The 69726-nt window shown below is 45.8% G+C and overlaps 5 protein-coding genes across 10 annotated transcripts in view; 2 read left to right on the plus strand and 3 right to left on the minus strand.

The window, feature by feature from the left end:
• Positions 1 to 1405, minus strand: part of LOC130385285 (glutaminase kidney isoform, mitochondrial-like) — an 11755-nt gene extending 10350 nt beyond the window's left edge. Inside the window, exons 1-2 of the mRNA XM_056593744.1 lie at positions 1091 to 1405; positions 697 to 784 (exon numbers count right to left, since the gene is read on the minus strand). Coding sequence (XP_056449719.1) covers positions 697 to 784; positions 1091 to 1290 — 288 coding nt within the window. The 5' untranslated portion in view covers positions 1291 to 1405. The remainder of the gene's footprint in view (positions 1 to 696; positions 785 to 1090) is intronic.
• A 5674-nt stretch (positions 1406 to 7079) lies between these two features.
• col2a1a (collagen, type II, alpha 1a) lies at positions 7080 to 32393 on the plus strand. The gene is made up of 53 exons (XM_056593770.1): positions 7080 to 7394; positions 11144 to 11160; positions 11303 to 11335; positions 11919 to 11951; positions 12081 to 12134; positions 12566 to 12658; positions 12778 to 12855; positions 13202 to 13246; positions 13449 to 13502; positions 13877 to 13930; positions 14275 to 14328; positions 14519 to 14572; positions 14886 to 14939; positions 15162 to 15206; positions 15433 to 15486; positions 16012 to 16056; positions 16466 to 16519; positions 17197 to 17295; positions 17876 to 17920; positions 18031 to 18129; positions 18281 to 18334; positions 18447 to 18554; positions 18661 to 18714; positions 19468 to 19566; positions 20242 to 20295; positions 20842 to 20940; positions 21337 to 21390; positions 21504 to 21557; positions 21928 to 21981; positions 22405 to 22458; positions 22888 to 22932; positions 23143 to 23241; positions 23414 to 23521; positions 23836 to 23889; positions 24031 to 24084; positions 24196 to 24249; positions 24978 to 25031; positions 25138 to 25245; positions 25367 to 25420; positions 26130 to 26183; positions 26421 to 26582; positions 26942 to 27049; positions 27404 to 27511; positions 27824 to 27877; positions 28313 to 28420; positions 28546 to 28599; positions 28766 to 28873; positions 28975 to 29028; positions 29599 to 29706; positions 30009 to 30297; positions 30611 to 30798; positions 30909 to 31151; positions 31668 to 32393. The coding sequence occupies exons 1-53, from the start codon at positions 7301 to 7303 to the stop codon at positions 31812 to 31814; spliced, it is 4257 nt and encodes a 1418-aa protein (XP_056449745.1). The 5' UTR covers positions 7080 to 7300; the 3' UTR covers positions 31815 to 32393.
• A 2156-nt stretch (positions 32394 to 34549) lies between these two features.
• aaas (achalasia, adrenocortical insufficiency, alacrimia) lies at positions 34550 to 42475 on the minus strand. 5 transcript variants are annotated; one of them, XM_056601539.1, is made up of 17 exons: positions 42413 to 42475; positions 41969 to 42119; positions 41462 to 41589; positions 41046 to 41101; positions 40540 to 40631; positions 40217 to 40263; positions 39863 to 39961; positions 39326 to 39469; positions 38306 to 38426; positions 37360 to 37484; positions 36594 to 36654; positions 36236 to 36326; positions 35900 to 35981; positions 35647 to 35714; positions 35427 to 35508; positions 35111 to 35195; positions 34550 to 34998 (listed from the first exon to the last, which is right to left on the minus strand). In XM_056601539.1, the coding sequence occupies exons 2-17, from the start codon at positions 42068 to 42070 to the stop codon at positions 34843 to 34845; spliced, it is 1539 nt and encodes a 512-aa protein (XP_056457514.1). In that variant the 5' UTR covers positions 42071 to 42119; positions 42413 to 42475; the 3' UTR covers positions 34550 to 34842. The 5 variants fall into 5 exon arrangements, with proteins under 5 accessions (XP_056457514.1, XP_056457485.1, XP_056457507.1 ...); XM_056601510.1 differs by having other exon boundaries at positions 42348 to 42461; XM_056601532.1 differs by having other exon boundaries at positions 42330 to 42461.
• Positions 42476 to 44486: 2011 nt separating this feature from the next.
• On the plus strand, positions 44487 to 54657 carry map3k12 (mitogen-activated protein kinase kinase kinase 12). Its single transcript, XM_056593782.1, has 13 exons — positions 44487 to 44985; positions 46417 to 46600; positions 47220 to 47411; positions 48331 to 48489; positions 48857 to 49015; positions 49337 to 49445; positions 49549 to 49658; positions 50023 to 50139; positions 50451 to 50582; positions 50723 to 51452; positions 51619 to 51686; positions 51882 to 52179; positions 52895 to 54657. The coding sequence occupies exons 1-13, from the start codon at positions 44487 to 44489 to the stop codon at positions 53072 to 53074; spliced, it is 2937 nt and encodes a 978-aa protein (XP_056449757.1). The 3' UTR covers positions 53075 to 54657.
• pcbp2 (poly(rC) binding protein 2) lies at positions 54591 to 60024 on the minus strand. 2 transcript variants are annotated; one of them, XM_056593803.1, is made up of 13 exons: positions 59832 to 59995; positions 59055 to 59181; positions 58892 to 58915; positions 58755 to 58787; positions 58495 to 58611; positions 58267 to 58398; positions 57882 to 58010; positions 57705 to 57779; positions 57398 to 57439; positions 56803 to 56875; positions 56649 to 56704; positions 56048 to 56217; positions 54591 to 55810 (listed from the first exon to the last, which is right to left on the minus strand). In XM_056593803.1, exons 2-13 carry the CDS (start codon positions 59121 to 59123, stop codon positions 55774 to 55776), a joined length of 957 nt encoding a protein of 318 aa, XP_056449778.1. In that variant the 5' UTR covers positions 59124 to 59181; positions 59832 to 59995; the 3' UTR covers positions 54591 to 55773. The 2 variants fall into 2 exon arrangements, with proteins under 2 accessions (XP_056449778.1, XP_056449769.1); XM_056593794.1 differs by having other exon boundaries at positions 54592 to 55810; positions 57380 to 57439; positions 59832 to 60024.
• Positions 60025 to 69726: the final 9702 nt, after the last annotated feature.

The raw sequence follows: 69726 nt of genomic DNA on the forward strand, positions 1-69726 counted from the left end.
CACCTCTTAAATGCTTGTGTGTGCATGAGTCCCGAGCACAGCTAAAATGCTGTGTGACAACATACCTACCAGCTTACCACACATTAGTAAACAGCACTATGTCCAGCAGAGCTTCATCTGCTGGACCTTCATTGTTTTATAGCAAGTTTGTTTAATATGTTTTCAACAAATTCAAACAGCTTTTATCATTTAAACTTTTACCTGATGGCAGTTATGTCATTATGACCCTATTTTCATTACAACCATTCATTAAACCATTCCACAACCCTTCATTGAGGAAACCCCTGCAGAATTACTCAATAACTAACCTTTGATGTTCTCCCATAGGATTAACCAATGTTGCATGGAAGACTGTGTGTGTGTGTGTGTGTGTGTGTGTGTGTGTGTGTGTGTGTGTGTGTGTGTGTGTGTGTGTGTGTGTGTGTGTGTGTGTGTGTGTGTGTGTGTGTGTGTGTGTGTGTCAGTAGTCTTCCTGTGATCATGCTTCATTCGTTAAGTGAAATACTTTGGACTTACTTGAATGCACAAGTGTGCATTCACACACACACACACACACACACACACACACACACACACACACACACACACACACACACACACACACACACACACACACACACACACACACACACACACACACACACACTCACACACACACACACACAATAAATATAGCAAAATGTGTGATGGACTTACAGAAATGAACTGGGGCAGGGGGATTTGGTCTTTGCCATCTGTGATGGTGTAGAAGAGCAGGTCCTCCAGGCCATGTATTAACCTGTTTCTGTATAAACAGCACACACCGTGTTCAGGAGGACAGCACAAGTAAACAGCTCCTGTATTGATACAGAAGGCTGTTTGGCAACATATTGGTGGGGTAAATAAATGAACTGGCATGCATCCTCACATTCTGTTCCTAACATCACCAAGTACTCACTTGTTCAACAACACAATCGACTGAAAAAGTGACACTTCATCAGCTTTCATCATTAAGCTTTAATCAATAACTATCAAATCATAAGTACCTTACACATAACTACACCAACCTTTTGGTATCATTAGTAACGTCCAATCATTCTCAATAACCTACTTGCCCCGTTGTTCTTCTTTATGAGTCGTCTGATGAAAGGATCGCTGGAGGTGCGATGCTGAGCTCCACCAGAACAACTGCCCGGGATGTGTCCTGTACAACGCCGTGTTTTCAGCGCCAACCCGGGCAGAGTTTCCAGCATTTTTAAGTAACAGAAGAATCCCTCTATTAGTGGTCCTTAGACCTTTAATGCAGTGCATTGTTGTGCGAAGCGGTCACTTCAATAGTACCAGCAGAACGAAAGTGCAGGGGACAGTGAGAACTAGTGGTGGTGGTGGTGGCGGTAGTAAAAGTGACATCAGATGCCTTTGGTCATGAACTAAACTGGCGGGGGCTTCCTGACGTGAGGAACAGTTGCTTGGGGGCGTGGTTTTGAAGAACACATGTTAGTGAGATTTTAGACATTTTATGCCAGTAGCCCTATCCAACAGCAAAGATTGCATTATGATATTCCTTGAACCCCACCATGAGTAGGATCATGAGACCATCCTGCCTTACATTCACCTTTGCGTTTTGCCATACCTTGTCCAAAAATCCAGCCAATCAGAGCCCAGCCCTCGCTTCCATATTACGGCCGAATTCGGTACAAAATAAAAAAAAAGGAAAACCATATGTAAAGCCTTACAGCAAATTGTAGTTAATATTTCAACATATTCAGTCTAATTTGGGAGTTGACTGTTTTGATTACTCCTAAAATTGCTACACTTGACTTGTATGGCGCAATTGTTTATCGTCACTTAATCGATGGTTGATTGGTCAATAATTGTGGGAGGCTTTCAACGTTTCCGAGGCTAATGGGGGCCTTTTTCATACCTGAATATACCGATTCAGGAATGAAAAAGTTAACAATATTATTCTACATCTGTTATTAATATGAGCTTATTCTGTTTTTAATTCACTCCACAACTTTGACAATTTTGATAAAATCGTGAAACAAAAGTAAAATGTAATGGCTTGACCAGCACTGTTAACATGATAATTTTTCCGACAGGAAATCTAGAGAAAAAAGGTAGACTATATCCATCTAGAACCAATATTAGATAACTACTAGCAGTAGCACGGCCTACGGTCTAAAAACAACAGCAGTTACATTGCGACACCAAAAGGTGACACTGCGCTATTACACAAGCAATACAACTCTCCCTGCTGTCTGTAGGTGGCACACTGAGCCCAGAACTCACAGCCGAGGCCCCCTCTGAAGCTTTGGTCTATCTGTTTGTCTAGCTTAGGCCTACTTACTAGGCTACTTCCATTATGCTTTTGCTATACCTCAGTGCTTTAGTGTTTTATAAAAGGTATACGGCTAGGAAGAGGTTTTAACTTAATTACTTTATGATTTGAGTTTCTGTCTTTCTGGATATCAGCCTGTTATTACTGCCAACTGTCTATAAATTGTGTCGACGTCAGACGTTTCCATAAAGGTTCCACTTGCCTCTTTTCTAATCAAATGCACTCAGAGGAGGCAATCAGCCCGATTGATTTTTCTGTTGGTTCGAGGGGGAAAAATGAGGCAGTCGAGATAGAAACAGTCGAGGGTAGTAAAATAGTTTAGAAGCAGTTGTGGTCCAAACTGTATTGAGTTGGGAACAGTTGGGATAGAACCAGAAAAGAAGAACATACAGATGTACAGTAGACCTACATCTGTAGGCCATTCTCGTATAGGCACATTCATTTAGAATGTGTGAATTAACTTTTCACGCATGGTTTGAAAGGTAGACATCCCTTTAAAAGCTTGGTTTGCGAATAAATGAGCGCTCACTTTATTCCGGTGGCCCCCCTTGGTCTTGCTGTAGGCACGGACCCCCGCCCCCTATCCCCCCACACCCAACCCGCCCCTTCTCCGACCGGTGTGCACACTAACCCCATGGCCCCTCGGCATTACCTCTGCTGCTTGTAGCCTCTCTGTTTTCTTCAGGAAAATGTTTTTCATTCCTCGGTCGATGAATGCTAGCTTTGTCCCCCCTGGCGTCCATCTTGTGTGAAAAGCCCCCCCTCCCCCCTCTACCCCCATCCCTACACAAACTAACCCCCCCCACACACCACCACCGTCCCACACAGGAAGAGAGACCCGCAGGGCGAAAGGCCTTGATTCAGACTCAGGAGACTGAGGTTCAGGGATAAGGTTGGAGGAGTAGCCAGTTCAGAATGAGCAAGATGAGGTGGTTTAAAGCTGTTCAATTGTGTTTTTGGGTCATTAGAATAAATGTTATTCTGTGATCCATACTGTAAAGACATTGGTAGCCTATCCCAAGATGCAGGAAAATAGGCTGTAGATTTTCGACCAACAGGTTGTGGTTAATTCGGTTCGTTCTACTCCTCTTAATTAAGCTTTCCCTTTTGATAAGATAAGATGTACACTGTTCATCTCAGACAGGGAATTACATTTTTAGATTTCCGAACTTCCTGTACCAGGTTTAGGTAATTTTTAAACAGCTTTAACCAAAGTTTGAAATGCATGCATTGTTATTGCAAGCTTCAAGTTTGTGAATAAATGTTTAAGTTAACTCAACTCTGCCTGTCTTTCTTTCTTTAAAAAATATCTGAAATCTTATACTGTGAATTGCTTACACTTTGAGAAGCCATAATTATTGTTTTGTAGACCTACTTTGGAAAGTACCTTAAATTATTAATTTAAAGAATCAAAATTGCTAAATGATATGGTGGCATAGGATCATTCATGATAGTTTATGACAGATATAAAGCTACTATTCAAGTTCATTATAGAATGACCGTTTGCCCACACTTCCACTAGTGGGAGTGCTTTCCCCTTTACAAACTGGCACTGTAAATGAAGTCTTGGTTCGGGACCTATAAATACACTCCAACAAGTGGCTTCATTTATCCCTTTGATTTAGAACTAGGTATTTTCCTACAACTGTTTATTCATCCGTTTTTTCATTTTTACAATATTACCATTGTCGCCGGCCATGTGGCCTAATGTATTATTCTAACTATAATTAGAAAAATCCTAAATTGCTATTAACAGATCAGCTACAGACTGTAATAGATAATTAGAGTCTGATAGGTTTCTAGGTGGAGACAGCTGGGCTGATGAGACGCCGTGGGCCGTGTGTCCACCTTCGTATCCAGGTGGACACAGACACAACTTAGAAGGGCCCATCCACTCCGCTCTGCACTGGGGAGAGATCTCCGTGTGGAAACCTAGACACCCTCTAGACCCCTGGAGCCTCTGTAGCCCCTTACAGCCAGCAAAGATCAGCCACCCCTCCCTTCCGTCCAGCCCGCCCCTTGCCCTGCTCCCCCACATCCACCACCACCTGCACCTCCACCTCCACCACCTCCTCCTTCCTTCATCCTCCTACCTTCCACACCCTTCCTTAGTATCCCCCCCACCACCACCACCACCTCTTCGTCCACACCGTGCGGCAATCCCCACTGCCCTGCCATCTCGCTGCATTCCACGAGCCTCCACACAGAGCTCTATTGTGTGGGCCGTGGGGAGGGAGGGAGAGAGAGAGAGAGAGAGGGAGAGAGAGAGGGAGAGAGAGAGAGAGAGAGAGAGAGAGAGAGAGGAGAGAGAGAGAGAGAGAGAGAGAGAGAGAGAGAGAGAGAGAGAGAGAGAGAGAGAGAGAGAGAGAGAGAGAGAGATGGAGATGGCTGCGCGCAGTCAGAGCAACGGGAAGTGTAGGACCGGACAGGTCACCTCTGCTGCTGCTATTGCAGCTGTATCGCTAGGGCCGATTAGCATGGATTACCATGCCAAAGCCAAACGTTCTGTCATTTAAGTCCTATGGGCCTATACGTTTGAATGAGTCTGAGTAAGGTTGCTTGTCCCTCCGCCCTCCCCAGAGTCAGAGAAAGTGTCCCTGCGGCAGGATTGAGGTCTTTTAGCATTCAACATCCTCAAAGTCTTTCATTTAAAATCCAAGCCAGACCTTTAAGCTGAGGCTTTGAAACTCAAGACTGGTCTTTTCCGGTGTGTTGCTACTAGTTCCGCCTTCCATTTATTTTTGTCATCTGTGCAATCTACACAATCCATTCTACTACCATCCCCGTTCCTCAGTCAATCAAGAATACATTACATTTTGAGAGAATTCTCCTTTGCTTTAGATTCATCCATCATCATAGCTGTATGATAGCTTTTTCCTTCTCCTATTGAACTATCCTACAGTGAGATCTATCTTACTAAACGAGTATCACCATGAAGTATGAGCTCCAAGGGAAAAAACGTCTCGGCTTCGGCTTTCCCCTCCATCTTTAATCACGTTGCCAGGCAACAGCGAATAGACCCAGAGAATAGTGTGGTGTGAAATGACACTTTGTGCTCCTTTGTTGTCCAAAGTGTGCAGGTTATTGATTCAGCTGTGTACTAGCGGCACTTGAATGCTTTCGGTCCTCATACGCAGGATCAATGGTGAGCTGGGTATAACTATCAACATCTCAATAGAAAAAAACACAAATCAGTTTTCTTTGACGCATAGGCCTACTGTGTGCTACCTGAGTGGCAACCATTACTTAGTCAATGTCAGGAATATTTAAAGGCATGGTTTAACATAATTTGGCTTAGTTAGCGGAGAGGAAATCCATCGTCGAAGTAATTTGTTGCCCCAGTCCCCATTAGGGGGGCAGGCACCCGTATGTGAGGTATGAAACGCAGAGCAGAGGGCCAATGTCTGCAAGAGAGGGTTCAGCAGTTTCTTTCCTGTATGTGGAATGAGGGGGAGCTCCTAGAATGTCGTGACCCTGGAAATACTGGGCCTTCCAGTGTGACAAAGAACCCCTTTCAAGCACCTGGTCCTATAGGACGAGACCAGACACTAGCCTCTCCCTGCACAGACTATAGTCTAAATGCAGTAGCAGTATACTACTGTGCCACTGTGGCACTGTAGCAGGTAGTGTTAGCACAGTCTAACACAGATGATGCTTGCTGTGAAATGCTGCACTATGCACCGGACAAAATGGTTTGAAAAGCAAAAGGAGAGTGAGACAATAAATCTGTTTTAACCATGTTGGATTGCTATTGCGTTAATTAGCACATTTGGATCTCCATTTCAAAATGTCCTATTTATGTAAAGGAAAACCTGCTTCCTTATTCTTCCTTTTGAAATGCTTGGTACAGACACAGGCATGGCAAAGGGATTGTGCTCTTCACTGTCTCACAGCCTCTTGCCAACTGGTTCTTGTCCAAACAGAGTGACCTCTCAAAAGGCCCCCGGGGTTGGACTGTCATGTGAACATGACATAGCTTTACCGGTGATGATTTAATTCAACTATATACACCTTCACTGATTTCATTAAGTCCCAAGCCCTGTCACTTTAGTGGTCCTAATATTCATATTGATGGTGCCTTGCTGTGAGATTTGATAAATTATTTATCGTTTTGCTAGTGGCTGGATAGTAATTGTTTGCAAGTGGTGGCTAACCTGAGATGTAATTAAATGTTTGATTCAGTAAGTAGGTCTAAGTTAGTAAGTTAATAGGGTTTAGCTTATTAAGGAGGCCCTATTTATAAATAAATAAATGGAGATGTAGATTAAATTAAAGCACTGATCAATTAGATAATTTCATTCATATAACATATGTGCTTTTATATCAATCATCTTCCCTTTCAAGCAATAGCTAAGATGTATGCATGATCTCCGACATTGGTCCACATATAACCAACATATTTAGTCAAAATGACTACCTCTCTGTCTCCTGTTGGAATTAGATGAGGCTCATTTGTGTGTCACTTTCAAATGTATTACAACTTGTTGTGTATTAGGAATTTTGCTTATCAAAATCACTGCCTTACTTTCCCAAGGTTTAGGTGGCTAATGTAGAAACGAGTTTTAAACGAATGACAGCAATGCTTTTCTTTATATTAAACCACATAAACAGATCCATTTTTTAAGCTGGCCGTGGGTCACGATGGCGAAGTCCGTCAGACGGTAGGAGGGGAGGGAGATAAGCTTCGGGTTTCAGCTCTGCTGGGGGTCTAGGGGACGGACCGGTATTTAGCAATATACGAAGATTCATAGGGGCCAAGCTGGACATAAAACCGCGGTGCTCGGCCTGACGCGGTGGGTGCTAATTGCAGACAGGGGCCCCACGTTGGATTCCACTTTGATTTCGGAAGGTTGGCTGCATGGTTCCATAGACTCTCTGGGAACATCTCACTCACACACAGACACCCCTGAGCCATCGAGAGACGCGTCTGCGCCCTTTCTTTATTTCTCACCCAAGGTCCTGCATGTCTAATATTTAGACATGTTCAGCTTTGTGGATTCAAGGACTGTTCTGCTACTTGTAGCGTCCCAAGTTGTGTTGCTTTCCGTTGTCAGATGTCAACAAGAAGACGCCCGTAAGTAACAATCTTTGTTTTTTGAGTTTCTACTGTAAAAATAATGGCACTGTTATAGGGGATATTTATTCAATTAAGCCTGAAAAGAATGCAATTAAGTTCAATGTCACTCATGTCAAACGAGGGTCGGCATGAATGTGCTTTCACTCGACAATTAAGCTGATAGGCCAAGCCTATATAACTCAGGAGAATGACTAGGAAAAGATAACTAAATTACCAATTTGCCATATGACAGCTCTCAAATCCGTCAGGATGACCTATTCTTTATGCAAAAAGTAGAAATTTAAAAATTATAGTTGATTGTTGCCTCTTTTATTTTTCATCAACTTTATTATTTTTTGGGAGTCAGAGGTTCCATTATGTATCATAGGTGAGGCTGTCAAGGTACATGTGTATGGGATGGAGGACCAGGTGAACAAGTATCCGTTTGCTCCTTCCTGGGTCCTAAGGCCCGCCTGTTACTTAATCGTTACCTCCTCTTGACAGCCCATATAATCACCCCTATAATGTTTAGTAGATTATAATAAAAGGAACAAGGGCTGCATGGTGATTATGTTGTGATAAGTTACCAATTACAAAAATCTATTCAAAATATAATTCATGAGTTGAAGTGAATTAAATTCTTTATTGTCCAACGAGGTTGACAAAAAAATGTCTTTCAAGAATTTGGTAAACCAAAAGGCTCAGATATGTCTTCACCTTTGACTTGTGGGCTCACAGCGTTTCAGTAAGGTAATGGCATTTCAAAGGGCAACATTATACAGAAAATACTAATACAGTAATGTCTCTAAGTGCATATGCAATGCATAATGCATAATACATAATCATTCCAATGTGAATTTCCAGCAATATATTTGACTCCACTGCAAGCTAGCTGCAAACCATATTTCAGCACATATTCAACTCTATGACAGCTTTCACATATGCATAATGAACAAGGAGCAGCATTTAATAGGCACATCCTGTATACTAACAAACCACCCATTCTTGATTCCTCAATGTGTTTAAACTGGCACTTGACACAGCTATGAGATCCAGATGGAGAATTCTTAGAAGCAGCCCCTGTTTACTTAAGGCAGCAGCTTGTCAATCGGGCACAGTCTGCCCTTGTGAGAGAAGTGTATTCATATAGTCCCTCTCTATCTCTCTCTCACACACTCTCTCTCTCACTCCCTCTCTCTCATTCACCGGAGGGCCTAGCAGGCCTGCGTGTTGAATGGACTCACTCTGTCATGTGAAATGCCATGACTGGTCAGAGTTCACTGCTAAATGTGGCTTTTGTTGATGTACCAGTTTACGATGCAATTGCATGGTATATAACCATCTCATTAGAACCTTTCAAATGGAAATTGAGCTGCAGAGTAACGTGTGTAGGACCTGCCTATACAGGAGTGAATGGTTGCTGTAAACTTAAATGCATTCTCAATAAATCAGTGCATCTTTTATTAATTGGGTTTCATTCTGCCAGGTAACAGCCCGCTCTTGTGAATTGGTTTATTTGAAAAGGTGTCTCAGTAAATTGTACTCTTCACAAGATCAAATATATGAAGGTATTCTTTAAATATACAAGTGTTAAACATTTATCAAGGGAAACAGGTAAAGCACATCCGAGCTAAATATGTTGTGTACGGACTTGAAATATTAATAGTAATCTGGGTTGCATCTTGTGCTACTTTGTGTGTGTGTGTGTGTGTGTGTGTGTGTGTGTGTGTGTGTGTGTGTGTGTGTGTGTGTGTGTGTGTGTGTGTGTGTGTGTGTGTGTGTGTGTGTGTGTGTGTGTGTGTGTGTGAGAGAAAAGAAGCATTCCTTGATGGAAGATAGACTTTCTTCCTTGTTATTTCATATCACTCTCCCTCCACACTCCTCTACCTCTGACCTAACTAAATAACCACGCCACCTACCTTTCCTCTGGGGGTGGGAAGGTCCACACACACATACACACACGCACACACACACACACACACACACACACACACACACACACACACACACACACACACACACACACACACACACACACACACACACACACACACACACACACACACACACAAACACACACACACACACACACACACACACACACACACACACACACACACACACACACACACACACACACACACATACACACACACACACACACACATCCCCACTTCCTGCCCCCCCTCTCCATATCTCCCACCGAATCCCCTCCTCAATCCTACCCTCATCAACACATGTGACTTATATTGTGCGAACAAAAACGAGTCACATGTAGAAGAAAAAATAATAAAATATCAGAACAAAAAATTACAACTACAACCAAAAATCCACATCCTCTTCATAAATGCCTTTTCTTTAAGCCTTCCTCATATAACCGCCTCTCATGCGCTAATGCCTCTCCTACCACCATAACGACAAACAACCATGACTCCCACTGCTCCTAACACTGTGCCCTGCTGTCCACCTGCTGCACACACACCCTCCCTCCTCCACCTCCCACCACCCACACGGTGACGGCCCCCCCACCAAAACAGAGGAGGTTGGCGGCTGCGTCCAAGATGGCCGCCGTTACAATGATAAGGACGTGTGGAGGTCTGAGCGGTGTCGCGTCTGTGTGTGCGACACCGGCTCCGTCCTGTGCGACGAGATCATCTGCGAGGAGATGAGAGAGTGCGCCAACCCGTCCATCCCTCCCGGGGAGTGCTGCCCCATCTGCCCTGCCGACGCTGCCTCCTCCTCCTCCTCCTCCTCCTCCTCTGCTTCCCCCATTGGTTGTGCATTTATTTATTCACCGCCACCATAAATAAATGACCCCTTTTTTTCCACTGAAACGCTTCTGTCGGAGCGAGCAGGACTTTGAGTAAGGAACAAGCACCCCTGGGAGGTCCGGGGTATTTTACATGGATGTAGGAGTCGTGACTGGAATCATGGCCTGTTTACTTGGGAGGATTAGTCATCTGGTGCGACCATATTATGATACACATCGATGTAAAGTAATGACTGGATCACGGTGCGATGTTCCTTATTCTAAAGTGACCCATTTTTTACTTGGTTTTCATGAAGAATGAAAATCAAGATAAAAAAGATGAACTCATTAGGACTATTGTTTTCTTTTGATGCTCATTTGATATGGAGTCAGATGGGCATCGAAGTGCTTAGCATGAATACATGGTGTTTAACATCAGTAGCCTATATTACGCCATTGAAGCCGTCCCTATTAAGGGGCATGTGGCCTCACACAGAGGTCAACTGGAGTCAGTCCGCAGTGTCACATCATCACATACCAACAGCTTCAGATTCCTCGAATCTTGCAGTACCCAGTAATGGAGGGTTCAAATTTGACGTACAGCATAGCATAGCATATCTTCCAGTAAATGGTCGAACAAATAGATAGAATAAATGATAATACGTTTTCTCCAATTTTCTCAGAGTTTCCGCCTGTTTGCTTGCTTGCTTATTAAAAACCGACTCATAGTTGTTACAGCGATTTTATCCCAACGCCAATTTGTCATTAACCTAATTAACCTGTTTTCGCTTGCTTTGCTTTCCAACCCATTAAAAGGAAGGCTTTTAAAATTCAATCACATCTATAAGGGTTCTCTACCGTTTTTGTATCATCAGCAATTGCGTCTGAGAAAACTGCGGAAAGGAACAGAATCCAACTAGCCCACGTCCACACGAGTTTTAATTTGGGTCACCAATGTCTTAATGTTTAATGTCCTTTTCTCTGCTCCCCCTCATCAATCATCCATCTGAAACCTCAGAGTCGTTTGGTGCGCAGGTGAGAAAATGGCCTGTGGCTACCTACTTACAAACTGTGCATATATATATTGACCTAAAATCATGCTAAGCCAAATCTATACTATGTTTCTGAGGTTAATGTTTTTGATGAATAAATCTTGTTTCTTTGTTCTTTCTAAAAGGGGCAGAAAGGTGAACCAGGAGAGATTGCAGATGTAAGTATGGTTTCCAGGATTTCACTGTGTTTGACATTTAAACATACTTCTGTTTTGTTGATCATAATTTTTCTAAATGCCTGTAGTTTACGGTCAACATTCTCAAACTCTTAAAGAGCTTTTAATGTTCAAGTAGGGTCAGTGTTATCATGTATCTCACCCTTTCAGCAAACACCCCTTAATAATGATTATTAAGGGATGTTTCTAGGTTCTGTAACTGATGTTGGTGTTTCAGTGTGCCAAAAGGAAGGAACCCTACATTCCTTGTACATAATGAACCCAAACCAATCCTCTTACGTTCTCATGACATTCGCTCCTGTCTCACACTGCAAAAAAGAACAAAGAATGTCAAGTTGAAGCTAAGAAGGGCTGATGTTAAGCTAAGAAGACTGTCAAATTAAAAGTTTTAATTAAACATGATTTGTTTTGGGGGGCGGGACACTGTACCGGAATGTTCTTGGGTCTGGGCTGAGCCGGGTCTGGATGGTGGTGCACCGAGCCACGCCTCAATGTGTTACAACACAGGATGTCTGATCACATGAAGCCGGGCCAATCCCTCACAAACTTTTCTACCCTTCTATAGGTCGTAGGACCAAGAGGACCTCATGGCCCCATGGTAAACTATTCACACACTATGAGAGCTAGTAAACGTGTATACAATGTACAAGATACACATGTCACATTCACAGTTCATGCTTCACCTTAGCTGACATGTTAATCTATGTCTGGGCCCTCCCCCCTCCAGGGACCCCCCGGAGAGCAAGGAACACGAGGACCAGGCGGAGCTAAAGGCGATAAGGTAAAGACACGTAATGTCAGATAAAACAGAACTAATGCGGCTCAATAAGGAAGATGGCCTTATACTGCTGATCATGTTCTGCACAGTGACTCCCCATCAGTAATTAAGGGATGTAATATTGTAAAAAAAAAAAACAGATACAAATTGAATGTCAAAAGGGCCAAAAATATACAACACCATACAGTAACAGTTCTGGCCTGAGCCTTGTAAGACCATCTTCTTTATTGATTAGAATTAGAATTCACTTTAAGCATTGAGGTCTTATACAGGTGCTTGGCAATTAATGCAATTCCAGACGACTTGGGCCAAGTTTATATAGTCACATATCGCTCAGAGCCTCTGTGTATTTCTGCTGCAATGCTCCTCCATTATTAATAAGGAACCCCTCATTCACTGTGAAATACCCCCCACCTCCCACTTCCTCCCTGCAGGGCAACATTGGACCCAGAGGCAGAGACGGAGAGCCCGGTACTCCCGGGAACCCCGGGCCAGCCGGACCACCCGGGCCCTCTGGGCTGGGAGGAGTGAGTGTGGAGATCAACATTGTCCTCGCTCCTCATCTGCTTATTTGGATATTTGTTAGCTCTCCAGAAAATAAATCTGTCTTATAACTAATGCGTGTTTGTATTGTTATTTCCTCCAGAACTTTGCTGCTCAAATGGCTGGTGGATTTGATGAGAAGGCCGGCAGTGCTGCGATGGGAGTGATGCAGGGCCCTATGGTGTGTATTGTGTGTGTGTGTGTGTGTGTGTGTGTGTGTGTGTGTGTGGTGTGTGTGTGTGTGTGTGTGTGTGTGTGTGTGTGTGTGTGTGTGTGTGTGTGTGTGTGTGTGTGTGTGTGTGTGTGTGTGTGTGTGTGTGTGTGTGTGTGTGTGTGACAGCAGACACACCCAACAGATACATAGCCATGCATCCACACAGAACAGAGTGCTACATTGAAGCACCGTTTTGGACAATTGTTTCATCGAATCACAAGAAAGAAGACTAGAAACTCGAAAGATAACTCAAGATAACAAAATAACTATGTGTTAATTTTCTCTTGCTCTGTTTTCTTCTTCTCTTTCTTAGGGCCCGATGGGTCCCCGTGGCCCCCCTGGCCCCTCTGGATCTCCTGTGAGTATGATGGAATAGCTTAACTAGTATCTCAACCCTGCTTAACCAACCCCTGAACACACACTTTGTACTTCATACCCAAAAAGTATAGTGGGTAGATTGGTAAAGGTGCATGTCAGTAGGCAGTGATGCTGTTCCGTCGCCCACCTTGAATACGGGGGCTTTGGTCGCTTTAGGTGTTAATGAGTGTGAATTTCTTCAGGGCCCACAAGGTTTCCAAGGTAACCCCGGAGAGACTGGAGAGCCTGGATCAGCTGTAAGTATTTCCAGCTCCCATAAACACATCAACATAATGTGGGTTAGCTCCTTACAGTAACTGGTGAAAAGGAAATGTGACTGTCTCACTGCACTGAAATGAATGCTGATGCATGAGTCATCGGCCTGTCTCTAAGAAAAGCATGAACCAAAATATGACCTTTTTACCAATGGATGTTATTTGGTAGGATTTTGTAACTGTAAATATGTATTTACAGAGACATATAATATCTCTCTGTAAATACATATTTCAGTTACCAAATCCTTCTAAGTTAAGCAGAACATACATTTGCTTTACTGGTAACCTTTTGTATTGCGTTTAAACAGTGAGACTGTACAACAATTCACAGCAACGGCTCTCTTTGCTTGAAACAGGGACCTACCGGCCCTGGTGGCCCCCTCGGACCCTCAGGAAAATCAGGAAGTGATGTGAGTATCAGCAGGAACACTTCCCATATGATGGGGATATAACCAGACTTTGGCATAATAAACATATGCTTGTGGGAACATAAGCATAATTGAAACTCAACCCAGACAACATAATCAGGCTAGGGTCAAAAGTCAAATCAACATATAGTGGACCGCATTATAAGAAGGTTTTAATCATTCCAGTGCATAGAAAATGTTGACCTTGCTAAAACCCAAGTTGCTAGCTGCAGCAATGTGTACCACATGACCCTACCGCCACTAGGGGGCAGTAGTGTCCCTGTCTTTTCCCCATGGTTGGAAGACATCTGTAAGTGAATATAACTAATGAATTGTATCTATTTCAGGGTGAAGCTGGTAAACCTGGCAAGGGTGGTGAGCGTGGACCTGCTGGACCTCAGGTAGATACATCTATAGTATAACAACCACACTTTAGGAAACTTTAACATAATCCAATGTTTCTCCATCATTATATCCGCAGACTATGTTAAGTTAAGAACTAGCTTGGTTAGAACTGGTCATTATTGGAAATGGGAAATAAAAAGACATTATTTCCGTGTGTTTAATTTCCCCCCCCTGACATTGTATTAGGGAGCCCGTGGATTCCCTGGAACTCCTGGACTTCCTGGGATTAAAGGACACAGAGTAAGTGACCCCCTCCCCTACTCTCCCTCTCTCTCTGTGATACCATCGAATGCCAACATCTATACACTGATGGTGGCTGATAGTGTATTAATATGTCGTGTTTTTATCTCTCTGTCTCTGTCGCTGTCTGTCTTTCTCTCTCTCTCTCTCTCTCTCTCTCTCTCTCTCTTTCTCTCTCTCTCTCTCTCTCTCTCTCTCTCTCTCTCTCTCTCTCTCTCTCTCTCTCTCTCTCTCTCTCTCTCTCTCTCTCTCTCTCTCTCTCTCTCTCTCTCTCTCTCTCTCTCTCTCTCTCTCTCTCTCTGTCTCTCTTTAGGGTCACTCTGGTTTGGATGGAGCCAAGGGAGAGAGCGGTGCTGCCGGAGCTAAGGTATGATTATTAAATGCTGTTATTATTCTACTCTGCAAAGGTCAAACACTGCCTTTGACATAGGGTCAGCTCTAATAGCGCCAAACACCAGGACCATAAATCATCTGTCAGAGACAAGGAGAGAGTTGGCTGGGACTCTCAAGGCAGATCATATTCATACCCTGTCTATTTGGCACCTATGAAGAGGACTGTTTCTAACTGTTTTGATGTGTCCTATTAAAGGGTGAGGGTGGATCCTCTGGAGAGAACGGCACCCCTGGACCCATGGTGAGTTGTTCTGTCTCCTTACACAATACAGTTTCTTTTTTTCAGTTGCACCAAACAGCAGTGGCCTCTTCAATGCAATGCTTTTCACTCCATGAGTCGCCCTACATGCATGGAGTTTGTTCGCACAAAAATATTGATGAAAAATAATCGTTTTGTGATTTCCTGGTGCGCTCCCATGTGAGAGTCTGTCCCTAACGTGTCCTCCTCCCTCTGTCTCTGATCACAGGGACCCCGTGGTCTGCCCGGCGAGAGAGGGCGTTCCGGAGCAGCCGGATCTGCTGTGAGTTACACAGGGACGATTCATAGAGCAGGATCATCTAGGAGGAGAAAGCTATGAGATGCCTCTTCAATATAACAGCTGTGGCCGGAACTACAGCGTCTGCTCTCCTCCACCCTGTGTTCAGGAGGGCGGGGTCTCAGCTCTCCTCTAGCCTGTGTTTAGGAGGGCTAGGTCTCAGCTCTCCTCTAGCCTGTGTTTAGGAGGGCTAGGTCTCAGCTCTCCTCTAGCCTGTGTTCAGGAGGGCTGGGACTCAGCTCTCCTCCACCCTGTGTTCAGGAGGGCTGGGTCTCACCTCTCCTCCACCCTGTGTTTAGGAGGGCTAGTTCTCAGCTCTCCTCTGGCCTGTGTTCAGGAGGGCTGGGTCTCAGCTCTCCTCCACCCTGTGTTCAGGAGGGCTGGGACTCAGCTCTCCTCCACCCTGTGTTCAGGAGGGCGGGGTCTCAGCTCTCCTCCAGCCTGTGTTCTCACTGAGCGACTGCTGGGATGTCTTGTGACTTGATGTACCTGTGTTGTTCCTCTCCCCAGGGTGCCCGTGGTAATGATGGTCTGCCTGGTCCCGCTGGTCCCCCTGTACGTATCACCGCCTCTCAAACCAAGTTTTACACTATAAGATAAATATCTAGACATTCTTATGATTTCCAAAATACCATTGTAATCGGTGTACCTCAGGGTCATCACATTAAGGATTTTCAGTCTAAAGCTCGATTTATTTTCTCAGTGACGTTTCAAACCTCATCTTTTGTAATTTTAAGGGTATACCTTCTCATTGTAATTTCAGTTAGTCTTTAAACCTGGGTATAAAGTCTATAAACTCATTTCATAACAATACAATTCCATGCCAAGACGATAAACGAAAACATTGAATTATTGCCCTAAACTCACTTACATTCATGTGGTCCACTATGAAACTCAAACATATTGTCCCCCCCCTTGGCGTTTGAAGCGTGTAAAGTGACCTGTGTGGATGTCCTCCTCCTAGGGTGCTGTTGGACCTGCTGGTGCTCCCGGTTTCCCAGGATCCCCTGGATCCAAGGTTTGTTTATTTGTTTTAAAAATGCTTTTTGTCTTAACCATGACTACTTTAGTTGGATTTAGAAACACAATTTTTGAGGTGCCGCTGTGTTCTCTTGAAGCTTTGGTAGCATAGTATGATAAAGAGGAGCTCTTTGATAAGGTTCTTGAAGGGTACATAGGTTTGTATTTGTTGTCCATTATTAATTACACAGGTAGATAGATATTCTCCATGAATACCATGATATCTCATTTAACCTAAAACCTGCAGCATCATTGATTATGAATCAGATTATAAATTATAGATAATTCGTATTTTCTTTCCAATGACATGACCTGTATAATCAATCTATAATTTAATATATAAATCTATAAAAATCACAACGTCTGGCATTTTTTACTACTTCTTTATCATTAATAGCAGTTCTTTATGAATTGGATCTCCATGTCATACTGAAAACTGATAGATAACTGAAGATCAAGAACATCAGACAAATGGAAAAAAGCATAATACGCCATGACGCTTCAGAACTGTCTTTTGCTTGAATGAACGTCCAGCTCCATTAGTAGCAGACGGGGGATGACAGTACACCCACCACCTGCAGGCCTCTACCGTGCTCTGCTACCTCCTGTCTGTCAGGGGCCTTGGGTTCGAGAGCCACCTGCTCTAAGCTGACCTGTGCTTGTGTTCCCCCACAGGGAGAGGCGGGCCCCACAGGAGCCCGTGGAGCTGAGGGCGCTCAGGGGCCCCGCGGTGAGGCTGGCACCCCTGGATCCCCCGGACCCGCTGGAGCCTCTGTACGTCCACCTGCCTCAGCCACGAAATACTAAATGATACAGAAATAGGACCGCTGACCAAGGCCACGTCCAGGGGAGGGTTAAGGGTAGCACCGTACAAACGATATGGGAGAAGCACACACAGTACCTTTTCTTTGACTGAACCGATCACACACACAACAGAGAGAGTGGGCAAAATGTATCCATTGTGTGGTCCACACAAAAGCTATTGAATATACACTTTAGCAGCTACTGAAAATCCCGGGCTCTTCTGCATTTATTCCCTTCTGACACATCTCTCTGCCTGTTCAAATTCTGATAGCATGTAGCACATAAGCCAACGCAACAATTCAGAATCTCCCTTTGTGTAATATCACAGCAGGGGGCACTATTGGGGATTATTATTAAGCAAGATGATAGCGCTTAGCAACCAAACACGAACAGCCCTCCTAGCACCACCCAGGCTTTGATTCCATACCACAAAGACTCTTCCATTCAATTAATGCATATTATATATGCTGTCTATCACACAAATGTCTGTACGGTGCGACCTCTCTGCCAGGCTGCTGACATGAGTTGCCTCTGTTGTTCTTCTCTATAGGGCAACCCTGGTACTGATGGTATTCCCGGGAGCAAAGGATCTGCTGTAAGTTGAAGCCTCAAACTACCCCCAGGGTTTTTGGTTTTTTATTTACTTTCTCCTAGTTCTGACTCAATCTCCTCCACTAAACTGTGTCTGTCCGTCCGTCCTCACAGGGCGGTGCTGGTATTGCCGGAGCACCAGGTTTCCCCGGACCCCGTGGCCCCCCCGGACCTCAGGGAGCGACAGGACCCCTCGGGCCCAAGGGCCAGTCTGTGAGTGCCCCTTAGATCCCCTCCCTGGCACACAGGCGACCACCAGAGTTTGCGTTCATGTTTTGGTGGTGGAGGCGTGATTTGTACATGGCTGATCTGAGGTGACGGGTGACGGCTGATTCTCATGGTTTATACTCTCTGCTGTTTTCAGGGAGACCCCGGTATCCCGGGATTCAAGGGAGAGGCTGGACCCAAAGGAGAGCTCGTAAGTGGCCCCATGAGACTGAGATTTACTGAATACAAAATGAATGTTGTCTTTTCCCTTTTCTGAAGGGACACTGTAGTCTAATGAGGTGTGTATGCTCTCAATATCCTAGGGCCCCGTGGGACCCCAAGGTGGCCCAGGACCTTCAGGAGAAGAGGGCAAGCGAGGAGCAAGAGGAGAGCCCGGCTCTGCTGGACCACTCGGACCCCCCGGAGAGAGAGTGAGTGTTTCAGAAAATCAGCAGTATCCGTTCAGTGAAGTAAGGCTGTCTGCTGACGGTGTTGTTGTCATCGTTGTGTTCACGTTGTCGCTGTGATTGTTTTCAGGGAGCACCTGGTAACCGTGGTTTCCCAGGTCAAGATGGTCTTGCTGGCGCTAAGGTACGTGCTGCTCAAAATCATTTGCATCAAATCACAAAAAATATTTAATAACCAAGCTTGTATTAAACCATCACCAAGACAATGGCATGTGACGTAAGAGAAAACCAACCACAGAACAAGACACATAGAGTACATACATCTAGACACATACAGTACACACACCTAGGCACATACAGTACACACACCTAGGCACATACAGTACACACAACTAGACACATACAGTACACACACCTAGACACATACAGTACACACAACTAGACACATAGAGTACATACATCTAGACACATACAGTACACACACCGAGACACATACAGTACACACATCTAGACACATACAGTACACACACCTAGACACATACAGTACACACAACTAGACACATACAGTACACACATCTAGACACATACAGTACACACAACTAGACACATACAGTACACACACCTAGACACATACAGTACACACATCTAGACACATACAGTACACACAACTAGACACATACAGTACACACATCTAGACACATACAGTACACACACCTAGACACATAGAGTACACACATCTAGACACATACAGTACACACAACTAGACACATACAGTACACAACTCCACATCATCACACTCACTCTACCAGGTCCCATTCCTCGCCGCATCGACTCTATCCATCATTATTATTGCACACATACTCACAATGTGATCCCACGCACCGTTTCCTGAAGCCAAACACAGGCCTGCAGAGTGACAATGTCTGTGTGTCTGCAGGGGGCTCCAGGGGACCGCGGTGTGTCTGGTGCTGCAGGGCCCAAGGGAGGCACCGGGGATCCCGGTCGCACTGGAGAGTCTGGTCTTCCCGGCGCCAGGGTGAGTACTCTGTGGTAGTAGTAGTATGAGTAGTGATAGTTTTTCAGTCCTCCAGGGTGAGTACTCTGTGGTAGTAGTAGTATGAGTAGTGACAGTACTTCAGTCCTCCAGGGTGAGTACTCTGTGGTAGTAGTAGTAGTATGAGTAGTGACAGTACTTCAGTCCTCCAGGGTGAGTACTCTGTGGTAGTAGTAGTATGAGTAGTGATAGTACTTCAGTCCTCCAGGGTGAGTACTCTGTGGTAGTAGTATGAGCAGTAGTGATAGTACTTCAGTCCTCCAGGGTGAGTACTCTGTGGTAGTAGTAGTATGAGTAGTGATAGTACCTCAGTCCTCCAGGGTGAGTACTCTGTGGTGGTAGTATGAGCAGTAGTGATAGTACTTCAGTCCTCCAGGGTGAGTACTCTGTGGTGGTAGTATGAGCAGTAGTGATAGTACTTCAGTCCTCCAGGGTGAGTACTCTGTGGTAGTAGTATGAGCAGTAGTGATAGTTCTCCAGTCCTCCAGTGTGAGCTGAACGAGTAGATAACACTACCCTCTGTAATTACCCTCTGTAGCTTCTGACCATCCCTCTGGGAGTCGGTGTGGTTAGTGGTGCATGTTATAATGGCGGTTGCAGGTACATGCTTGTGGCTTGGTGTGTGAGTGATTCATGTTGTGTTTTCTTGTGCTGCAGGGTCTTACTGGCCGTCCTGGTGATGCTGGTCCCCAAGGCAAAGTTGGCGCTTCTGTAAGTTCATTACCATCATAGACATTGACATTCTTCAGTCTTCATACACACATTGTACATATTATACAAAATAAAGGTTTCATCTTCAATCCGTCCTTTGATTAACTCGCCGAGAGTATAGATGGGAAGAAATGTATGCAGAAGGAGAACTAATGCTTATACTTATTTGGCAAATTACTCATTTAAATTGAATTGACAACAACACAGATAACATGTAAAGATCATAATCATCATTTGAATAAAATCCATTTAAAATAAATTGTTCTCTGGTAATCGTACCAGTCATTACGGCTATCATTGACGGCTTCAACAAACACACTCATTTCCATACAACCCTCCTAATGAGTATAACAGAGAGCTCTTTTTTATTTTCTTTAATGATTGTCCTTGTCCTTGTAATGTTTTTACATGTGATTTCTTCCTTTGTGCAGCGCTGCACGCTGCCCTGTGTTTGAACGCTGCAGTATGAATACACTAACCGCTCCCAGCTCATGTCCTCCCAGCTGACGTGTGACCCCCCCCCCCCCCTCCCCGTGTCTCTGACAGGGTTCCTCTGGTGAGGACGGTCGCCCCGGCCCACCCGGACCCATGGGGGCCCGAGGACAGCCTGGAGTCATGGGGTTCCCAGGACCCAAGGGAGCCAACGTAAGCCTGGGAGAGAATAGAACAATAAAACACACTCAATTCAAAAACCAATAAACCTTTATTGCATCGACACGTCACCGCCCCTCACACAGTCACGCCTCTGATATAATACAATCAACACAAGATAGAATAAATATAACAAATGATACATAAAATATTAATCCCAATGGGTGATGTATAACACAAAGCGTGATGCATTCAATTACTGTTTAATTCAATAAGACAACACAACATAACATTGGGAGACTACATATAACCCATTACAGACGTGACCCCACTATGTCACCATATAAAGCAGTGCATTATGGGAATCATCCGGCCGGCAGACAGCATTATAATGGTCCTGTTGGACACTGTAGCCAATGATCTCAGGTTAACATTGTGTGACTCCCACAGGGTGAGCCTGGAAAGGCCGGAGAGAAGGGACTTGTGGGTCGCCAAGGACTGAGGGTAAGTCCCGGTTTACCCGTACTGTTTACTTCTGCCATAACAGTTTTAAATACACGACTATTAATGAATGACGAATCACTCTTTAAGACCGTTCCTCTGCTCTTCCTGAACAGGGTCTGTCTGGAAAAGATGGAGAGACTGGAGCATCTGGACCCCATGGCCCTGCTGTAAGATGTTCAGATTAAACAAAGCATCTCTGGGAATTAATAAGGCCATGTTCTCATCTTTTGTATTAAGGACCATTCATTCTTGTAAAATGAAAAGTTTGTCACTCAATATCTGTGATTTTAAAAGGCTTGCTAATACCATAAATAAGATAAATAATTAACTTATGAATAATGGAAAGAGATGATTTCTCAGTGCAGTGCTAATCCATAATCAAGAGAGAATTTCTGTATTCATACAAGATAAATTTGAGTTGGAGCCAGCAATCATTAAATGTGAATTGTTAATAACTGATAAAATGTTGATCCTATAATGCACAACACACTGCGTTGGTATCCCTCAGAGTGTAACTCCCTGTGTCCACCACCCTAGGGACCTGCTGGAGAGAGAGGAGAGCAAGGCCAGCCCGGACCCTCCGGTTTCCAGGTGAGAGGACATTACGATGACAGCTCTTACCTGGGCATGGTGCCCAAAAGAGCCCCAATAGCTTACTGAAGATCTGTTGCATGCACGCATTCCCATCCCAGTGATAAGAACTCGTAAGACGCTTCAATGCAGAGCAACATAGAAACTCTCCTATCAGGCTTGAACAGTCTAGACCAAAACTGCTAAGCTAAAACGGATAGGCTACACAAACTGCAAAACCTGTTCAAACTATTCAAACTGCTAAGCTAAAACTGATAGACCACACAAACTGAAAAAACCTATTCAAACTATTCAAACTGCTAAGCTAAATAAAAAAAAATAAAAAAAGTTGCTCCTGAAGATGTAATGTGTTGTGTCACTAATACCGGCCTTGTGTGTGTATAGTGGGCACTGCTGACCCTTTGTGTTGCTGTGATTTGACAGGGTCTTCCCGGACCTTCAGGCTCCCCAGGAGAGTCAGGCAAACCTGGCGAGCAGGTGAGTGTCTCTAGCAGCAGGGAGGGCCAGATGTGTCGTGCAGACACATGGGTCCACACGGCTGTATGCTATGTCCTGATGCGGAGAAAAACAACTTGAGACATACAGCATTGGTTATAAGTATTGGGACTAAAGAAGGTGACCAATTATTTTTAATAACTTTCTTTGCTTGCAAGGGGTGTTACTGCACATACATGATTGATATGTAAGAACATTATGGATGGCTTTACTGTAAAGTCGACTAGGCAATTTTCATTTACAAAACGATTCAAAGAGTTACTAATGAACCTTCTTCACTTCTTCACTCAATCACATTACCCTACAGCTTTCTATACATATTTATTTGATCCATACAATATTTGAACTGTTTTGATCAATTGTGTGTACTCTGTTGTTGATTGTTGTACATTGTCTCTGTTCCTTTCGTAGGGTGTTAATGGAGAGGCCGGAGTTCCTGGGGCTGTTGGACCCAGAGTGAGTTTCCCTTTTTTTTTTATGTTTGATCCATCTATTTTACTGTAACCAGCTGAACTTTGCATCGATTTGCATAATTTGTTCAAGCCACATAGCACTTGAGAATGACCGCAGAGCTCATTCCCATCCCATGTAATGATGTTTAATTATACAATGTAGCTGAAGATAGTGTATCCATTGCTGAGGGCTCTGTCTCGTTCCCTCCAACAGGGCGAGCGTGGTTTCCCTGGAGAGAGGGGTGGTGCTGGACCCCAGGGTCTTCAGGGACCCCGCGGACTTCCTGGTACCCCCGGAACTGATGGACCCAAGGTCAGGGGTCAATCCACACGCATGTTCCCTAGTTATACCAGTGTTCTTGCTTTGTTTATTCATAGGTTCCAGAATTTGTCCCAGACACATTGGAGTGAACTTTTCCTCTCCAAGCATCCTGGGATGGAACCGTCCATACTAACGCAGTGCTTCTCCGGCCCCTCTCCGTCAGGGGGCTATCGGGCCAGCTGGGGCTCTCGGAGGCCAGGGACCCCCCGGCCTGCAGGGAATGCCCGGAGAGAGAGGAGCAGGTGGCATCCCCGGTGCTAAGGGAGACCGAGTAAGAGTCACATCATTCTCATGATTATAGACAAGAGTTACCACAGTAGCAAAGAACTCAGCAGAACTCTAGCGGCAATCTATGTCCGAAAGGACAAATATAGACACATCATTCCCTGTCTCAGATTAATGAAGTAAATCTGATCTCATCTTGATGGATAAATGTTCAACTCTAGTTTGAGGTCATTGCAGTGAATTGTTTCTCCCCTTTGGTGGGAGGGACCTGATATGAACAAGGAGCCATCAGGCCTGAGTCAATATGTTTCCGCCTGAATTGGCGGCCATGTTAACCTGATGTCTCTCTCTGCTCTACAGGGTGACAATGGAGAGAAGGGACTTGAGGGATCTCCTGGCAAGGATGGTTCAAGGGTGAGTTATATATACATTCGTCTGCACCATTTTAATATCTGTTTCAGTTCAGTTCCGTCCAGCAATATGGACATTGGCTGAACATTATGCTCTACCTCATTGTTCTCCTCTCACCCTCCATGTTCTGTGTTCTCCCTCCAGGGTTTGAGCGGTCCAATTGGTCCTCCTGGCCCAGCTGGTCCCAACGGCGCCAAGGTGAGGATAACGTTGAAATCTGAGGGTTAAACCCTTGGGTTGGGGCAACGTGGGGGGTTTCCTCTTCTATGTGGAGTTGTGAGTTTGACTCTGAGTTCCTTTGCTTCCTAGGGTGAAACCGGACCCTCTGGACCATCCGGTGCTGCTGGTGCACGTGGCGCTCCTGTAAGTACATCACCATCTTGGTCTTGGTCTGTCTTTAGCCTGTCCTTCTCCATCTTGGTCTGCCTCTAGTCGCTCTGGACTTGGGTTTCTGATTGATGAGTGCTACAGTGTAGGATCCCTTGTAAATCCTCCTCATGAGGTTCCTCATCATGGACATCAGATTCTTTTCCACATTCTGAAATCTGGTGAAATGTTGGCAAATGTAACTTAAGATAACACATATTTACTCAGGGTCAATGTATTGTCCAAGGTTTAGATGAGGTTTGGACCCAGATCTAATCTCCCTGCCTCGTAACTCGAATACATTTGTATGCATGTATGGACAGAACAGAAACCAGACGGAAAAAAGGTTTGAAGAAGAGAAGTAATGCATCGTTTGAGTAGGGTATAGGTCCACAGGGTTGCTAAGGCTTATCGTCTACATGGTTAGAGCACTAGCAGGTTGAGCCACCTGGCAAGCCAGACAAGACATTTAACAATTCTTCAGTAATAAACAATTGAGTCAATTGTGGATCTCACGGCATTCTAGATGTTGAATCTTACTACAAAGAAGCAAGAAGCCCGTCATTTAGACTTAAAACCTCAGCCATCATATCTCAAGAGAAACATCCGGCATAGCTAATCATAGAAATTGGGTCATGGCAGTATTAAGTCTACACTTCTCTCTAAAGTTTGAAAGGGTTTGAAACGGAACAGAATTAACCCCATTGCTCTGATCTCTCCTGCAGGGTGACCGCGGGGAGGTTGGCCCTCCAGGGCCTGCTGGTTTCGCCGGACCCCCTGTAAGTCAAAGCCCCTCTGCCCGGCCTCGTATAATCAACCGGTAACTGGCAAAGTAGCACAGGACACTAACCTCGTGCCGTTCTCGCTCTCTCTCTTCGTATCCAGGGCTCAGATGGTCAGCCTGGTATCAAGGGAGAGATGGGTGAGAGTGGACAGAAGGGAGAGGCCGGTTCCCCTGGCCCCCAGGGGCCCTCTGGAGCCCCCGGACCTAATGTGAGTATTAACACCAGAGACTGCAGAGGGACTCCTGCTGGGAAATGACTTCCGCTCAAGAGTCTGCTCAATGCAGTTTGAGCTGTGGTTAATGTGTTGTATGTGTTGTTTTCTCCTGCAGGGCCCTACCGGTGTGTCTGGACCTAAAGGAGCACGTGGTGCTCAGGGAGCGCCCGTAAGTTACCCTCCGATCAGATTCACGACCACGTAGGGTAATACTCAGGATTGAATGAGGAAGAAGACCTCCAAAGAGCTGGAGATGACAGTACACCCTCAACAGTGACAATTTGTATTGAGGCATAAGAAAACACTAAGGCTGTGTCATTATTGTCAGTGAAGTCAATCTTTAAATAACTCAAATCACAATCTATTTGTACTTCCAAGATAAACAATGAAATGGGCACACACTCATTCCAGTATTTGTGTAGACATCCTGTCCTCAAACAGCCTACAGTAATGTATGTGTATGCTTTCTTCATCTAGAATATACAGAATATAAAAAAAGCCCTCCCTCTACCGCTCACACACATGGAAAATTACATTGGCCTTGGGTGTACAAACATCATATTTTTAATTGGTTTTAGTTTAAGAAAACCCATTCAGTGCGAGGGCTTAGTTGTGTGCCTACATTAACATCTATATTCGTCCTTTTTGGTATCTCAACCATTTCTGACTCTGGAATAGATATTTCTGGTATAGATTTACATTTGAGGGAAGAATATAAATCACTACTCTGACTGGGTTCTTCATGTACACGACTCAATTCGAGTTTATTTCTACATCCTATCATACAGCTGCAATACATAGTTATTGGTCAGTGAATATTAAGAACTGGATCCATTTATTTGCATCCATCCTGATCCATCTTCCCTGTCCTTCTCCAGGGTGCTACTGGTTTCCCCGGCTCCTCAGGACGAGTTGGATCTCCTGGCCCCAACGTGAGTGTCCTTCTCTGACACAAAATCATCGGTGGAACTCCTTTCTTCAATGAAATCAACCTAATAGGCTCACTGTTCCTGACCTGGCTCGTGCCTCTCTCTCCCTCTCTCTCTCTCTCTCTCTCTCTCTCTCTCTCTCTCTCTCTCTCTCTCTCTCTCTCTCTCTCTCTCTCTCTCTCTCCCTCTCTCTCCTCTCTCTCCCTCTCTCTCCCTCGCTCTCTCTCTCCTCTAATGCAGGGTAACCCTGGAGCTGCCGGCCCCGCTGGTCCTTCCGGTAAAGACGGTCCCAAGGGTGTTCGTGGGGACGGTGGCCCCACAGGACGGCAGGGAGACACTGGGCTCAGAGGAGCCGCTGGCACCCCAGGAGAGAAGGGAGAGCCTGGCGAGGACGGAGCTGCTGTAAGTGTGGTTCTGCTTCTGATTGGGGACCCATCAGAGTGTTTTGGACGTAGATAGCGTCAGATCACAAGTCAGATTTCATAAGCTCACTTCAATGTGTGTTACCTGCAGCCCCACTATGCTTACAAACAGCTGCTGTGTCCTCCCTTTCCAACCATTTGAATAAGTGTATAAGGGCTACTCTAATCTAGATCACAGAGCAATGACTTTGCAGAACACAAAATAATGGTGTTCTGCAAACAGGGATTTTGGGTGATGAAGCAGAGGTCCATGGACTGATTGCATGCTGCTGCAGTGTTTATTGGACTGTCTCACACTACACCAGTGCTCAACATCCCACCATCCTCCATGTTTCCTAGGGTCCCGATGGGCCTCTCGGACCCCAGGGTCTTGGTGGAAGCCGTGGTATCGTTGGTCTGCCGGGTCAGCGTGGAGAGAGAGGCTTCCCTGGACTCCCTGGGCCTTCTGTAAGTTTCTTCAATGTCTGAGTAGAGCTGTGGGTCTTCAAGGCTTATCTTGGGATCGCTTGAGATACATTTATGAATGAATGGAACTTCTCCAACTCAAAGCTTACATTTTATTACAACAACCGAAAATTGTTTATCTTAAAGAGTTTTACATTTTTTGGGGGTAATCGTTTACATGCCTGATTATTAATAAAGCATCAATGGACCTGGATCTTCTCTATAACATCCATTAATATGCATTCATAAACCCTCTCTATAGACCCTCTAGGAGCCAAACAGACTCTATTCTACCAGCCGCTGTGTGTTGATGCACTCCGATGTGTCGTTAATGTGTTGATGCTGTTTGTGTTTCAGGGAGAGCCTGGTAAGCAGGGCTCTACTGGGAGCACTGGGGATCGTGGACCCCCTGGACCCGTAGGACCCCCTGGGCTGACTGGGCCCTCTGGAGAGCCTGGCAGAGAGGTCCGTACTAAGTGACCCTCCATTTAACACACAATAAACAGACATATTCTCACAGTAAAGAAGCACTGCTAGGATAACAGGATGACTTCACGGATGGAGTAGAAAGCAACATGAATAGGTTATGTCCATTACCAGAACAGAGCAGGGCCCAAGGCATCACGTTTGAAGATGTACTTCTGCTACTTTTGATACAGGGAGATTTACATAATCCTTTAGGTGAAATTAAATAATTCATGAATAAAAGCAACAAAAAAAATGGCATGCCATGCAATGTACAAGGTTGTAATTTTTCCAATGAAACGTGTGTTTCAGGGTAACGCTGGAACCGACGGACCCCCTGGCAGAGACGGATCTGTGGGAGTCAAGGTGAGTGCCACCTTAACCAATAGGAGCACACCGCTAACCCCTGTTCAGGAATCCTCTTCTCTCCCGGAGACGGACAATACTAATAGAATTTATTTTTTTTATTATAAATGTTTGCTTTTTATACTACTGTGTATGTCAATGATTCCCCCTATTAACTAACTAACCTTTCCTGGGAGAACTGATCCCTCACTTTGAGTTCCTCCTCAAGATTTTTCCATTTTAATTAATGGAGTTTACTTCCTTAATTAGGGCTTTGCTAGGGCTGCTAGGCTTAGGGGAGTGTCATACTGTGAGACTGTAACTGTGATTAAGGGCTATACAAATAAAACTGACTTGACTTGACTATAAAGGAATCAAATGATGGTGTATTGCTGTACTAACCCGTCCCTGCCTGCGTGGGCTACCTCCTGACCTGTGTCTTGTTGCCCCCTGTAGGGAGAGCGTGGTAACACCGGCCCCGTCGGGGCCCCTGGAGCTCCGGGCTCTACCGGTTCCCCCGGCCCCGTCGGACCGCTGGGCAAGCAGGGCGACCGCGGAGAGTCTGTGAGTACCTGGGTGCACGGGGGACGTTGTAATGATCAGAAGGAGGGTTGGTGCCTCTTCAGAGTGTTTAACCTGTTGATGGCCATCATCATGCCGCTGATCCCGGACGTCTTGTTGTTTTTCAGGGTGCTCAAGGACCCGCCGGCCCGTCTGGACCCGCCGGAGCACGGGGGATGGCTGTGAGTCTCAGCTCAGAACTCAATTCTAAAGAGACGATATTTGGATTGATGAGATGGTTCATACGTCTCCAGAAATCACACAAAGAAACATAGTGTCTTCCAAAATGATATTTCTGGATCTACTGTCAACCTCAATGCATGTCCTTAAAACAAATGTGACCTGCAGGGTCCCCTAGGACCACGTGGAGACAAGGGAGAGGCGGGAGAGACCGGCGAGAGGGGACAGAAGGGTCACCGTGGTTTCACTGGTCTGCAGGGTCTTCCTGGACCTCCTGTAAGTGACCACCAGGACGCCGATCCTTCCTATTGCCTCCATCACTACATCTTACCATAAGCCCTTAAAACATGAACTAAGTACCAACCGCCTGCCAACAGGGCTCTGCTGGAGATGCTGGAGCTTCCGGACCCGCTGGACCTAGCGGTGCTAAGGTGAGTTAGCTCTCCTGAAGGCTCACGTTGTTCTCAAGACGAGGCCGAGTGACGGCTTCTATCACCGTATTACGTCCGGCCCATGAGAATATATTATTAGCTTGTTGATAGTTTATCGGCCAGCGCAACGTTTCCGTGTGATGCTAATGAACGGCCCGTTAGGTCGGCCTCGGTGGAATAAAGTAGCGCGCTAGGAGGAGAGGCAATGTTCTTTTATTACAAGAGCCTGTGATAAGATAAACAGCAGCGGGCTTTAGTAATTACTTTCTGCTTGCGATAAAGGGAGATTGACAAGGGAAAAAGACTGTTCTCTGCGCTTTCGATTAGAGTAGTCTTTCAGTCCAATCAGCCATGCACAGCAAGTTTCACCTTTGCCCTTAATAACGTTAACAAAAACTTTATTTTGATGATAATGGCCGATTGCGGATGCATTTGCAGAAACCCCTTGTGTGACCCTGGAAAGGACCAATGCTATCTATCTTTTTTAATTTCCTCAACCGTTTCAGGGAGCCAGATAGTATATAGATACATGTTGTTTTGAAGCTCACCCCCAACCCTCTCTCTCTGCAGGGACCCCATGGACCTGTTGGACCTGCTGGCAAAGACGGATCCAACGGTGTACCTGGCCCCATCGGACCCTCTGGACCACGGGGACGCTCCGGAGAGACCGGCCCTGCTGTGAGTTTACTGAAAAAAAAACACCTTTATGTGAATGAATGAATGAATGAATGAATGAATGAATGAATGACTTTTTTATTATTGTGTCATGCATTAGCATGCCCAGTTATCCATCTGGATATACCAGTTATCCATCTGGATCCCATGAATCATTAATATTAGTTAATGCATGTGTGTGGGTGTTTAATAATGGTGTTCATGCTAACTACGGTATTCATTAAAAAAGACATGTAGGTTAGGGGTTAACCTTTTACCCGCCCCCTTTAACACACTTACTTATCCCCCCCCCCCCCCCCCTCCAGGGTCCCCCTGGTAACTCTGGCCCCCCTGGGCCCCCAGGCCCTCCCGGCCCTGGCATCGACATGTCCGCCTTCGCCGGCCTCTCCCAGTCAGAGAAGTCCCCCGACCCCATGCGCTACATGAGGGCCGACGAGGCCTCCAGCTCCCTGAGGACCCACGACGTGGAGGTGGACGCCACGCTCAAGTCCATCAACAGCCAGATCGAGAACATGCTGAGCCCCGACGGCAACCAGAAGAACCCCGCCCGCTCCTGCAGGGACCTCAAGCTGTGCCACCCCACCTGGAAGAGCGGTGAGAGCCGGGGAGAGGAGGCCCCAGGGGGCGCGGGGACAGTCCTCTGATGACATCCATAGGATGTACTTTGTGATACCAGACAGGAAATTGGGGGTCTATATGCTCGGGCTTGCATGTCAGAATACATAATGGGATTCCTTGTTGGCGAAACAATGACCTTACTACTACTAACATAATATTTAACAATCCAATTCCAATACTCCAAAATGGAGGCATTCATTGCGATGTGATACACACATTCCATGGTCATGGGCCAAAGCAGGAATACCTAACTCATGTGAAAACCTTTCGCCTACTCCACCTCCTCCAGGCGACTACTGGGTCGACCCCAACCTTGGCAGCACCGCTGACGCCATGAAGGTGTTCTGCAACATGGAGACGGGCGAGACCTGCGTCTACCCCAGCATCGCCAAGGTGCCAAGGAAGAACTGGTGGACAAGCAAGAGCAAGGACCGCAAGCACGTCTGGTTCGGAGAGACCATGAACGGAGGATTCCACGTGAGTTTCCTCAAACGATAACATTTCCACTCGGAATGAATTAGGTACTCAAGTGAGTCAGTGAAGGCGGACCACCTTAACACCCTGATGTCCGCCGTCCCCCCCTGCAGTTCAACTACGCCCAGGAAGGCCCTGCCGCCATCGCCGCCAACATCCAGCTGACCTTCCTGAGGCTGCTGTCCACCGAGGCGACCCAGAACGTCACGTACCACTGCAAGAACAGCGTGGCCTACATGGACCAGGCCACGGGCAACCTGAAGAAGGCCCTGCTGCTCCAGGGATCCAATGAGGTGGAGATCCGCGCCGAGGGCAACAGTCGCTTCACATACAGCGTGCTGGAGGATGGCTGCAAGGTGAGCCGCCGCTTTGAAGATCAAAGCCTGCCCTAGACGCTTGTTGGTGCTGTGACCTCCTCAGAAACTGTCTGTTGTAAAAAGAAAAGGCTTTGACTGTCATAATGGCTTGAATAGCTTGAAAAGACCATCATTCGTTACCGATATTTACTATTTTGTTGTTTTACATGCTTTTATCAAAAGTGTCCTACAATAAAATACAATTGGATGCGTTTCCTTAATAAGCAGGCCGGGGTTTAAGATAGTAGTCACGGCTGCATACAGATAGACTGCATACATTGGGGTCTAAACACAGAACCCTTTTTTCAGGGGTTTCTAACACCCACAACGCTAGACTATCCTGCCCTGAAAATAGTGATGATAACACCAGACAATGTCCTCACAATCACACTATTATTGATGGAGCAATCTAGTGCTCATTCTCAGTTCAGTCTTTAGCTTAATGGTGACCAGACCTCTGCTTGTGGTGACGTTACGCTTGTGGTGACACATCTCCCTGCTGTTCTCTACCAACAGACGCACACAGGCCAGTGGGGCAAGACGGTGTTCGAGTACAAGACACAGAAGACCTCCCGTCTGCCCATCGTGGACATGGCGCCCATGGACATCGGAGGAGCCAACCAGGAGTTCGGGGTGGACGTAGGAGCCGTCTGCTTCTTGTAGAGAGAGGAACAACGAGAACCCCCTCCCGCAGAAAGACCAAAAAGAAAATTAAATAACTCGACCATGAAACATCACACACAAACACAACACACACACACTTCCACAATAAAGAAGACAGGAAATTAGAAAGAAAATTGATACTTTTATTTCTCTCTCTCTCAAACAAAACTAAAAGCAGAGTGCTCTCCCCTGTTGTTACGTCTCACCGGGAGTTAGCACTGATGGGCAACCGCAATATCTGTCCACCACACTAGCCCTCCCCGTCAGGCACGCTCCCTGAAATCCAGTCATGTTTCCCCCCCGGGCCCCCCGGCCCCACACCACCGACCACGGGAACCAGAGCCACAGAGGACGACCAGAGGACCAGAACAAAGCATGTGATGGAGGACAGAAACATGACTGGATGTCACGTATGTACTGTCTTCATGGGCAGCGTTGAGGTGGGACTGTGCAGGGTCATTCTCTTTCATGACGCAAGACAAGACAAGCCCCTCCCACTACAGAACAGCAACGACCCCTGACCCAGTCCTGCTTCGCCTACCTGTCTCCAGCCTCCCTGACCCCCAAAAACACAACCAAATGTAGACCAAAGCAATATTTTCAGCAATAATACAAAAACACATCCAGCAAGCAGATCACTCCAGACTCCATCTTGAACGGGAGTGAACAGCTGTTACTGTGTATTATAAATCCTTGGTTCTCGTGTTGTAAAAGTCTGTGTTTATAGGCAACCAGATGGTTTTTATATATATATATATTTCCACATTACGTGTGTACATGTGTCTAGACGCACACCAACACTTTGGAAAGTGAGGTTTCATTTGGGGACTTGACTGGCCCTGAAAAGAAGGCGTTTTCACCCAGGCTTCATGCATCCAAACAACAAATTTGAGGAAAATCTGCTTTACTTTTACTGTAGCCATCCTGCTTGTTTAAAGCTACCTCATGCAAAAAAAAAGAAGAAAAAACAGAAACAAAGTGAAAATGTCTTCCTTAAATCCGCGCGGACCCAAAATATCGAGTGGATGTGGGCCGGGCGGCCATCTTTGCTTTGGAGCTCTCTTTCAGAAGGTGCTACGAGTTCTAGAAGTCAAGTCTTCAACATTGTTTTTCAATGCCCCTCCCCCCTCCTAACCCCCCTTTGACCCCGCCCATCGATTCCCACTAACCTCACACTACACATACACACCCCACCCTGGGAGACAGGTACGGGAGAAGGGGATTGTGGGTAGGGTTCCCTGGAGTCCATATCTCCCAGTTGAAAGATGGGACTCCAAGTGGGAAGAAAACTTTGCAACACCAGAGTGGGTTGTCTCTGTGTGTGTGAGGCTGTGTATATTTTTTATTATTAATTTTATTATGACCATGATCATTTTTTTTGTTTTTTGTTTTTTTTTGTTTTGTTACACCTTTAATTGATGTAAATTGAAAAATAAATGGAAAATCCAAAATAACTTTGCCTTTTGTTTTTCATTGACAGTTTGATAGAACCAGATAGGTTGATTCAAAACCATTCATGCCTGATTTAACTGAAATCATTGAGGTCAAGTCATACACAACGTGGAGGGTAAAGTGTGTGTGTGTGTGTGTGTGTGTGTGTGTTCCTGTAGTTTCATGACAGACGTGAATCAATTAAAAATATAACCGCAAGCGGTGATTAACAGGGTCCGCGGAAAATTAAAAGTCAAGAACACACTAATGGAAGATATATATATAACATATAATTGTCATATTTAAGGAAAGATATTCCTCTTATAAACCTGAATTGCAGCCTCATTCACATTGTCAAAATGTCTATTGATAAGCACACAACATCCAGAAAACTTCAAGCACACATTTCTCAAGTGAATTAAGGGCTTTCTTCAAAGCATATACCTGAACAATCTTTGAAATTCTGGGGAAATTAAACATTGGTAGTCAAGAACACTAACGGAAGAAATATAAATATGACAGTTAATTATGAAGGATAAATGGTTGACAAAGAAGTTCCCCATAATGCCATACTGTGTCTTGGCAGTCAGATTCTTGGAAACTAATGAGCTGGAATGTTGATTTCCTTGATGAATTTCAGGTGCTGTTCAATGTTGTGTTTCCTAAATGAGTGGCAATGAGTTCATTGTCAAGTTCAGCTTGTTCATAATGCTCTAATCATGGGTTTTATAGATGCATCTGATTCTAGAGATTAATATTATGAAAGAATTTTGAGTCGGGGTCATTCTGGTGAGGAGAAATAAGCCTAATTCGTGATTTTTTACAATAGTGCCACCTTTGGGTTCAGTACCACAAATATGGGTTTGTGGGTAGTGGGGGTTATTGGTAACCATCCATTTGAGCGGGAAAAAAAACGTCACAGAAACAATAGGGGACCAAGCAACTTCTCTGCTCGGACCCCTATTGAAGTGCTGAATGGAATTGAAGTACCTGGGTAAGGAAGGATGGATGACTCCTTTTAGACTGAACAGGCACCAATCAATGACAAGAACTTTATGACTGAAATGATGTAGATTGTACGTTAGCCTTTCAATCAACCGTAGAAATCCAATTACATCCCCGAAAGCATTCCAATAGATCTAATCGATATTTACTATTTACCGCACTCCGTAAGTGATTTAGCAGATGCTTTCTCCCTACTGAGCCTACAGCAGGCACCCAATACCTATAAACTGGCTGAACTCTGTAAACCATGGAGGAAAAACACGTAGACACGTTGAAATCTCAAATTCAAAAATGTCCTTTATTACTATCGCCAAACTAAATTAATTGTCAAAAAACTGCAAGGTGACATTTGAATACAAATGGATGAGCCTTGAGAAATTCTTATGAATTGACCACTGTATATAAACGGTTTGGCATTGGGCAGGAAGGAGGGTGTGTGTGTGTGTGTGTGTGTGTGTGTGTGTGTGTGTGTGTGTGTGTGTGTGTGTGTGTGTGTGTGTGTGTGTGTGTGTGTGTGTGTGTGTGTGTGTGTGTGTGTGTGTGTGTGTGTGTGTGTGTGTGTGTGTGTGTGTGTGTGTGTGTGTGTGTGTGGTCAGGAGCAGAGCTCTGTGAACAGGGTGCTGTTGCCGTGGTCCACGAGCCGTTCCTCAGGCTGTGGCATGGCGGGACTCCCATTAAGACCCAGGTGGGGAACGCCGGCACTCAGGAAATAGAAAGGCACGTGGGTGATCCTACCGTTGGACCAACACTGGGGGGGTGGGGTGGAAGGAAGAGAGAGTCTCAGTCACCGACATCCAGCAATGTACAACTACAAACATCATTAATGAGTGAATACCAACGCAACTTCCCGGGGCCCTTACCACGGTGAGCATGGCTCCGTGAGGGAAGTTTGGGCTGAACTGCATCAGTCTGGGCTCGGCCCCCGGCTCTCCCTGGATGAAACCGCTGTTGGAAGAACAGGAGACACGGGTCGATCAGGGACACAGTGAACCACTCTGCCTGGAAGACGCTCGTCGTAGCTCTGGGTAGGAGCTACAATATGCAGTATACAGTACAGTAGTACAAGTATTCACACAACCATCATACTAGCACACTCCTGTGGAACATACAAACACATGCATCAGATCAGTTTTAAAACAAGGCTTTTAAACGGAGTTCAAGGTCAAAGCTAATCACCATGGCAGGAGCTCAAAAATAGGATCATTTCTGGTCTTGAACACCGCTATCATAGCAGGCCGGGCTGCTGCTTCAGAATCCCCTGAGGAGAGACATGGAATGACATCCGTTAGAGTGGCAGCTATCTATTCTCCCAACATCAAAGGGTCAGAGTGAGAGGGAATGAAGAAGGAGTATAAAGAGGATTGAAGGAGGAGTAAAAGAGGAGTAAAGGAGTCACCTTTGAGCAGTACTGCGAGCCTCTCCCCTCTGGGGTCCCAGGCCAGCAGCTGGACCTCACCGCCAACACTGGAGGACAGGGAAGGAGGAAGGAGGAACCGTACACATGTGAGTCACGCGTATATGATGTGACTCATATCAGGGTGCGATGCTGAGACACGGAGTAAGCAGCAGGGGTAGCCGTGTCCGTGGTCTTAGCCATGGCCCCATAATGGATCAGGCGAGGGATGAAGTGGCATTGGAGCCTCTCTTACATGATGTCCCCCGCGGGCGTTGTGAAGGTCGTCTCTGATAGGTCGGCCACGACCGCTGCTGCCTTCGATCCCTTCATAGTTCCTGAGGTTGAACCGAAATAGGTCACGAGTTGTGGGGTCGATATGCAATAGGAATTTGGAATTTGTGTTTTAGGTTTGATACAATATTTTATAAAATATGTAAAAGTTGATTCAACCCTTGCAAAATACAATACAACAATTAAAAATAGCATTGAATTATGTTCATTCAAATCAAAACAGTAGGAAATGGCATCCCAAAAAAGTGAGCGTAAGTATAGTTGTCCGTATAATAGCCCTAAAGGTGTGTGTGCTGACCCGTTGTGTCGCTGAAGGTCAGGGAGTAGATGACCGCCTCCCCCTGGATGGTGAAGAGCAGGCGGCTCCCGTCAGGACTCCAGCAGCCGGACTACCGGGAGAAGGAGCGAACACATGGTTAGGACACACTCCTCACGGTTAGGACACACTCCTCAGGGTTAGGACACACTCCTCAGGGTTAGGACACACTCCTCACGGTTAGGACACACTCCTCAGGGTTAGGACACACTCCTCAGGGTTAGGACACACTCCTCAGGGTTAGGACACACTCCTCAGGGTTAGGACACACTCCTCAGGGTTAGGACACACTCCTCACTGAGCGCCACACAGGTAAGTCTTAATAAGGGGGAAGACGCACCTCACAGCGGCCCTTGAGACAGGGCCAGCGCTCACACGTCCACATCCTGGTCTCCCAGACCCTAAAACACAAGAACCAACACACTTTTGCAATCATATTATGATATACATACATTGACTGGTATCGGATATAGTCATATACTACATCTTTTGTAACAAGAAGTCCATTAACCATCAAACACCAGAATTTGGATTTAATCCGACATAAAAAAATACACTGTTTATGGCTTGAAACTGAAAGATTATCCAAATAATTAGTTTATTTTTACGCACCTCATTTTAAAATGAGGTGAGTTTCATTGGCTTTGGTTTTAATTGGTAAAGCCATGTTCTCACCAAAAGCTAAGCAAAATGTTATAATGCGAAAATTGTAAGGGTATTAGCGTCTTCGCATTGACTTTGTATGTAATCACGCCGCGCAATTAAACAAATTGTTTTTGCATTTGGTGTGAATGCAGCTTTCAGAAAGCAAATGCAAGACATCACTTTAGGTTGGGACACTTTTGATGGCCATTCAATTAATCAATAGGAGACCTACATCGGTGCTACATATGCATGTTACAATCCCTATAGCGTTTGCATCTCGATTATAAGGCTCGATGACAGCAAATACTGGACACAGACCAAAAATGTGTGCAAAAATATGTCAGTCATTTATACAAAGCGCTCCTCAGCCTCAACAAGCAGACCCTAACCCTAACCCTAGGGTGAGCCTCATGAACACCCAACCTCTGTCTACACAGACCCAGCCAGGGCGCAGCTCTGACCTGAAGAGAGGAGCGGGCGTGGCCGCCAGGACGTGGCTGCCGTCGGGGGACCAGGACAGGAAGGACACCCCCCCCCCGCCCACACGCTGGAGGGGCACGCTGCTCTCCGCCGCGACGTCCCACACCTCTCACACACACACACACACACACACACACACACACACACACACACACACACACACACACACACACACACACACACACACACACACACACACACACACACACACACACACACACACACACAAAAACACACATATAAGACGGCAAGAAGCCAAAACAGGGATCACAGATACAAATACTGGGTATTTGTATCTGTGATCTCCTACGTCTACGTCTCCTACGTCCCCCGCTGCATACAGAGCAGTCCTGCTCGGTTAAAGCAGAACTTGAGGGGGAGATGCTTCTTCTGGATCAGAAAACAAAATTATTCTGATCCAAGTTTTCTGGGAGGGAAACCATAACTGTTGTGGAGATATTCTACTGAACAGAAACTGATTTACGAAGGAGATTGTATTTCTGCAGTGGTCAGTCTACCCGTGATGGTTTCAAATGTTTACAGACACTTTTTACTGTTTGCTGGCTGAGTTTGTATTTGCTTAAAAGCTAATGACACGCTTACTGATCCAGAATGCAGCCCCATGATGGGTCAAAACAAATATGAAGCGAACCCCAGATTTAAGCTTGTCTGCCTTCAGACTTTAGATTAGTACCTTAAGTCAAACCAAAATATCTGCAGCTCTTCCTGTGCAGGATACAGTAATGTATCTCTGACCCGAAGCAGCTTGAGGCTGCCTCTCCAGCTAACTGCGTACATTGGGACGTGGTTATCATGGCGGTCGAGCGGACCACCTGGAGATTTATGGAACCGGGACAAGCAGAATGACTGTAGAATGACTGTCGGAACGCAGCCATGGGGTCACTGATGGGAACGCGAGCTAGGTACCATCATGGATGTGTCCACGGGGGAGGCCGACACCAGGAGGGAGCCGCTGGGAGACCAGGCGATGGAGGTGACCGGGGAGTGGCCCGGGTGAGACAGGACCTGGGCACAGCCAGAGGACGGCCTGGGGGGATGACCAGAGGGTTTACTGATGGCTTATCACTGTATGCACGACAAAAATAAATGGAATGTTCATCAAATATTTTTTTCTTTTGAAATGACACGGCTCTTTTCACTGCCGTGGAACACTCCGTTCACTTGCATGGGCCCCTCCCGATTATATTGAATTATATTTGATAATTAACCGTTGCTAAGTATAATTAACCGCTGTCAAGGAAAGTGGACTTTTTGTCGTCTTGTGTAGCACTCCGCAAGTAGTCCGGTAACTTATCAACCCCAGCGTACTCGGTTGCTAAGCGACGTCAATGTCTTTGCCGGACAATTTCTCTGCTGATCAACACTACGAATGCTGGAAACAAATAAATTGTAAAAAGACACACCATGTGAAGTTATTTTTTCGCTTTGGCAAGTAGCCGTGTAATAAGCGGGATAATGTATAGAACATCGCCGGTCATTATCGAAAATAAGCCCCTTCAGGGCGAAGCAAGACAACCCCGCTTCGCGTCGGTGTCCGGTACGCCCCGTCGGGGCTTATTTTCCAAATAATGACCGGCGTTCTATACATTATAACTTACATGATTACCTCGCATGCAGTTTAAAGGCATTCAGACGATAGAGGACAACAAAATCAAGATTACATAAGGGATAATATACTACAATTAAATAAAAAAACATATGACTAAGACTATACAAGACCAAACCCATAAAAAGTGTAAAAAAGCGCAAAGTTCCCTTTGCAGTAATGACCAGCCTAAAAAAAGCGCAACCAAAATGTTTGCACATTTCCACCAAAACGTCAAGCGTGTGTATTGAACCTAAATGACGACGTTGAACCGTTCCATTTCGAGAGCAGGGCGGCAGAGCTCGGTCGCCCAGCATTGTAGAGCTACGCTGTAGGTGTACCTGATGGACAGCGAGCAGGGGTCCACGTGCCAGACCAGCAGGCAGGTCTGACAGGCCACCGCCAGCGCGGACGCACACAGCGGCTTCCACTGCACGCTCGCCACGCTCCTCTGCAGCCGGTGCTTCAGGGTGGGGGGCGTGGCACTGTGGGAGAGAGGGATAGAGAGAGCAGGAGATAAAGAGAGAACACACCGTACGGTGATGCAGTGGATCGACCCAGATAGGGTGGTACTGCTGCCCTGACACGCAAACTGTGGGGATCAGATTGCAGGGAATGACAAGCACAAATTATAAATGCTTCTCAGGGTTTTAAATTTCCCTCAAGGACGGACGTGTCTACCCCGTAACAATAGGCTCTTATCTTACTCGCCGCTGTTCGGATATAACGCTATTATCAGGATTACACTGCCTTGATTCCTATTGTTAATGATTGTTCTCTAAAGTGCGCGGGTGGCTACTGTTTTGGATCCTACAGCTTGTCATTCAAGCATACTAAGCAGGCCTGTGTTACGGCTGTCTGCACAAAGGTTACGTTACCTCTTGGGATTGTAGATCTTGATTGAATCGTCCAATAGAGCCACAGCAAACTTTTCTGTATGAGGATGCCAGGCAAAGGCGCGCACTGCACAGTCTGACCTGGTAAATCATGGAGCAGAAGAATCCTATTTACAAAAGTATTAACTGAACAATGCTCTAAGCAAGGGGATTTTTTTTCCCCAATACAACGTTTTCATATTAAAAATCCTAACTTTAAGGACCACATAAGTTATTGCCAAGTCCTAGTGAATGGTTTTACTTTGAATGCATTGAAACATTACATAGAACATTGATATGGAAGGACAACTATAAATACTGCAGACTTTTGTTCGCACAGAAAAGGTTCAAACGTACCAGTTCAGCACCTGGGAGAACTCTGCAATCATGTTCTCACTGCTCAACTAAAGAGAAACACAAAAAAGGCTGAGACCAAATTTTCCAAACCCTCTTTTGTTCAACAACATCGCCAAAGATGCATCGCTGGTATTTCTCCTAGGACTCCAAACAGACGATTCGACACAACAAATGATGCAATGCATCGTGAGCACTGGGCAATGTGCATCTGACGAATTCGGAAAGTGTGTGTGCGCGTAGGTGCGTGTGAGAGAAAACAAGCATTCTAAAACGTAAATAACAACAACAACCACAACAACAACCTAGCCTACTAAAGGCGTTACCTTGAGGTGGGGGAACAGGGCGCCGTGGAGGGACGAGACCCTCTGGAGCAGAGCCAGGACACAGCCCGAACTCACAGAGAGCCACTTGGGTGCTGGGAAGCCCCAAAAAACAAAATAAAAGTCCACACTCATACAGTATATCTCATCTATTAACAAAGTAAAAGTCCCATAATACTACTGTTTTATCCATCACACTTGGCTAAAAGCCTCAATTTAGGTGCTTCTTGTGGCTATTAGAGTCAAGCTATTAGTTTATTTTGTATATATTCTTCATAGTTATTCAGTTAAATTTAAGTAAAGTAACCATGAATCACTATCTTTTTTGTTTATTCGGCAAATCACATTTGTTTTGCGTTTAACAATTTGAGATATCAGCAAGAAATATTGAAAGGGCAACCTCAGTCAGTTGAATATCACAATAGTTAATGTCACACCCTTGACTCCATGTGGTGGGAGGGAGGAAGCTCATGGGTGTCTATAAACAGAAGGACAGCAGCATCACCTACCCTCTGTGCTTGAGTTGACGATTTCTTCTAGAAGCCCGGTGAGCCCTGCCTCCCGCCTGTCAACCACCAAGTTACAGGGTGAGATAACCCCCAAATCATTGTTTCAGCTGAAAGCTGTGTTTGGGTCTCAGAAAGTGTTGAACATTTCTGATGGAAAGTTGTCAAACAGGGGAAATTCTCTGTAAAATACAAAAATTCTGCTACTAAAATAGATTCCAAGGGTGGGAGTTTTCTTCAGGCTGCACACGCTGGCTCGAGCATTGTGACGTGTGTATGTGTGTGTGTGTGAGACGTGTTTGTGTGAGACATGGAGGTGTGTGTGTGTGTGTGTGTGTGTGTGTGTGTGTGTGTGTGTGTGTGTGTGTGTGTGTGTGTGTGTGTGTGTGTCTGTGTCTGTGTGTGTGTGTGTGTGTTACCATGACGTGGCGCTCCTGATCCACAGTGTCTCAGAGTGCTGCAGGAAGGCCGCCTTGCTGCTGTTCTCTGTCCGACTGTGTGGCTTCAGCGACTCCCGGGGAAAGTAAAGACTCAAGGGACCATAGTCCTAAATAAAATACAAACCACAAACGGATGTCAAGAAAGATACATGGATTTTTGTTCTGAATATCAGTGAGGGAATAGGGGTGAGGTGATAATAGCAATAAAAATAATGAATGATTCCCACAATAACAATAGTTATCCACAGATACTCTGTGAATACCTAGAATTCTACTAGCTCCACTGTGCTCCATCGTCACACTTGTGAGGATTAATTAAATGTTAGTCAAGCTCATGTTTCATAATAAAACGAACATGAGTGCACAAAGTGAATTGACTCTTCAATGCTTATTGATCATGTCAACAGTGCGTTTACATACTAGAGACACATTGACAATCCCACAACAGCAAAGAATAATATAAGAATAATATCGCATTTTTCGGACCTGTTTTTGACAGCTCTCCGTGGACACCAGCTCGTTGTTGGTCTCGCAGAGAGTGATCTTTCCAGGGGACAGCGGAGGAGGGAAGAACGCCAAGGAGCACATGATCCCTGTGTTGACAGCTCACAACTGCCTCTGTTACTACTGGTAGCACCTGCAAGAGATCACAGTGGTCACACAAGTGTGCGCTGACCATACAAATAGTGCTGTCCACAATGCATGGATAACACAACCATAACAGTATCAATGACCCACCAGATGTGAGCGCTACCTTGTTGGCTAACTAGCAATGTCCTCGCTCAGGCTCAGTTGCATTTTGTTACGTTACTCATCATGTATTATCTGGAGGAACATAATGAGCAACCTGTTTTTAACAGCTTACTGAAAGTTGAAGGTTTCTAGATGAAGTCAATCCATAGAGAGTAAATCCATTGGTAAGTCACTTACTATCCCGCCGAATACAATACAACACTACCGGAACCGGAGCCTGGGAGGTACAAACACTGCGCGGCTCAAAAAGCCGTTGTGGAAACTGTTGCCCTCTTCAGGATAAATTATTAAGTAAATTCATACTTCAACCGTAGAAAGAACTATGAGTACAATCCTATAATCCGGAAATTCGACTATGTCGTTTTCCCCCAAAAAATGACAAATGCCTCATAGATGGACAATTTATAACTCACAATATTTCTGGATATACAAAGAATGAAGTCATTATTTATTAATTTATTTATTATTTACTATGATGCTTTTGTGTTTTGGGATTTTTATTTATTTATTTATCTCGCTGCAATGTACGACCGTGATGTTACTGGCAAAACAACAAGAAAAGAGCGAGACTCGCGCCCCCTGGTGGCGCGCAGGCTGCAGCTCGTGACGTCAATTCAGCACTCTGAAGGAGACAGCTCCCTCCCCCCACACCGCGCGTCTCCCCTTCCATGGGTCCCCGGTTATTGATAACACAATTTGCCCGCTGGGATTCGTTCTGATAACGTGAACGCGTGGTTTGTGAGTCGAGTGGACCAAACAAGAGACTACCTGCGCCGACAAAACAACGACTTATTTATAATTTCTGCAAGTAAGGTCCTGCAAACCGGAACACACCCCTTCACTTGACAACGCGACATCAACCAAGGCAAAAAGGTATTGGAATGTCATCCTATCAATGAATGCTGGTTAAATAAGAAATTGGGCACTGTGTGACGTTCAAGCATGATGCCTTCCCTTCATGCGGTACACACTGTCCACAATGCACCAATGAATCGCGGTTGCCAAAGGCAAATAAGCGTCGATTATTGTTGCAGAAAATGATACATATGCAGTAGAGAGATAGCCCATGTTACGAAATATTTGTGTTGATGCCAACATTCAGTAAATCTACAGGCGCTGCGGCAGTTTTACTGTGTACGGACTGTAGTGGGATTTGGGCTTCGATTCATGCACGTCGGCTATGATGCTACTGAGTGTCATCATCATCGCATCCTTGGTTATTTAAAGATTGATCTTCCTGCGTTTATGTGCAGTGCTCCTTCCCACGGGCCTGGCGTTATTTTCCATTTCATGCTTCCAGTCCACAGCCTTTGCCGTTCTCCTCACGCGGTGGTGGTGCAGTACACGAGCCCGTGTAGACTATGTGACTATGTACATGTGCTTTCTGTCTTTCTCTCCTACCTCTCTCTTTTTTGTGCTCTCTCTCGCATAGGCGCTTTGGACACACACACACACACACACACACACACACACACACACACACACACACACACACACACACACACACACACACACACACACACACACACACACACACACACACACACACACACACACACACACACACACACACACACACGTGACACGCGCACAAGCACACACGCAGATACACACAGCTACACACATAAACACACAAACGTTGAAAAGGTTATGCAATTTTTCCAATTTTTTTAGATGCACATAGCTCACGATGCATGGCATGTATGTTTTCTCGAATCGTCTGTTTGGAGTCCTAGGACAAATACCAGCGATGCTTCTTCGGTGATATTGTTCAACAAAAGAGGGTTGTAAAAAGCACCCCCTCGTAGACAATTTCATTCATAAAAACCTTGTCTCGTGTCAGTGCGATGGCCTCATGTCCTCAGATATTTTGGTTCGTATTGACACGAATCTGACGGCAGCAGTTCAACCTGCATCTTTTTGGCTATGATGTAATGCCAAAGATTAGACAACAACATGTATAAAACATGCAATCTTTTATTGTAAGCCTTAGTGTTGCCCAGGTTTGCAGTGCTACTGTGGAGCTGTCCGGTGCTGAGAGCAGACAAGAGAAGCTAAGCAGTAGTACTACGGCCTTGACAGGCTTTCATGAAAATATAAATCAGTCTCCTCAAATTCTGCTAGAGACTGACTTTGGACGTGTTCTAACACATCTCATTTCCACACATCTCCTCCTCAAGGTTGACTCTCCTTCTTCTTCCTCCGTCAACCTCCCATCCACCCTAACCTATCGGAGGTGGGGGACCCCCTGATGAGTGGGACCTGTATCCATGAGACCCGCGCCCCCTCCCCTTCCCTCTCAGGCTTCAGCACCCCCATCTCAGAGTCCCCCTACCGCCGCATCGATGCCGAGACCCCTGCCTGCACCCCAGAGACGGACCTGACCCCTACGCAGTGTGTCCTCCGCAATGTGCTCTCCATCGACACGGGTGGGCAGGTGGTGCCCGGGGGATGCCCCCACACCTGTGGCTGCAGCCCCACCCCCAGCGAGGGGCCCTCGGGGCGCTTCGACAACAGCGTGCTCAAGCTGCACGAACACGAGGCCTGTCAGTGCGGGGGCAGCGGCGGCGGCGGGGGAGGGGCGGAGGCGGGGCTTAGCTCGGAGGCCGGGGCCGTCCGCGGTCAGTCGGATAACATCCGGCTCCAGCCGGGGAGCGGAGGTTTTTTGGAGGGACTGTTTGGCTGCCTGAGGCCCGTCTGGACCATGATCGGGAAGGCTTACTCCACAGAGCACAAGCATCACCAGGAAGGTACGTGGAGCGGGGATAACACAGGAATCATACAGGTTCCACTCCTCCGCTCACAGACCATCCGCCGCAAACAGCAGATCACGCACACACGTGTTTAGAGACTACCGTAAAACAGAACTTCCCGATCAGGACGGTACATTGTTTAAACAGTTACACTGTCAAAGTTAATCGTAGACTCTAGAGATTGATCACTGAGAAGGCCCCTCAGCCTGGGGTCATTTGAGTTCTTGACCGGGCCTCTATTGTTTTTGTCGTCATTCTCATCCGTCTACCTGCCACCATGGCCGACATTGCAAATCACTGCCTCAGGGGGATAAGCTGCTCACTGACAACACTCCCTTCAGCTACTAGTGTGGCCATATGTGCGTCTGCCTGCACCACGCCAGCTGGGGACTCAAGCACATCAGAGGACTTGGTGAAGAAGCGGTCTACTGAATGCGTCTCTTTCATTCTGCCAAGCTTATCTCATTAATTACCGTCCATCTTCCCTCATGCACTTGCGTTGTCTCTCGACGGCAACAAAGACAAACGATGCACGGAGCACACTATGGGAAGTGTGTGTGTGAGTTTCTGTGTGTGTGTGTTTTGGTTTATGTGTGTGTGTGTGTGTGTGTGTGTGTGTGTGTGTGTGTGTGTGTGTGTGTGTGTGTGTGTGTGTGTGTGTGTGTGTGTGTGTGTGTGTGTGTGTTTTTTGGGGGGGGGTTGTGTGTGTGACTGTGTTTGTGTGTTTGTATGTGTGTGTGTGTCATGCAAATAGTGGCAGGCATCAGGTTTATCACAATTATCCATCCAACTAATGCGCAACGCAGCACATGTATAAAGGGAAATAACTCATTAAAGCTACTTGTGTTAATGCAAATGACGAAGCCTCTCGATGTGATGAATAGGGAGGGAGTGGAGAACATAGTGGAGGAACGGAGAAGTTTGAGATGTTCCTGCCCGGGTCCAATGTTGTGAGACGTAGATGATATAGAGTAGTCAGTAAACCTTTCAATGCAACATTACAAAAGCAAAGACTGTTGGTTATTTTATTTAATAATGATCCTCCTGTGGCGGGAATTTTGCATGAAATCCCAAAGATTGATACCCGGCTCTGAAGACATAATGAAGGTCAGCTTTTCAGTGCGTAAGGCCCAATCTCATTTCTACCCCTTCCCCATTCCCCTAACCCCTCCCCCTTGTTTTGAAGGGGTAAGGGTAAGGGGTAAGGGGAAGGGGTAAGGGGAAGGGGTAAGGGGTAGAAATGGGATTGGGCCTTAGGCCCAATCCCATTTCTACCCCTTACGCCTTCCCCTTCCCCCTTCAAAACAAGGGGGAGGGGTAAGGGGAAGGGGTAAGGGGTAGAAATGGGATTGGGCCTAAGGGTTCACACAATGAACGGTTTTCCTCACTGACCCTGAAACCAGCGACGGTTCTCTCCATGACCTCCAGAGTCCTGGGAGGTCCCGTTCGAGGAGATCTCGGAGCTGCAGTGGGTGGGCAGCGGCGCCCAGGGGGCCGTCTTCCTCGGGAAGTACCACGGAGACGATGTCGCCGTGAAGAAAGTGAGGGACATCAAAGAGACGGAGATCAAACACCTGCGAAAGCTCAAGCACCCCAACATCATCACCTTCAAGTAAGGGAGCTTAAAGAAAGCCGGGGCCTGGAATCCTATTTCCACATGGATGGTGTTTAAAGGGCAACAGAGTAGGACTTTGATACAATGGTGGGATGGCCCTTAAGCTGACCTTATTTCGGACCAAGCAGTCCTACTATGTTAGAGCAGAGCTTCTGGGGGCAGACGGCACAGAGCCTTGGCCGGAAACCAGAAACGGCTAGGGGCGCAGAGACGTCTTGTTTCCTGTTCTGTTACAGAGATATGCTCCTGAAGAAAAACAATTTGCGCAAGCTGATGATGCCGTCAGAAGGGGATTTTAAAAAGTGTATTTCTACAGTGGTCAGTCTTCACTATCAGTGTTGATTTGAGACCCTAACAGACTTCTTTACGGTTTACTACTCCTGGCCAATTTTGTGTTGACCAATTACACGCTTACAGATCCCAGCCTCGAGCAATATGATTGGTTGAAAAAAATACGAAGCGAAAGAACGTGAAACCCTGTTCGCCCAGATATGAGTGATGATATGATGATCAGATTTGCCAACAGATTACTTTCGATGTTCTTTTAAAGTCTGTTTTGTGAGACGGAGCCTGACCTCGCCTGTCAGCTAACCCCTGTGATTGGTCCCTTGCCTAGGGGGGTGTGCACTCAGGCCCCGTGCTACTGCATCCTGATGGAGTACTGCGCCCAGGGCCAGCTCTACGAGGTGCTGCGGGCCGGCCGCAAGATCACCCCGTCCCTCCTGGTGGACTGGGCCATGGGCATCGCCGGGGGCATGAACTACCTCCATCTCCATAAAATCATCCACCGAGACCTCAAGTCCCCCAAGTAGGCCCCACCCCACGCTCACACCAACACCGCAACCGAAGAGAAGTGTTAGCAGGGCGTGATCCACACACGTCCAGTTCACAACGACTCCGTCTCCACTACCGTATATATAGCCTGATTCTATGATGAGGAAGATATAAACAAAAATAACACAGCCCCCAAATGTTTACCTCCTTCCCGTTCCTGTGGTCTTCGTCCTCCTCCCTGCTTCTTTCTCCTTTCTTCTCTCTCCCCTCTTCGTCTCCCCCCCCCCCCCCCCTCCTCTCCTCCTTTCTCCTCTCCTCTCCTCTCTCCTCCTTCCGTCGTTCATTAAAACACATTCTGTATCGGTCAGTGTTGTTTGACTATTGAAGACCATGATCAGTACTGACTTCACCTCGTTTAAAACGGATTAATTCGACTCTCAATGAGATTGAGAGTCGAATGAACACGATACATTTTCTTGTTCAATCATTTCCAAAACATTTGATAAGCACGTTTGTTTAGATGGATGTGCCAACAAAATCTGGGAGGAACGTCACATCAGCCATTTATACATGTGGGTGATGCATACCAATCTTAGCAGAACCAAATGCTTGGAATGGAGCTATGGGAAATACTTTCCAGTTGACGTTGATACATAGAGGAGACTTGTACAAAGGGAGACAAGGAGCCTTGAATCATGAAGGCCTTGAAACGGCCAACTCACAGAGCAGAAGTGAATTAAAACATTAATTAGCATGGAAATCAATATGAGCATGACACAATGCTAACGCTAAGCTTACATGATGGTTTTGGTGTGAACAAGGGGAGGGTAATAAGGTTATATCATTAGTCCAATCAGCAGCTAGACAAGCTCCCACAGTGCAGTCACATCCCCTTGGTTTCTACGATGGGACATCACAGTAACGGCTCCGGTTGATCCTGTTTGTCCTTTCAGCATGCTGATTACCCACGATGACCTGGTGAAGATCTCTGACTTTGGCACCTCAAGGGAGCTGAGTGAGAAGAGCACCAAGATGTCCTTCGCTGGCACCGTAGCCTGGATGGCCCCTGAAGTCATTCGAAATGAGCCAGTGTCCGAAAAGGTCGACATCTGGTAAGTCTGAGAAAGCTCTCTCATGGCTGATACACAAACATTAATGTCTGTGTAATGTGTATAACATATTTATTTGGTATATATATATATGGATATAGATATAGAAATATATATATATATATATAGAGAGAGAGAGAGAGAGAGAGAGAGAGAGAGAGAGAGAGAGAGAGAGAGAGAGAGAGAGAGAGAGAGAGAGAGAGAGAGAGAGAGAGAGAGAGAGAGAGAGAGAGAGAGAGAGAGAGAGAGAGAGAGAGAGAGAGAGAGGGTATTGCATGTACGGTCATTGCTTGATGTTATGTCCTGGAAGTTATTCCTGAGTGTTTCCTAAAGTGCTACATCAATACAATAATGACTTATGATCTTCCAGGTCCTTCGGGGTGGTATTATGGGAGATGCTAACCGGGGAGATTCCATACAAGGATGTGGACTCCTCGGCTATCATCTGGGGCATTGGGAACAACAGCCTGCAGCTGCCCATACCGGACAGCTGCCCGGACGGCTTCAAGATCCTGCTCAGACAGTGCTGGTGTGTGAAACATCCTGTGAACTGTGATGCTGAAGACAAGGCTCGGATAAAGTGTGAGGGGAGATGTGAAACAAGCCCTCCTCACAGGGACTGATCAAGCAGAGGAGCTATTGTATAGAATAGTAAGGGCTCCGCCCTACAATAAAAAAGCCAGCAATTGAGCATAAGAACACAAATCTGTTCCCGGGTGCTCTGCAACAAGGCAACCCCTGATCTGTTGGATTATCAGTTTGTTTGATTGATTGATTGTTTGATTTGGTTACCTGGTGTACATTGTTGATAGCCAGAGTTGTAAACTCACACACGCTTCTGACTTTGCAGGAACATTAAACCAAGGAATAGGCCGTCTTTCCGGCAGATTCTCCTTCACCTGGACATCGCGTCCGCTGATATTCTCTCCACCCCGCAGGAAACCTACTTCAAGTCTCAGGTACGAAGAAATCAGATTCACAGTACTTCAACAATCAAACAAATTGTATTGTAGAACTAGTCCTACCATCTCCATTGGATTACATTCAATGTGGTCCATACAGGCCGAGTGGCGGGAAGAGGTTAAACAGCATTTTGAGAAGATCAAGTCTGAGGGCACTTGTATCCACCGCCTCGACGAGGAGCTGGTCAACCGACGCAGGGAGGAGTTAAGGTATGCATTTGTAAAATCAACCCACTCTCATGGAAATAATGTCTGGTTGCTGCAGGAAACCACACCTTACTAAATCCACCACATAATGGGGCTACACTTTATAGTGAATGTTTATTACTGCATTAGCCAATGTTAATTAAGGTACCCTTATGTTAAGTGTTACCCATGCGGGTGCCAGTACCGGTTCTATTTCTGAAGGGCTACCGTGTCCTATTTCCCCATGCTGCTCTTGTTATTGAACCTCGTGGCTAAAAGAGGGGCCGGAGAGTGCCTTTCTTTCATGAAGCATGTAAGACCTTTTCAGGCAGGAAGTGTAGCGTCCACAGCGGGGACTGGAACCCTTCTATTTGTGTGCGGTCCTCAGGCACGCGCTGGACATTCGTGAGCACTACGAGAGGAAGCTAGAGAAAGCCAACAACCTCTACGTGGAGCTCAACGCCGTCATGCTTCAGCTGGAGCTCAAAGAGAAAGAGCTGCAGAGGTATGAGTGAGTCAACTAATCACACAGTCGGTGTAGCTGGGTCTGGCAATACGTTCACTTGCAAAATATCACTGTACTGCCAGATGAATATTTTGTTGGGATAGGACTTTGTTACAAAAATAGTCCTACGATTAAGTTCCATTGCCTCGTACTGTATTAAATAGAACTGTATTCCAAAATGTTTTGATGCGTCGAACCAAATCAAAGCTGACTGCAGCATGGAATCATTTGAGAGAATATTCCATCCAAATAATTATGCAGCCAGAAAATGAATGCATAAATGACATAAATCATCATGCAATGTTCCCCAGGAGAGAGCAGTCTTTGGACAAGAAGTTCCCCGGTCTGTTCAAGCACAGCTCGAGACAAAGCAGCTCCACCAGCTCCATGGACAAGCTCATCAAGAAGAGAAACGTTCCACAGAAACTGCCCTCAGGAAAGAGGTGGGAAAGGCTCACCTCACGGGCTATTGAACACAAAGAACGGTGTCATCATTTAAACGGTTTTGACAAGGATGGCTATGAGTGTGGAATTATATGTTCCTACGTTATGTTCACCCTTTTTTCTCCTTGCGCATCCTCAGGCCGGATATCCTGAAGTCGGAGGTGATCCTTCCCAAGCTGGACTCCTCTGTGATGCAGGTGACCGTCCCCTCCTGCCCCAACCGGAGCTCCACCTCCCCCAGCCGCTCCCGCAGGGTGAAGACCCGCCACCGCAAGCCCGGCAAGGGCAGCAGCGGGGACCTCGCCGGCCTCAAGGCCACCCAGTCCGCTCCCCACGGGGCGGTCACGGTCCAGAACGGGGGCTCCGCTCCGGACCCCTCCGAGCACCTCCTGGACCCCAGCGCGGCCCTGCGGGGGGTCGGCCACGACCAGCAGCAGAGGCAGCTCTCCTCCTCCAGCCCCGACCTCGTCTGCTCCACGTTGGAGGCCGGCGGCCGGGGCCAGGGGGGTCCGGCGGCGGGCGGGCTGGAGAGAGGAGGGAGCGTCAGCGCCTCCGCCGTGCTGGGGGGGTCGGAGTCGGGGGCCGGCGGCCTGGAGGACCTCACGGAGACGCCCCCGCGCAGCGACACACCCAGCGAGGACGCGGCGTCCTTCCCGTTCTCCAGCAGCCCGGACTCGCCGTGCGGCAGGGGGGTCGTGGCGGCGGCGAGGAGGGCGTCCCTGGGCATCCCGCGCCTGCCCCACGACGGGGAGGACAAGGACGACGGGGCCGGGGCCGTCAGAATGCCCCGGGGGGCTTCCGGGGGCGTCGGCGGTCAGCACCTCACTCCCTCGGCCATTCTCTACAGGGCGGCTATATCCCGCAAACAGGTAGATAGATAGATAGATAGATAGATAGATAGATAAATACTTTAATAATCCCAGAGGGAAATTATTTTAGGTAGCGCTGCCGGCGCAGGCCTCGTCTCCCTGGAAGGCGTTGTACAGCACACAAGACATTTTTTCTCATTTACTTGTTTTCTGTCTCCGGCTACAGAGGCGTGGAGTGTCATCAGAAGAGGAGGAGGGTGAGGTTGACAGCGAGGTTGAGTTGCCACGGAGACGGTGAGTTTTTTTCCGTCTCCCATTGAGTCGCATTCCCTGAAATCTCTCAGTTAACTTTTCTCTGTGTTGTTGTTGCTATTTGCGGTCACCAGATGACACAATGCCTCAGTGTACAAGACAACCGCGCTGACGCACGTTGTCTGTCCGCTGTTTCGACGCTGTCCTCGTCAAGCGTTGTTCTTTTGATCTTCGTAGACGCCCGACCAGCATCACCAAGTGCCCGTCGGTGTCCACCTTCAGCTCGGAGAACCTGTCGGTGTCGGACGGCGAGGAGGGCCACACCACGGACCACTCCCACAGCGGCACGCCCGACGTGGTCAGCACCAACACGGACGACAAGCTGGACGACCGCAGCGACGACCTGCTGTCCCAGGAGTCGGAGATCCCCGCCGACAACACCGACCCCACGCAGGCCTCAGACGGCCTCTCGGAACGAGAGGGGGTCCCGGGCCGGGCCAGAGCTCGGGTGGACCCCGGGCAGACTTCCAATGAGGTAAGGCACTGCGGCCGACGGTTTACAATTCACTGAGTGCCATTTAGATCCACCACTTCAGCTCCCCCTGTGATGTCCTCTCTCTCTCTCTCTCCCCCATCCTTCTCTCCCTCCCTTGCTCTCTCCCTCCCTCACTCTCTTCCTCTCCCTCCTATATTCTCTTTCTTTATGTATGTCCACACCACTGTCGCTCTTTCTATTTCATCCACTCTCTCGCTCTTTCTCTCTATCCCCCCCTCCCGTTGTTCTCCCTCTCCCTCCCTCCCTCTCTCTCTCTCCACCCCTCTCTGTCTCTCTCTCTCCCTCCCTTTCCCTCTTCCTCTCTCTATCTCCCTCCCCCCCTTTCTCTCTCACTCTCTCTCTCTCTGTCTCTCTCTCTCTCTCCCTCTCTCTCTCTGTGTCTCTCTCACTCTCTGTCTCTCTCTCTCTCCCTCTCTCTCTCCCTCTCTCTCTCCCCCTCTCTCCCCCTCTCTCTCTCTTTCCTACTCTCTCTCTCCCTCTCTCTCTCTCTCTCTCTCTCTCTCTCTCTCTCTCTCTCTCTCTCTCTCTCTCTCCCTCTCTCTCTCCCTCTCTCTCTCCCCCTCTCTCCCCCTCTCTCTCTCTTTCCTACTCTCTCTCTCTCTCTCTCTCTCTCTCTCTCTCTCTCTCTCTCTCTCTCTCTCTCTCTCTCTCTCTCTCTCCCTCTCTCTCCCCATCTCTCCCTCCTCCTCCTCAGATGCGCGCCCTGTGTGACGACTCGGACTGTGACAGTGTGGAGCTGGATCAGTCAGGCAGCGGAGAGCCCAGTCGCCCACCCAGTCGCCCGCCCAGCGCCGGTCCCAGGGCGTCGCCGTGCCAACCGTCGGCGCCGGCCCCGCCAGGCCCCCCCCCAGCCCCCCCCACAGGCCCGTCGTAGATTTGCAGGACACCAGGCGACAACCTAATCTACCTTACAGCTGAACAGCCTCCACCACCACCAGTGTCCACCCGTCTGTCAGTCTGTAGCGCGTCACCGTGGTCACGAATGGGAGGGGGGGGGGGGCAGCATTTAGTACATCACTTCATTAGCGTGTGGCATGTCGTCATACAGCTGGTTAAGGTGTTTAGCGAGTTTGTCATTAGGTATAGCGATAAAAAGATGACATCATTGTATGTGTCATGAATAGATGTCAGATCGTTTGGCAGCTTGTGACATCAGGTAAATTACTTTTTTGTGTGTTTATTAAAGGTTTTTCAGAGTTTAGGCAGATAATGACCCAGATACCTTCAGCAGCTGTTCCATGTGTGCAGAAAAAAACAACTAAAAAACAGATGCACTCACAAATTATAAAGTCCATGTCTTTTCGGCACCCCAACGCCCCCTGTGGGAGAGGCTTGGTATTCCATACATCTGTGTTAAATACTAATAATGTAAATATTAATTACATACCACACATGACAAATCTAAATTTATTTTAAGTGTAAAATAGAATTTAAGACTAAATGTTATGCAGCCCTATGAACAAATGCATGACTACATGTTAATAATTTATGATGTGTCTGTTTTATATTTTGTGAGAGAGTTTACACTTTTTTAAATACTTGAATTACGTTATCATTTCGGTTAATGAATATTCTTTTGGGCACTTAACAAAATAATGTCAAACCGAAAATATTATCTAACAGGAAATAATGTAATTTTTTCCTGGGTTTGAAATACAATTTGCTTTTTGGGAGGATTTGTATGATTATGAAGATTATCTATTGTTTAAATTTACTGAAGGGAAGTCCGGTTATTCCAATGTAATGTCAATCCCATTGATGCCGTTTTTTGGTCAAGATTTTTAAATAACGGTTGGTAGCATTTGGTGTTTCAGCGAAGCAGGACTGAAATTGAATGCTTTTAAGGTGCTGCATGTGTTTTCTCAGTACAATGACTTTTGGCTTCTGACTGGACCTGAAAACTCTCGACAAAATGCTACCAACCGTCATGGTCTTGACAACCAAAGACACTCGGGCACATATTAAGACCTAGGATTGTTTAAGAGTCATAGATGACTAAATCATGTAGGCCTTAGAAGCTGAAATATCCCTTTACACTTCCCTATTACAGCAGAGAAGAATTTTGAAAAACACTGCTCCCCAGTGGTACTAGTAAAAATGTCAAAATAAAAGCAAATATCCTTGGATTAAATTAGATGTATCCTTTTTATACAACATTGCACATTGTACCGGTGAAATATTAACTATATCAAAATATGAATAAATAATGTATTGGTAAAAATGTGTTTGTTTATAATGCATTGTTCTTGATCCAGCATTGAGAGTGGAATGCATTATACTGTAAAACAAGATAAAAATCCTATTTGGTATGCCCAAAATACTCTAATTGCATTGCCCTTGCCCACTAGTGAATTGTGGTTATGCAAGGCAGATATTTTCAATGTAATAAAAAGAGGCAGATGCACAATGATAGCATGTCACATTTTTATTTCTGTTTAAGCTCTTCAAACAATTCAATTGCACCCAAATCTACATCAGTTTGAGAAATCGCACAAAGAAAGTTTCTTCATACTGCAAAGAATAAAAAAACTTTAAAATCCGACCCAGGCATAAAGGATAGCAAGAAACTAGTGTTACTTTTAAGAATCTTCTCGCGTTTCTTAATTTAAATACCTCAGCGTGATTCTTATAACAAGACCTACGCGTCTCATGTCTTTCCCCGCCCCCCCTTGCAGCAGTCCCCAGCCCTGCAGTTAAAAAAAATATTTTCTCTATTTAAAACAAACATTTTTCAATGTTTTTATAATCCTCATTATCTTGTTAATTTCAGAGAAAAGAAAAATATTTTTGCACACCTCAGGTCTGGCCCCCTTGCAGGAGACATACGGGGAACCTGACCCATCATAATCCGATACACAACAATGTTTTGTTAAAAGACCTGATTGAGAAACAAAATGGATGGAAATACAGGAATGACAAAGTTCTCAGCTTAGTTATGCAGCTTAGTATGCTCCATTACACTGCCGCCTTCAAATAAATAAATAAAGTAGGATTATAGCAACAACCTTCACACAAATGGTTTCCATACATCTTCAAGTGTACTTAAAAATGATATCCACATAACATTACCAACCATGACCCATTCAGGAATTATAGCTTTAGATAACAGTGGCAGCTAGCAAGGGATTATAATAAAGAGTGGTGTATTAAATAAAAAATAAATAGGTTTTTTTTAATCAGGGGAGAGAACAGTCAAATCTAGTCGTCTTTTTTTTCTTTTTCTTTTTTTACATTTTCTAAGAAAAATCTGACATAAAAAACACACGTTTATGTCTTTTCAGATTTTTCCAAAAACGTTTCCGCTATATCAACAAGGTCTTACGGAAAAATACAGTAGAATAAGAGGGGAAAACAAAAAGAGAAGTTTTTTAAAAACTAGGCAAAAGAGGGAATTTAAAAACAATAAATAAATAAAATATCATTACATCAATGATATAATTACAGCCGAGTAGGTGTGGAACCAAAATAAAGGAGAGTTCAGAGTACTTAGTTTTTGCATTAAATCCAGTAAGGGAGATCTTTGTAAAAAAGTAGAGGGGGGGTAACATAAGGTGCAAATGAAGAACCTCCTCGTCAGTTGGCTGCCAGTCCCGTCGCTTCAGAAGACAGCCTAGGACCAAAAGCAAAAAAGAAAAAAAAAATTCACCAACTTGTGCCATATACATCTACTACAAACTACCAATGCTAGCAGTTAGTTTCACAGCTTAAATGCATTTTTTTCTTCTTCTTCTTATGAGCATTCAATAATTCTATCAATTACATTGTAACATTTGGAATTGACGGCTACAAAGCCAAAGAAGTGTACTCCTGGTTGGCACCGGGTGAGGTGTTCCCTACGGTTGCTTACCGGGCATTGATCAGGTACTCCGCCAGACTAATGCTGGCGGGGGACCCGGTTATAGTGACCTGGCGGTCAGTGGACCCTTCCACTGGGTTGGCAATCTTGATCTGAGCGCCGGACATCTGACGGATCTCATTGATCTTCGATCCCTGGCGGCCAATAATGCAGCCAATCAGCTATGATCGGGAAGAGGAAGAACAGCAGAGTGATTACTTTATTGTCCCCTGGGGGAAATTCTTTTTCACTTCAAGGTACATTTGTGTTGCCCTTGGCAGAGCAAACGGTTGATTCTCCACCTTGAACTTTCAAAGTGCAAACATTTTTAATGTTGTCCTGGTTCCCGCTGACCTTTCAAAGTGCATCCAATCAGATGACAGCTTTGTTTTACGTTGTTAAACCAACAAAATCCTAAGGCCTACGGCTTACTTCATTTTTATCCCCAAATACACGGTTTAAGAGTTACAAGCACTGAACTCGTGCGTTTGCCAGCGATATTCCCACAATCCAAGCTAGGGTCCAGTGCTTTGCTGGAGGCGACATGAGCCATATATTGTCACCGCAGCAACAGAGAATAGAAAGCACCAGTGAGTCGATCCTTCAAACCTACATCATTTGGAATGGTCAGCTCGTGAGAGCCCGTTTGTGCAGAAGCATCCATCCCAGCTGCAGAGAACAAACACACATGAAGGGTGAGCATACGTTAATTTGCCTAGACCGTTAAGAATGAACAAGCTGTGACAGAATTCAGTCTGGCCACCTACCCTGGAAGCCCTGGTTATTAGGGGCGATGGGAAAGGGGCTCTGTTGCATGGCTAGCTGGTGTAGTTTGGTGAGCTGAAGAAATATTAAATGTTTACTATACATCTCAAAATGCTTAACACATGCATTGCAAACTTGCACACAGTACAAGAAAAAAATAATTTACATCGAAACTGAATACCCAACATTTTTAGAATACTGTCGAATATCAAACCACTTTCCAGAGTCAATTGCCAATGCCTAAACAAGCAAGATGTAATATACCAAACAAGACGGATGTGCAATTTGTAAATTAAGTTTCAATTTAGTGCTGAATGTTCCAGTTCAACATAACATACAAATAAGCAAGCACGTGCACTTGTGTATTACACATGCAATATTAATAGGAATGAATACGGAACCTTTTAAAAAGGAAAAACGAGACGGGAATCAGATTAATAAAGGAAAACTGAAAGATTCTCTATCTGATGGAATGTGATTGATCGGTGGGTAAAACAGGAGGTCACAGGGATGGAGCTCAAAGCGGTGTCATTTCTACCCCAACCACGCCCGAACAAGGTAATTAATGGGATCACTTACAGAGGGACCTTCACTTACATCAGGCTGTGGAATGGCATGCTGTCCTTGGACAGCGTAAGCCTGCAAGACAAGAAGCAGTACAATGAGGCTCTGAGCCTCTATCCGACACTTCAAGGGCAGACAGAAAAACAAGCCAAACACATGCTACAACTTTTAAAAATTGGCAAAGGCTCTGCATTTGAACAAAATAAACAGCTTTAAAGAGTGCCAACTTCCGCCTTGTAAAAAACCCCATATCATAATACATGTTTATTCTTGATGCGTATGGCAACAGTGTAGCCTAATGTGGTGAAAAATCGAACATCCAGACATATGAAGTGCTTACCTGACCACCTGAGAAGATGACTGGAGAGCCTGAGGGTTTGGGCCGGTAAGGGATGGTCACTCCCTTCGGTGGAGACTAGGGAACACAACAACCACAATCAGCTGCTGTCCAACCCAGAGATAGAGAGACTACCCCGGTACCCTGGCCGCAGAGCGAGGAGTTAAATGAAAGGCCTACCTCAAGCATGACAACGCAGATCTGCTTGACACACTCGATGATGGACTGTGGGATCCCTGCAATGGTGATGGCACGCTCCGTTGAGTTGGGCAGCATGTCTCCTGCTACCTGTACCTGAGCTCCTGTTGACTAGGGAGAAGCATAACAATTCATGAACACCACACTCAACGCAAACACTGACATCTGTGCGCACATGGACACGTGCTGCTAATCATAACGTTGGACCAATAACGGGTGCATACCAAATATGCACCTTTAATTCGGCGTAATACATACTTTTCTTTTTGAAAAACGTGTGATTGTCTCTGACGAACGTTTCATAACTTGTGGCGTAATTTCCCCACCACTTGCGGTCGCCGGGTCCCATAAGTGTTACACCACCAACCTCTCTGATCTCCTTGATCTTGCAGCCCCCCTTGCCGATCAGCGAGCCGCACTGACTGGCGGGGACGACGATGCGCAGGGTGACCGGAGGCTTGCTGGTGGCTGTGCTGTTGGTCATCGAGCTGCTGATGTCCTGGACACATACAAGTACATCAATACATAGAGCCATTGACCACTATAACAACATAAGACAGTGCATTCGCAGTAATGTGAACAGAACCGGCCACACCTCCTCCAGCTTCTCGATAATCATGGAGAACGCTTTAAAGATGGCAGTGGTGGGTCCAGCCAGAGTGATGATCCTCTCTGGACAGTTTCCTTCTGAGATGTTGATTCTGGCACCACTCTACAGACAAACATTTTTTTAACAATTACTTATTGTGATACACATCTTCAACCTATTTTATCATGCATGAAGTTCAAAAGATCCAAATGTGAGTTTTTGTTTGCATCCTTCATGCAGTGAGTTAGTCTACAGTGAGTACTTACCTCCTCCCTCATCTTCTTTACAGACTCTCCTTTCTGTAGAATAATATAAAAGTCAGTGAGCATTTTTTTTTTTTTTAAAGAAAGGACATTCAAGTAGTGAGTCAAGATGTTTCTCAACGTTAACATAGATAACCTACCTTGCCAATGATGCTTCCAACCTCCTACAAAAAACAAACCATTGCATTAGTCTAGAAATACAGCCACAATGGATGAGTACAACGAGTCATTCAAATATATTGAAGAGCAACAAGGCAGTGATGCTCATCCAAACAAGCTCATGCTTACAGGTACAAAACTCACCTTTCCATGCATCAGAAGCCTGATAGTTAAGGTCACATTCAGCCCTCCTTCAACAACACCAGAATCCATAACTGCGGTAGATATCTACGTTTAGACTTGCAAGGAAAATTATCTTTGGTCGTAGAATCTGTAAATTAAAATAAACAGAAAACAGACAGATTGAGATCTATTTTATAAAACGTGTATTGCACATTTAGAATGAACCAATTGAGCATGCTTAAATAAAATCCAAGCCTGTATGGTTCTGCATCTTCCATGCTACGGTTAGCTTAGCAGAGAGCCCATCACACCGTGGAAAGCATCAAGAACGCTGACAGCTTCTGGTCGCTATCGATGGAAACCCTAGTATAAAACTTATCTAGTGAACGGCGAGATTGGATCACACATCTTCTAAGCACTGGGATAAGTTAATCATGCAAGTCTGTGTCGAGGTGGGTTCGCTGGGAGTAATCCTGCCGATCGTGGGAGTCCGAAGCTACACAAGTAGCCTAGCTCACCTACATTGATACGATCCAACACTAGCTCCTTCCCAGAGAGCCATGCATGCACCGCACCCTTCACGTTTTACTTGGTCGAATTCTGCACTAATGTCGCTAAGAGGGGATGAATACCGATTCCCATGATGGTTTATCCACACATGGAGTGCTTGCGTGAGCCTTGCATGGTTCAGGAAATAGCCGCATCCATTCAATCTGCGGCCTTAACAATCAAGCAAAGCGAACCATTATTAACCCACTCTTTCACTGCAAATAAAAAGGCCCATTCATGAATTCTTACCCGATCGGGCAGTCGAAGTGCGGTTTGGGGGAGGGTAGGGTGGCAAGGGTGGAAGGGGAGAGGTTCGGGAGGGAGTTTTAAAAGGATTCGGGGAAAAGGGAAGAGAAACTGCGGCTCGGTCAGACTCCACTCTTCTGCTCTGCACAAAAGACAAAATTGATTCAACTTTCACCTTTCAACCTCAACCTATCCCTTGCTTCCTCATGATTGGCCCCGCCCACTAGCGTGTCCTCAAATCGCGTTGTTTTCACGCTCCCGCATCCATAACGTCATCGTTTAAAAATACTACTGTGTTTTGCTTTAGTTATTTCCCGAAGGCTTTTTCATTTATCGTTTTCGATGACATCTAACCAACGAATAAAGGTATCACTTTTGCAGTTTTGAGTGAGTGTAGTTTAAATCTAATAACATTGCAATACAATATATATTTTACTGGGGATAGTTATTTTTTCAAGAAGGATTTGGTTTATAGTTTTGATCATTTTGTTAATTTCAACGTGGTTTGTTATGGATAATATTAAAGTGTATGGAAAAGAAGAATAAATTCGAATCTAATTCAAATAAATATACGCTCTCATTAATTCAGTGATTATTGATTTTTTTAAAACGTTTTATTCTAGTACACATTTAAAAGGCATTGGACCTACTGGTCACAGATGCAGTTTTATATGACTCCAATAGATGGCACAAAAACACCTTCTTTGTTTCTTTTAGAGAGTTGCTAAAAGCAGTTTTTCTTCGTTATAATCATCACGATATCAAATTAGCTTTCAACCTTGTTAAAGGACATAATTCAGAGACAGAAGTTCTTAGAATTCTAAAAATAAAATTGTACGATTCTGTGCAGGTCTCTCGGGTATTGTTTTCAAGGACAGATAGTCAACATGGTGTTTTAATTGAGCCAGGGAGGTATCAATGTCAGCTCTCGTGATCATGATTGTGGCTATGATTCCAAGGTTTATGCATAATTAAATACAGTTCCACTCTACCCAGCTGTTTCCCAGATTGACAACCATCTCTTCAATGCTGGCCAATGAGATAAAATGTTTAATAAGATAGAAATTCAAATTATGTGCTCATGCAGAGCAACACACACACACACACACACACACACACACACACACACACACACACACACACACACACACACACACACACACACACACACACACACACACACACACACACACACACACACACACACACACACATGCAAATGTACAAAAGCACATAAAATGGAGCTCATATTTTCTCTTTGGGTCTTTATAGTTTTTGCGAGAAAGAGGGAGAGTTTCATCCTGTACGATGCACACAAATGATGAGCCTCTGTCGGGTTGCCTGAAATGGTGCTCATTAAACTAATTTCCCCAACTTACTTATTGCTGCCCTCTCTCCCTAAGTAGAAGCCTCAGCAAAAATAAATGACAAGGCCCACGTTGTCAGCCTCCAGAATTGTCTTCAACACAAAGCAGGTATCACGAAAACAGAGACCGACTCGAGGCCCCTGTACGACAGGGGTTTGTTCATTTAAAATATAATACGTGTCAACATAATACAGTTCCTCAAGTTGGCAAACTAAAATTCATGTTTTTGTATATTTTGTGTACAGCGCAGCCCATGGCTGTGAAGAGAAGATAATTTATTAAGGACCGTTTTTTGTTTGTTGAATTGTCTTCATAAATTATGGGTTTCTTTGTGTCCTGTAAATCTGAGTCTTCCGTTACATGTTTTCCTCTCATTATTAATCTGAGGATTCAGAAGGCAAATTGCATGCATAGATATTGAACAACGAAACAATGACACAAGAAATAATGAAAGGCCATGGACAATTATAAGACAACACTGGCACCATGCATCCTGATGCTATAGGTGGGGATTAGGGAGTACAACAAATGTGTATGTTTTTAGCCATGTATTCATGATGCGGTTGATGAAGCACATTTCTCAGACCGATCTTCATTAATCTGCTACGAAGCCTCCACAACACAATCAGTCCACGGGCGGAAACACCTTCCCCAATTAAGATTCTCCGGAAGTAAGTGGGCCCTGTTCAGAAAAGGATTGCACAGAAGCTCTAGATACACAACGAGCATATGCATATTAACGCACGCAATACAATATCTACATTGGAGCTGGTTCCATTACAAACGGTATGTTTAATGATTTGGCTATTTAAATATTCGCTCCGTCCTTGAGCTTCTCTTTCCTCACATAATGAAAGCTCTGTTTTCTGTTGACATGAAATGCAGTCAGTCTGTCTTGAAGCCGGCTACCCAAGACCACCTGCGGAGCCACCAGCGTGGTGCCAGAATCATCAGCCTGTTGCAGTTCAGAAGAAAACCCCTCGCTTAACAACCTTGACCCAAGCCGGAGAGAAGCTCAGGAGACTTAATAGATACGACACAGTACATCCCCAATGCAAAGGAGAGAAGATCTGCTCTGATCTGTGCAATGTGGACAGAAGGGATGATGCAGTCCACCCAATAGTGCCAAAGACGATGGGAATCTAACAAGAGAATAACCGCTTTGTGTCATTACAAAGTAGGGTTAATTATTGCACAACGGTGCTATAACAAATGATGTTGAGAGGGTCTCTCTCTTTGATCTGGAGGACAATCAGGGAATGGTAGATTAGTGTGAACTCTTCATGCTCTCCACCGCACACTGCCTCCTTCCTCTTTCATTTGCTTCTCCTCCTGTTGACCATTTGCTTACATAATGATCAGCATCGCATTCATCTCTTTGCTCTCTGGCACTCAGAGTACTCAGATTACATGATACTCCCATCTCTCCTCTCCTCTCCTCTCCTCTCACCGGCTGTTCTCCTCTGCTCTCCTCTCCTATCTTCTCTCCTCGGTCCTCTACCCTCATTGTCTGCGCCTCCTCTTCTCTCCTCTTTTCAACTATCTTTTCCTCTCCTCTTTCCTATTGTCTCCTCGCAATGGCTCTCTTCTCCTTCCTTCGCCACCTCATTACCTCACCTTGCTACCCTGAAACACTCCTCTCCTCTACTATCATCGGCTGTCTCCTTCTGCTCTCGTCTCCTCTGCTTTAACCCTAGAAGAATGGGCCTTCCTTGCCCATTCCCATTTATTCCTCCTGCATTGCTTTTATACGTCAAAAACAACCAACATGCTAGCATGATACTTCCCTCTCCCCTCTACTCTCTTCCTTTAGTGCTTTTGGCTGGCCAAATCATGCATTGACAGCCCTGGCCCTGCCCATTGATTGCAGATGCATCCTCTTGTTCCATCTAACTGCCTCCACCGATTGTAGTATTTGCCAACCTGCTTATCTCTCAAGGTGGTAAAAGAGATGTCATGGTGGCAATGCGCTAGAGTAAGGATACCTACTTTGTCTGATAATGCAGTTTGTACTTACTGTAGTGAAAAAAATCGAATTGTTGGCAGAGAAAAAAACCTGCAACCGATTATCATGTGAGAAGACATTATCGTCTTCTCCAGCAGCGACAAGAGACATCGAGCCTTCTTTATTCAAACATCAAACAGATTTACTCATTTTCAGAACCGTCGTTTTCATGACATTTCATGATAACAGGTAAAAAACATAAAAATGTGTGTGCATTTGTGCACTTAAGACCACCACAGATAAAATGGACTCGACCGTTTGCCTCCCTTATCCAACATAAGCCCTCAGAATGGCCCCTGGCTCCTTAGTGCAGAGATGCCCTCGGACGGCAGCATGCGCCCTGCAGGAGTGCGAACACAGGGTTAAAGATAGCAGCTCCACCGGCACGCCGCCGCGTCACATCCCTTCTGCAGCAACAGATAGAAGACGGCCCAGTGGGGTCACAGCGAGAGGTGGCAAGTGGCTATAAACCGTCCAGTCAGAGGCCACGGGGGAACAGAGCGTAGAGGGCTGCGACGGCCGGGCCACTCCTCTTTTTAAAGACGAACTTGCCTTCCACAAATAGGTTGCTCCCACAGAGACAAATAATTGGCGTGACATGTGGAGGAAAACGCACACGGAGCGGTCTGCGTTTAGATGCCAATACTCCACAGGATGGAGTCAGGTTATGCAAGCAGACGTGAAGGATCCTCTGGATACCTCTGTGCGTTGATGCTTGTAGAGAAAAGGGCATTGGATGGCAACTATAGTCACCCCCGGGAATGATGCATTCTGAACAGTGCAAAACACAGTCATGGAGCATGGTCTTGGTCAAACACTGTGAAGTGCTTGGGGCTGTGTGTAAATGTGACGCAGTGTATGTAGAAATAGCTGCATTCTTAATGTCATGAAATGAACTGCAATAGCTGTTTAAGCGATGTGACAAGAATTTCTCCCTTTGTGTTCCTTTCCACATGGTAGTTGTAGCATTTGTGGATTTTTCGATGATCATCAAATTTGACCGTGAAACTCATTAGTTTGCTTAGAATGTCTATGATATGTCGACGTCAACTGGTGAAGGAATAGCCGTGTACATTTTATCACAATTTTGCCACACTGGAGAAATTTGGCGACTACAGCAGGAAGTGTCTTCTGGGTTTTTAGTGCCTATGTGCGCAACTGGCGTATCCTTGATTTCCCTTTATTGCCACATAGTTAAGCTGCACATTATAACAAGGTGCAGCTTATATCCCTTCGTTGTTGTGTATAGATAAAATGATGCCTGTTAATATGGATTTCAAACAGACAGTACTTTACAGTCCAACATGAAATGTGAAACGTATTCAATTGTAACAGCACTCTGAGTGACGGGCCTTGTGGAACCATCCAGTTATTGTGAGTTCACAATCTGTTTTCTTTCTGCAGATCACTGCGAGATGCAAACTTCAATATCTTGAAGGTCTCACAGGGCTAAGGCCCTGGTCACGCGGGGCTAGAGTCACTCAGAGAAGGTGTCAGGTGTCACCCAATGCAATCATCTCATCAGAAAAATTAGAGACAGCTGGCTTAAACAGTTAAAAAATATTTTCCTTATATAATACTTTAATGCTTTATTTTCTTATTTGAATAAAGCATTTCAAGTAGTTTAATTTCATTATGTCGTTAGATTCTCTGAATTCTGAAATGCGGCCAATCATCTTCTGGTCTCCTTACTACTGTGTAGATACTGTAATTATAAGTGTTGATTCATGCGTGTTGGACAACCTTTCATGTTTAGGTTTTACAACTCCATTTGGCAAGTATGATTATCTTGATTGCGTTTTGCTTACTTGAGTGTGTAATACCCAGGTATACAGTGTGCAGCTTCTAACTCACCTTCATCTCAAGAAAATATTGATTGTAACCATGCAGAGCCAAGGAGTCATGGATTAAGGTAAAGGTAAAGTGAATTTCCTCCTGCTGCCAAGGACAGATTATGTGGAGCGGCTGTCTTGTAGTAGAAACATCTCAATCAAACGGACAATAGAGCAGATCATGTAACAGACAAGCTGCTAAAAAGGGACGGCGAGGGAGATGTTATCCTTGCGACCGGCTGTTGGTGTACAGCATGCCACACACAGGAAGCTGAGCGACAGAGACTCGTCCAAACAATGGTGTTCCTCCGAAATCCATGAAAGACATCCAGTCCTTTTGGAAGTATACAGGCAAGACAATGTGAGTCCAAATGCCATCAGTGGATGAATGCAGTGGAAATGAATATCTTGGAGCTTCTATTGAAGCCTCATCCTGGACTTTGAAAGGACTGATATTAACGTATTGGCCCTCAAATGATGAGTGTTATTTGTGTGTATGTGTGTACGTAGGTGTGTGTGTGTGTTTGTGTATGTGTGTGTCGTGTGTGAGAAAGACAAAAATAGAGAGTGTGTGTGTTTGTGTGTGTGTGTGTGTGTGTGTGGGAGGGGGGATGTATGTGTGTGCGTGTGTGTGTGCATGTGAAAATGTTCCCTAATAAACTATAACCTAACATTAGGTGAGAGCTGTAACACGCCTGTTTTATTACTTGGCTCTCGATGACTCATCAAAAGCAGCACTCTTCTGAAACTGAGGAAAGTGCCAGAAAAAACGACTCTCCATCCTTCCTTTCACACCTAGTAGCCAGGTCCTTCAGATAACGGGATTCTGACGTCATGTTTGACCACTGACTTCAGACCTCATGCTAAATGTTTTCGACGCTGGGTCCTCTACCCCACCCCCATCCCTTTGCATCCCACGTCTCGATGGACCAAACGCTGCAGCGTCACCGTCAGTCTCAAAAAAACTGCGTTTTTTTCCCGGCTGTGAGTCTGTGACGGCTCCCGCTGTAACACGGCGGGCTGCAACAAGCCAGCAGCGTTACGCTTGAGCGGCAGCGGGGAATACACGAGGATCGGCCAAAACAAGTGATTCAAGTGAAAATACATCTGCGAAGGAAAGCGAGGTGGATCGTTTGAGTCTTGTTTTTATTAGGTTTTTAGCTTTCAGGACCGCGTTGTTTACCCATCATCTTAACACGTCCACAGCCCGGTCTCAAGATATGTGACGACCGTGTACCATCATGTGAAGAGCTGGATAACTGTCACTGGCCGACCTGCCGCAACACACATCTACCATCGTTCAGAGGGAGATGAGAGAAGGTAAGGGTTGATTAGGGTTCAATATGGGGTTGGGGGCTGGGGGGGATCAAACATGATCTAGATTCATAAACCAATTATCTTCTATGAGCTTGTCTCGCTTTATTGTATCATGCCAATGACAAACAAGAAATAACAAACCATGGAAGTGGTGTATTTCATCCTCATGTCATGTCAACAGCCGGTCCGTGATGGGGCAGCCTCCGGGTTCATTGCACGGTGTACTTACTTCACCTAATGGTCAGAGACATATCTCTGAGATGACAGGGTTTTCTGGGGAAGGCATGCAAGTTTTGCAACATTGATTATTGATTATTTAGGTATGCCACCTTGAGTTGTGATTCCCGACAAATAAATATATAAGTCTTTCTCCATTCATTCACAAATAAAGGCATATCCGTCAAGGAAAGGATGAATCAAAGTTAGGAAAACGAAATCAGTGCTTCTGTTCTATGGATAGAGCTAGTAATCCTTATGAACATTGAACCCGTTTTGTGTGTGTTTTTAATGTCCTGCTGTGCAGACTGCAAATATATCACGAATGACTTCTAATTGTTTTTTAATAAAATATACATATTCTTTATACCTTGAAAATTACAAGGCCTAATAGTTACAATTATGATCAAAGTAGGCATTTTCTCTCTCTGTATCTTTTCCAAGTCTGCGTCATGCAGGTTAATGACATAGCCTTTCAAGTTTTGTATATTTGTTTGTTTGTTTTTTGTAGCACCAGTAATACCAACCCCTCCCCCCACGCACAAACACACACACACACACACACAGAAAAATGAAGAAGACGACAAAAATCGATGTAAGATGGAATTGAAGGTTGGCCGTCCGGCGCTCAGTGGTTGGCCGAGGACGAGGCCTGCCAGCCCGGCTGTGGATCGATCAGCTAGTCTTCATCACCCTGGCTGATGTTGTCGAACAAGACGCCCCGCAATTAAGTGCCCATTATGTTAGTGAAGGACTGATTAATAATTCATCCCCGGCCTGACTAAACCACAAATCTGTGAGAGCCACACTGAGGGTGCCGTTCACTGTTGTGAGCCCAACTTCCCTCCTGGAGACTAACAATGATGTATGTTGATGTTTCCTTATGGACTCTACTGTGAGTATTTATTGAATGCCGTTTACAATAAGAAACCCATGTGGGAATGAGCAGTGAAGTTTGTTTGAACGACAGTGGAGCAGTGGAGCTCACTGTTGGGAGTCTAGAGATTACAAAGTGAATCGCCGGAATAAGAGAGTATAGGTGCTAATGAAGCCGTCCCCCGTCTGTGTGAACTCTCAGATCTCTCCCTCGTCCCCGGGGCCCCGCATCTCATGTCTGCAACGAGGGCCACAGGAAGCATGATGAGGCAGCTTTTTAACTTTTAAAAGGGTGGACTGAAAAAACAAAACAAAGAGTTGGCCCGCCTCCAGAAGGCTGGACACTTGGGAGAAAGTGAGAACTTGAGTCATGGCGCTGTGGGGAGAACACACCACTACAGTTACAGCCAGATCTTCACACTCGTAGATCAACGTGACACACGACACCCCGCGCGGGGGGGGGGGTTCAAACGTGATGTCGGTCACATCACGTCGGTGATTTCCAGTGCCTTGCAGGGCCGCTCCTGAAACAGCGCAGATTACAAAGTAAGAGCAGATTCATTCATGTGACTGTCCACCTGTTCTTGTTTGGTCTTGAGTCACTGAGATTGCCATGCAGTCTCTGTGTCATAAGTCATCTCAAATGAGACATACATAGAGTCATCTCAAATGAGACATACATAGAGTCATCTCAAATGAGACAGACATAGAAATCCCGGATTTGAGATGGAGATGGCAGCTTTCACAGGCCATATGTTTTGAAGGTTTCATGGGGTAAAGATACGTTGATAGCTCTTAGCAGGTGGTCGTGTAGACTTTGTTCCGGCTCTGTTAAGTCTGAGCATTCCAGCACTAAAGGTTCTTTGAATGGGACTAAAAGCTGTGACACATTTGCTTCAATACAAGGGAGAGAACACAGATGTCCCACAGTATCGGCCTAATTGGCACTGTGGTGGACATGGACAATGGCATCTGAAATAAACTCTTCACAATTCTTTAATTCACTTTTTCTCTTTGTTTTCTTTTCTTGGATTCTCTCTATTCCCCTTCTCGGCTCCTTGGTTCATTTCCTCTTCTCTTCTCTTTTCCTTTCCTTTCCTTTCTTTAAGTAACAATTTGTATTCCTCTCCTCCCCTCTCCTCTCCTCTCCACTTCTCTCTCCTCTCTCCTCTCCTCCCCTCTCCTCTCCTCTCCTCTCCACTCCCCTCTCCTCTCCTCTCCTCTTTCCTCTCCTCCCTCCTCTCCTCTCCTCTCCTCTCCTCCCTCCTCTCCTCTCCACTCCCCTCTCCTCTCCTCTCCTCTTTCCTCTCCTCCCCTCTCCTTTCCGCTCCCTTCCTCTCCTCCCCTTTCCACTCGTCTCCTCTCCACTTCTCTCTCCCCTCCCTTCCTCTCCTCCCCTCTCCTCTCCTCTCCCCTCCCTTCCTCTCCTCCCCTCTCCTCTCCCCTCCCTTCCTCTCCTCCCCTCTCCTCTCCTCTCCCCTCCATTCCTCTCCTCCCCTCTCCTTTCCACTCCTCTCCTCTCCTCTCCTCTCCTCCCCTCTCCTCTCCTCTCCTCTCCCCTCCCTTCCTCTCCTCCCCTCTCCTTTCCACTCCTCTCCTCTCCACTCCTCTACTCCCCTCTCCTCTCCTCTCCTCTCCCCTCCCTTCCTCTCCTCCCCTCTCCTTTCCACTCCTCTCCTTTCCTCTCCTCTCCTCCCCTCTCCTTTCCACTCCTCTCCACTCCTCTCCTCTCCTCTCCTCTCCTCTCCTCTCCTCTCCTCCCTCCCCTCCCTTCCTCTCCTCTATTCTCCTCTCCTCTTTGGTTACTTCTTTCACTTTGTATTCATGCGCTGGCTTTGGTTTTCTGGGGCCTGGTTGTTGCCTGGTTGTTGCCTGGCTCTTCCGGCTGCATGGAGGAAGCAGGATGAGTGGACTTAAGGAGGGGGCCAGGCGTTTGGTACACCCAGCCGCTTTGCATGTGGAACGGAGATGGTGAAGGCTTTTTAATTCTGAACACAAGGATTCTAATGCAGGCCAAGGCACACAAGGCTCTCTCATCAAAGTCCACGTTCACTCAACTCCATTTCACGGCTCACTTTGCTCGTGGGTTTTGTTGTTGCTTATTTGATAGGGGATGTTTTCCCCTATTATATGGCCTGGTCTCGTTTATAGCTCCTGCTTATCATTGTTTTGGTGTAAGACACAAACACATTATGGGTGCCCAATTAAAACACTGGCAAATGTCTGGTCAAAAACAATAAGGCAAATCTGATTTGCAAGATTTTTGTTTGACTGTATGAGTTGTT

Source organism: Gadus chalcogrammus, chromosome 1 (genome assembly GCF_026213295.1).
Source record: "Gadus chalcogrammus isolate NIFS_2021 chromosome 1, NIFS_Gcha_1.0, whole genome shotgun sequence".
NCBI classification, from domain to species: Eukaryota; Metazoa; Chordata; class Actinopteri; order Gadiformes; family Gadidae; genus Gadus; species Gadus chalcogrammus.

Excerpts from the sequence above, each read along its gene's own strand:
- col2a1a (XM_056593770.1), top strand. The coding sequence starts at position 7,301 with ATGTTCAGCTTTGTGGATTCAAGGACTGTTCTGCTACTTGTAGCGTCC. Across the intron at positions 11,336-11,918 it reads AACCAGGAGAGATTGCAGAT|GTCGTAGGACCAAGAGGACC; the intron begins GTAAGTATGGTT and ends ACCCTTCTATAG. Across the intron at positions 14,573-14,885 it reads CTGGGATTAAAGGACACAGA|GGTCACTCTGGTTTGGATGG; the intron begins GTAAGTGACCCC and ends GTCTCTCTTTAG.
- aaas (XM_056601539.1), bottom strand. The coding sequence starts at position 42,070 with ATGTGCTCCTTGGCGTTCTTCCCTCCTCCGCTGTCCCCTGGAAAGATC. Across the intron at positions 38,427-39,325 it reads CCCTGCTCGCTGTCCATCAG|GCCGTCCTCTGGCTGTGCCC; the intron begins GTACACCTACAG and ends TCATCCCCCCAG. Across the intron at positions 37,485-38,305 it reads CCGTGGACACATCCATGATG|GTGTGGGACGTCGCGGCGGA; the intron begins GTACCTAGCTCG and ends TGTGTGTGAGAG.
- map3k12 (XM_056593782.1), top strand. The coding sequence starts at position 44,487 with ATGAGTGGGACCTGTATCCATGAGACCCGCGCCCCCTCCCCTTCCCTC. Across the intron at positions 47,412-48,330 it reads CGAGACCTCAAGTCCCCCAA|CATGCTGATTACCCACGATG; the intron begins GTAGGCCCCACC and ends TTGTCCTTTCAG. Across the intron at positions 50,583-50,722 it reads AAACTGCCCTCAGGAAAGAG|GCCGGATATCCTGAAGTCGG; the intron begins GTGGGAAAGGCT and ends GCGCATCCTCAG.
- pcbp2 (XM_056593794.1), bottom strand. The coding sequence starts at position 59,123 with ATGGATTCTGGTGTTGTTGAAGGAGGGCTGAATGTGACCTTAACTATC. Across the intron at positions 58,399-58,494 it reads TTATCGAGAAGCTGGAGGAG|GACATCAGCAGCTCGATGAC; the intron begins GTGTGGCCGGTT and ends GTATGTGTCCAG. Across the intron at positions 56,705-56,802 it reads TAATAACCAGGGCTTCCAGG|CTGGGATGGATGCTTCTGCA; the intron begins GTAGGTGGCCAG and ends TGTTCTCTGCAG.